Source organism: Seriola dumerili, unplaced genomic scaffold (genome assembly GCF_002260705.1).
Source record: "Seriola dumerili isolate Sdu_G_001 unplaced genomic scaffold, Sdu_1.0 BDQW01000088.1, whole genome shotgun sequence".
Classification (NCBI taxonomy): domain Eukaryota; kingdom Metazoa; phylum Chordata; class Actinopteri; order Carangiformes; family Carangidae; genus Seriola; species Seriola dumerili.
In genome coordinates, this window is record NW_019174343.1 from 6,903,532 (window position 1) to 6,963,387 (window position 59,856).

Here is a 59,856-nt window from a genome sequence, read left to right on the forward strand (position 1 = left end):
ATGTTCTGCAACACAACACATACATGTCTATGACATCAAAACTGTTATTTCTTCATCTTCTGTTGATAATTTTAGTTAATGTTTGGTTGTTTTTAACTAACATATTCATACGTGGGACCTTAGCACTGTAATCACATGATTAAAATGTCACTAAATCAAAATTAACATTGTATCCACACAAAGAAAAGACAGATAGGCTATGCACATAAAAACATTGGCAAGGTCGGGCAGCTATTACTCAAGGTCAGCCACAAGATGAGATGTAAAATCAATGAACATATCTGCTCCCTTATGGTGTCTATACTGTAAATACAGTCACAACCCAGTTTGTGATTAATATGGTGCAAAATGGGCTTCATTTATCTTGAATTGCCTTTCAGTAGTAGAAACACTATCACTTCATATGCAAATGAGAATGTCTTTGATATTAAAATTTAAAAAGCCCGGTGTACTCTTACATGTAGTATGCAGATTTATTAATTTATGCTATTGGGGTGGTGAATAGATAGTGGTATTCTTTCAAGGCAGATAACGCCACATCAGCATTTCACTAGTTGCTTGGAGGAAAGTATGTGAATGGTATAGAAGCAAAGAGAAGACTCCCTGGTTGGTAGGATTCAAGTCTCCAGGGAAATACATGGCTTCAGGTCATAGACTGATGAAACTACGCTTTAACAATGATAGTCTTGTTTTGTGTAAGTAAAGTATGTGTTCAGCTACTTTAGGATTAATACAAAAGGAAATGTAAGAACATTTTCAGCGAAGAGTTAAAAAAAAGAAAAAGAAAAGAAGAAATTGTAGAAAATGATGGCCTTTGTTGACACAGTTTCCAGATGAAACTTTTCTGTGCTGAAATAAGCAGAATAAAGACTTAAAGGAACATGTATCTGTCACTATCAGTGGTGTTCTTTCCATTCAAATAGAGTCATACTAAAAAAATGTGGCAGTTGAAGGACACCAAGTTGCATGAATAGTCTGTGTGGAGAAATGTGGATGTAGTGGGTGGATTCGCTCACAGAAGGGGTCATTCAACTTCCTTGAAAGAGAAAATATGAAGGACATCTGCTCAGGTCTGCGAGGCCAATTACAGAGCATTTTTGCTCTCATCATTGGTTTCCTTTGGTCACGCTCACATGCTATATCTCTCCAAGGCCATCTGTTTTGATGGATCCTATTTACATTTATCACGCCCATTGTGTGATTGTAGCGACACATAAGCTGGAGTTATTCGACACTTCTGGTTGCCCAATCAGTGTGAGAAGAGGAGGTAGAGGAGATGAGCTGAAGGGGCTTGTCAGTCAATAGTCTCGCTCTCGCTGTGAACGAAAATGAAGTGAATTGATACAAAACTTAAAGGAAGGAGGGAGTTAGTTACATTATCACAAACCAAATTAATTATCAACTGCTCCAATCCTCATTTCAGTTCACACTTTGCTCATCCACTCTTTAAAAACCACCAAACAGTAGTTCTACCTAGAGGGGAAAATTACTTTGGATCTGGAAAGTAGGGCAGTCAACAGATGAGCAGCAGCTACAGTGTGTCCTTCCCACAGGTGAGGAGGAGCTGACAGTGATAGTATTGATTATCATTGAGCTTACCTAGTTTCTCTCTGTGATGGAGTGATAGCCATCCTCAGCGCTAATGAAGTTCTCTTGTATGTGTCCTTGGACACTGCTGTCATTATATACTGTATATATGCTTAGTGAATGACTTTGTGACCCAGATAAGATGAGTGCAAACGATTTCTGCTCATAGAACTAATGTTAAAAATGAGCAGTGTAAGTGAATATAGTATTATGTGTATTGTTAGTGAATGCTGCCTCAGGCCTGACTCCTCCTCCAACCAACTCCCCGATCAGCGCCAGGTTGTATAAGGCACCTGTGTGAGGGAAAAACCTCTCTTCACTTATCTACCTTTTCAAAGAAAGAAGTCTTAGCCCAACAAGTGAAATCAGGTGAAAGTGCTCTTTAGTATCAGTTTTACGTACAGGGAAAGAGTTTACACACAAGTTCTCAAGTCAAATGTGTAAAGTGTTCTGACTAAAACAGGCAAGATCTCCTCTCTTATATCATTGGTCAATGCCTTTTGGCAAGGATACAAGTCATCAAACAGACAGTTACCCAATAAGCACTGGAGCACTCCAAATAACCCTAACATTTCCTGAAAACTGGGTTATACAACATCAATACTTTCTACAGTCATGGACAATGCCAAGTCTTCTTGCTTGCTTAAATGTTAGACTGATAACACTCTTAACTTGAACAAAAGGTCATGCAACGAACTTCACACAAGAGCAAAACAGATCTGTTCCATCAGCTATGTCATGGTCTCAGCTTGGAGGCTCCAGGGTTTTGTTTTTTTGGACTTTCTTGATTTAGTTTTCTGTGTTTTTGGTATTTCTAGTGTCTGGTTTAGACTTCCCTGTCTTGTGATCTGTTTCCCCAAGAACTTCCTGTTTTATTTTGTAATTTGTTTCCTTGTGTGTCTCAGTGTTTTGCTTCCTTTCTTGGTCCTGTTTTCTGTGTGGTGATTGTCTGCCCCGCCCTAATGTGTTTCACCTGTGTTCAATCACCCTTGCCTCCCTTGTCTATATAGTCTTTGTGCTCCCCTTTGTCTGTGTCGGTTCGTCTGTTTAGTGCTGGGTTTGTTCACGGCCTCGCTTCATGTTAATTATTTTGGTAAATAAACCTGTCTGCACCATCTCCCGTGTGTTGGCTGCAATTGGGTCCACCCCTACCTACCACCAAACCCTGAAAACCATGACAAGCTAGATTGCACAAACCTTTACAAAAAGTCCCGGTTACTCTGGATAACCAACAGAAAACATTTGCAAATACTCCTTGTTTCTCTTTTGCTTTACTGAGCAGGCTCCAACCTGAACTTTCTGTGGTCTCTGGGAGGTTTCTTCTGAGGGGGGAGGTTAATATGATCCATACTCCACATAAGTTAAAGTGATAGTTTTGGTTATTTGATGTGGGATTGTGCGAGGTAGTTATCTTTAGTCTGTGTATTAACTTCAGTAGATTTGGACCATCTGCAAAAATGTGTTTTAGCCACTTTTAAAAAATGACCATAAAAAAAGTAAATATCAGTATATCTGGAATATTTTCACTGCTTTGTCTTACAGTCAAACTTTGGAACTACAATTTGTGAATGATTGAATAGGGCAGTTCAACAGCTGAAAAATTTAGTTCCAAAGGAAAGAGCTGTTTGACTGCAAGATAAAGCGGTGAAAATATTTAAAATATAGTGTACACTTCAACTTGTTTTTTTTCTGTGAGTATTTTTCTGTGGGCAAATTAAAAAAAAACTGAAAAAACAAACCAATGGGAAACACTAGGGGCATGTTGGATAATGCTTGTTTTTACAGGACACCTTTTATTATGTATTTGGTCTAGAGAACAGAACATTTTATATGTTAAACTTTATCATTTTGATCAACTTTCCACATATGCATGCTGGGATACCACCACAATCTGCATAATTTTAAAAATGGATGAATGGAATAGCTGGGAGCCTTAAAAAAAACACTTTGGTCACTGAAAAGAGGAACTGCAGAGGAAAGATAGGAAGACATGTCACATGGTACACAATCTAAAATATTCTGCCAGGCTGGTAGAAATAATCCTAATGCTTATGTCACAACAGCTGTGTTACTATCTCAAAGTTACTGTAGTAATGGTTTAATTTGATCAGTGTTTTAATTCAATTTTTGACAGGCATCATGTTTAAAGGATTCAATTATACCAGTAAGTGCAAAACTATCAATATACCCCTTTTGATTCTCTTATTTACACAGTAATATTTTCATTATGCAGAGACACCAGAGACAGTGGTGAGAGATGAGCTACATGAGCCAGACTCCTATGGGGTGTGGTGACGACAAGAGCATGATGAGACTGAGGCACCCCTGACTGTGCTGACACAGACAAGCGCGCACACACACACACAGATACAGATATTCAGACCTCCTGCTGCATGCAGACACTGAAAATCCTATTTGTCACAGAATTGTGTCAGGGCTTTAATTAATAAGGCATGTGCTGGTAGAAAATTGAATTGCATGATTACAGTAAACAATGTGGCAGTAATTCCATGAATGAAATGGTATTTGGGCTCCCAGTATATTGTCGACTCCACTCATGGTGAAAAAATGCAGAGCAGTGTGTTGCCAGTTTTGATATAGCAACAGTCAACCTGTCCAGACTCAGTATTGGGAGTTGAGTGAACTAATATGTACATAAGTAGAAGCACTTTCTTAATGGATGATCTTTCTGCAAGATGGAGCCTATCAGGTGTTTAAAAGACAGTGCTATCATTTCTTTGCCCAAAATACACGCACGCACACACACACACACACACACACACAATGCTCAGTGTCATCTCCCAGCTTGAGTTTGCCGTGTCTTTGTTCTGCTTGCCACAGCAACGCGACTTTTCAAGGAGACACACTCCGGCTCTCTCTCCACTGAGAACTTCTACCCTACACTGACTGTGAGGCGAACTTCTTGTATTTGCTGTGCATCACAATGGCACCATGCCCTCCTTTTTCCAGCCAGTTTTCCTCCACACAAGGATGCGCCTACGTGCACAGTTTGAGCAGAAACACTCCCTCCTTCCACATGGGAATCCCTCGGTTACAGTGAGTAATGTGTTGTCGTGTCTACACAGGGAATACTGACAAATATGGTGCAGTCAAAAAAGTGATATACTGCAGCAGTTAAATAAAGTTAACTGTATGAATCAGAAGGGGAACTTATATACCATATGAGTCTCTGAGGTAAGCTATAGGTCTTCATTAATCACCACAGATCTCTGGAGAACTATATAAAGAATATTTACAATAACTCGCATGGACATGAGCCTTATTTCACTTCACTATTTCACTGAGAGACATTGCTCTGGATAGGTCTGAACTTGTCACAGGTTTAGTTAAGAGACTGCAGCTCTTTGTAAGTTGAAACTTGACCTAGTTATTGCGAACATACGGGTACGGGTACAGCGAAAATAACACAGCATACTTTAAATTACAAGCAAATTACATTTTACTAAGTGACGTTAATTGAAGTAAGTTTGGATGGTCCAACCCAATTTAGTAAATCACTAGTATCCTAGTTAGCTACTTTCTAGCTAGCTAGGAACTTAGAAAGTGCTGTGTGCACAAATTTAATCACCAATTTATGACTAGGCACGTGACCCAATCCTGGGCTGTGTTACTGCTGCGAGGTATCCTGTAGCGCTTGATTAATGCTAATGTTTTTGTCATCAACACATTATATCAGCTGGCATGTTTTGATAGATATCATTCATTCCTCTGCTGTGTCATTATGAAATGGCATGTCATTGTGCCTCCATGTTTTATATGCAAAGGTCATCTCCATCGGTATTCTGAGGCAGAAGGGCCTTTCAAAACTGGAAATTAAATTCCCATCGCCTTCAGAGAAATCTGTTTCCGCAGAAGGGACCAAAACACAGCTGAGACAGCTCCGTGAAAAGTTCATTTAAATTATGGATTGCAGTCATTTTTGTAGCATTTTTCACAGTGATTGTTTTTAGTGTCCCTGGAACAGTGTAAAGGTTAATTGTATAATTAAGTGGCTGTTACTGCCTTTGCTTTTGTCAGCATGTCAACCCAAATTATGGGAAAGTATTGCTCTGTTCAATTTCAAGTAAATTTAGATGACGTCTCAGTGACAGATGAACGCAAAAGACATTTTCAAATATATGAAGGTTTCTGTTGTTGCTGTAGGATAAACTTTGCCGGGTCTACAATTATTATCTCCTCCCAACACAGTAATGAGAACAGACATGAAAATTGTAGTTGTTGTTTTGTACCCACCATCGCTCGCTGAAAGCTGTGCTGCTTTCCAAGGCATCTGCCTCAGATACAGAAGTGTCTTTGTGACATTTTCTCATTTCTCCTCCCCCTCCATCCATCATTTACTAACATGAATTGCATGTGACCAGGCAGGTGTTTGAGAGCAGAGCGGCATTCCTCCACAGACTCAATCACAGCCTTGAATACTGGCGTCACAAGGCACAGCCATTTTTCCCAGCCATGGGGTAAAGCCTTAACACCACAGCTCTGACTGGTCCCATTCTTTTCTATTGAGGCCCAAGGTCACAGTCCCATAACAAGGGTCAAGGTGATAGGCTGGCAGCCGCCTGCCTCATGCATATGGATGACAGATGCTCCATCTGCTCCACTGCAGAATGCAAATACACAAGCCTCTTTCTCTGCTCTCTTTTTCTGCCTCAAAGGGCAACCCTGCCAGACCTTACATGGCATCAGTTCCACTTGTTGGTCGCAGAGTGACGATTTATGCAAAACCATAATAGAAATGCAAGTCATTGCCGCAGAAACTCCCCAACCCAACCCCCACTCCACAACCCTCATGCTTTCCTGCCTGAAAACATATAGTCATTACTGAAAATTAATGCAGGACTACATCATTTTTATGCCATCACATGCTATTGCTACGTCTATTCTGAATAAAGACTATCTCATATTGAAGTGCAGTCAGAGTATGCCTCATACACAGCAAAAAAACAAAGTAAAAAACAAAAAACAGTTTTTTCTATACCTTGACATAATCCAAAACTGAGTTAGATTAACAAAAGTGCTTTAAGCCAAATTCTTGCTTTTTGTATTTAAGCTGTGTAGAGTCAATGAGCACAAATGCTCTCTTCCAGGAACACTCTGCTCTACACACATTCACACTTGGAAGCTGCCAGGTACAAACACAGTCTGATCTGTTTACCACTGAGTAGATACACTGGAGTAGTTGGAGGTTAAGTACCATGCTCAGAGGCACCTCAGCTTTTTATTTAGCAATGAAAAGTAAGTCTACTGTCAAGTACCATCCCATGAATTTCAAGGAAGTCCTTACTGGAGAAGAGCTTCACAAAAGCACTTCTGTTGCTCTTCTAATTCTGAGTAAAACATTGTGACCTAATGAGGCGAATTTTAGTGAATCCCTGTTTGTTGTTGTTGTTTTTATTGTCTGGCAACATAAAAAAAAGTTTCATAGCTTTACCTTTGAGCACTCTATTGGGTGAGGTTTGTGTGTACAATGTTGGTCAGTTGGTCTACCACTTTACAGATTGTAAAATCTCTATTCAGTTATTCAATTCAACAACTATTGAACAAATTGCCATGAAATTTCATACATCACATGGTGATCCCCTGACTTTTCCTCTAGTGCCACCCTCAGTTTTACATTTGTGGTTCTCAGTGAAATGTCTCAACAAATGGATGGATGAATGACTATGAAATGTAGTTTAAACATAAACTATATAATAAACTACATAGACAGGACTGGTCTGAATTTTCTTCTGGTGTCATCATCAGATCAAAATTTGGATTTGTCCATTACTTTTGGTTTATGATCAAATACCTGAAAAACTAATGACATGCCATACAGCCCCTGCTGTAATGTTAGCATGCTAACATGCTAAATTAAGATCAGTGTGAAACAAAATATCAGCATGTTAGCATTTTCATTGCGCACATGTTAGTATGCTGAAGTTAGCATTTTGCATTTGGTTCTGTCTAATAAACCCTATATGCTATTTTATGCATGGATTAAAGAAAGAACAATAAAGGGATATGATGTCTTTTTGATTTTGATTTTGATTTGATTTTGTCATTAATCAAGAATTTGTTTAATAGCCATTTGGGTGAGAAAGCCAATCACTACAACCCTGGTGAGATCTCATGCTGTTAGCTAGGCTGCTACTTGGTCCTTGGATGTTAGATCCCCATGAGGTCGGCCTTTAAGCTCCTTCTGTCTGAAGTGCCAGTCATGGGAGGGTGGCTGCACATATACACAATCCTCTTTTGCAAATGTCACCCTGACGTTTAAAAGAGCTGCGCTGTGCTCTGCCCACCGGGGACCAGCAGGTGTAATCACCACTTTTGTGTAGCATTTACAGCCTGCCTAATGGCAGCAAGCATTTGCTATTCATCTAATACAATATACAATCTGAGACTTCTTTAAACAGCTCCCTTGTACCCAAAGTGTGCTGAACATGCTTAGCTGTTTTCATATCAGATCCAGTGAATAGAGTAGTCCAGTGTAGTTTGGACTAAATCATTCTGACTTGTCTCTTAGAAAAAAAAGTGTTCATCAAAACAGAGATTTTGTGATGACCATGTCTAACAGAGAAATAAAAGAAATATTCAGTGGAGGAGAAAACAACAATAAAGGTGACATGTTCACTCTAAATGAAAGTCACCTGCTGTCAGGTGATGATAATGGGCTCAGGACAGTGAGATCCAGGCCCAGAAAAGGACAAAACTCCCAGGGGTAAGGGTAAATAAAGGCAAATAACATGTCCTTTGCTTTTACTTTATCAGACTTTTACTGTAAGTTTAACTCTGAATGTCACTCCCTCACTTTGACCTGCTGAGAGCTATTTTCAAATTTAGTCTGTTATAGTTACTATTTACATGACTCAGGTTGTAAGCAGGACAATGCCATGAGGGTAACACTTTATACATCACCCTCTATTTAGCCTTGACAAGCAAGTGCATAGTTTATCAATCTGTTTGTACAATCAAAACTTCTCCTCCTATGAAGTATCTTAAACTGCTGTATAAACCGTTAAATGCACAGTTTGTAACTTCTGCCACTAGAGGTCTCTCAATCAAAACAGTAAAAAAAAAGATGGCATTTGGTAATGTTAAAGTATTGTGGGATCATGGGAGTTGTCTTTCCCAACATCGCCGTCAGCTTTTCTTGGTTAGAGTTCAATCAGCATCAATCGTTCAGGTTGTTTTGGCGCTATTGGAATTATCTACAGTGGTGTGTTATTCTCCAAAACAAACAGACCAGGTGATTAAAACTGGTTGCAACATTAGCATTTATTTGGAGATTTGTTTCTGGTCACCTGACAAATGTTAATCTGATATTCATCCCCCTTTTAGCCCTAGCCTGTCGAGCTAGTAGCTAAATTTGACCACTTGTCGTTCGGTCAAGGACACCATCCCTGCAGACCTGAACAGCCACCAGTTTGCTTACCGAAGGAACAGATCTACGGAGGACGCTGTCTCCATAGCACTTCACACAGCCCTGTCTCACCTGGAGCGTCCAAACATGTACTGTATGTCAGGATGCTCTTTGTGGACTTTAGCTCTACCTTCATTACCATAATCCCCCATAAACTGGTTCATGAACTCATCAACCTTGGACTTTCCGCCTCACTCTGTTCACGGATTATGGACTCTCACCAACAGACCACAGAATGTCAGGATAGGGAACCTGACATCATCAGCCAGGGCTGTGTGTTCAGCACGGCTGTCTTCAACATCTTCAACCAGGACTGTTTCCCCATCCACTCCTTCAACACCATAGTAAAGTTTGCAGATGACACTGGTGGGATTCATCTGTGACAACAACGAGACCTACTACAGACAGGAGATCCAACATCTGGCTGAGTGGTGTTTCGACAACAACCTGGTCCTAAACACCACCAAAACGAAGGAGGTCATTGTGGACTTCAGGAGGTCCAGGAGGGCCACACAGTCCCTACTTTCCATCAATGGGGAGGTGGTGGAAAGGGTGGGCTCCATCAAATTCCTGGGAATCCACATAACCGAGGACCTAACATGGTCACTGAACACCTCCAGCAGGGTGAAGAGAGCCCAGCAGAGGTTCTTCGTTCTGTGGAAACTAAAACAGGCTGGTCTACCATTACAACTTCTCGTAAACTTCTACAGAAGCACAACAGAGAGCATCCTTTGCCAGTGCTGCACAGTGTGTTATGCAAGCTGCACAGTGGAAAACAGGAGCGACCTGCTGGTTAAGACTGCTCAGAGGATTGTGGGAGCTGCACTCCCAAACCTAGACTCTGTATATGCAGATCGTCTGCAGAGGAAGGCAAGATCCATCAGCACAGACACAACTCACCCGGGAAATTCTGTTTGTCCCCCTACCATCAGGGAGAAGATACCGCACTCTAAAAACCCAGACTACCAGGCTGAGGAACAGCTTTTTCCCCAGAGCTGTAGCCTCCATCACTGCCCCCCCACCCCATTACAACTCCCCACACACACACAACTGGTGATTATTGATAAGGCAAAAAATGTGCAATACCAACTTTTGTGCAATATTTGTACTTCTTAAAAGCACTGTGAACTTTTTAATCCACTGTCCACTGTGTATACTGCTGCTGCCTTTTATTTATCACTGCACTTTAGTTGTCCTTGTTATTTATTGGTTTTACTGTTGTTTTAGCAATTATGCTGCTGTTTTATCCAGTTTTTGTCTTTTGTTGGTTTGTATTTTTAATCTTGTGTCCTGCTGCTTTTAGTAGAGTGCCAAACTGAATTCCATTGTAGGAACTACAATGAAAAGAAACTTCCTTATGTCCTTAAAAAACATCGATTCCTAAGCACATAATGTGGAAACACAAAATTAATTTGACTTTCACATTTTGTTTACCTTAGTGGACTCTCTATGACTCAAATTGCAGATAGCCTACAGATCATTATGCTTCACCTGATGTCGATCAGTCGTGAAATCAACATTCAAAATATATTTCATTTGCTGTTCTTGGTAAAAAAATTCTTCATTTTCTTTAAAAGAGACAAAATTTCCGACATGAGTACAACAACAAATGATTCTGATAAAGCCAAAAGTAACAGCACACAAAAATATCAAACAAAGAAATGTTTACAACTGAGCTCTCAGCCGACATAATATCACACTGATCAGATTATATGGATTAAGGACGTGTTTGCACGACATTTGGCTGCAAAAGAGGATTTCTGCTCAGTAAATTCAGATTTAAATACCCATAAAAGCCTTTTTTTTTTTAGTGTAAACATTTTTTAATAAATGCAATAATGCAAATATGTATGAACGTACATTTGATGCCTAATCCCTAATGAGCAACTCAAGATTGTGCTGCTGCTGGAGATTCAAAGAAAGATCCATGTCATATCCATCATAAAGAAAACATAATATCCAGGCAAAAATAAAAGACATTTTGAGTGCAAACACTTCTCAAGCTGGGAAAAGTTTCTTGTGGGAAATTCCCATCTTTAAACCAGCAGCTCTCTCCAAGGTGGTGAAAACACCTCCGCACTCAGAGGAAATGGACCATCCATTCACACATCAGCTTCCCTCCCAGCTCTACGCTCCAGGTGCTCAGTGTTCAAAGGAGGATATCCCCCACCGTACATATCAAGAGATGGGGGGCTAAAGCAGAGAAGGCAAGAGCAGATTATCAGTCTGCTTTTGATCTGTCTTCTGGACTCCATGTGAGAATATATGAATTTCATTGGTGGTGGTTTTTCCACATTTTCCCTCCATAAATCCATCCATTTGAGTGAACAGCTGACCTCTCTCTCTCAGGCTTGACATGTCTTCGCTGCTCTGTGGGATACAGCTGAGGAGCATCCCATGGAGAGCTCATGTTTGGTTACTAGGCAGATGTTATTAATATTTAAAGACAGTGTTCTTGTGCATGTTGTGGTGTAAATTCACTTCTTCAGTGGTGCAAAGGCAGTGTTCTCTCTTGGAATAAGATGGGGAGACTCCTCCGGATGCAAGATTGTTCCTCTGCCATTGTCACACTCAGTTGACAGAGTACAGAGAAACCCTTTTACTGTGTGTTTGCTTATTCATATTCTAAAGCCCTGAACCCTTAAGCAGATACATTGAGCTACTCTCCAGCTTTTAGGAATATGTGTGCAGTGTTTTTCCTATGTATCCTGGAAGTCTGAGTTAGTATTTACAGGTAGGGTTGCATGGGTGCATATGCATGCCTTATTGCTGAGATGCGTGACTGAAGATAGTGAGGGACGTGACTGAGAAATGAAACACCTCTCAAATCTGTAACATGGGAAGAAGGTTGCTATACAGTGAGGGAAGGAGGTGGGAGAAAAAACAGGACAAGCGAGAAAGTGATCAGGCTGTCAAACCACTTTGAAGCCGCAAAATCTGCCCAGCAACCACTGTTAGTTTCGCAACCATCAGCTAACTGTGAGCTTGGATCCTCCCTTTAACCTTCTCACCCTCAACCTATAATGTTACGGTCCATGTTGCTGGAAAAAGCTGAGTTGCTACATCAGGGGCTGGATGTGGACAGACTGTACTGTATATCATATGTAAGTTATATATATTTATGTAAGATGGGAGGAAAGAGGATAGTGTGGTAGCTCATTTCCACAACATGCCCATGCATGCACATCCTGGTTGTTGATTATTGACTGCAAAGAGATGCAACATAAGCGGATTAAAGAGATCACTAAATGACCTCCAGTGTGTCTGAGAAGCAAATACATACACATACGCTCACACACACACCTGATTTAACTGGTATTTATTCAGAAAATGTTAGTCATTCATCAAATATCGGTCATTTTGGAAATGATCAATTCCTTTAAAAGATTTCAATGTTTAGAGAAAACTTTGATGTCTGTTGCGTGATTGTTGATAAACGGGGGTGACTGACACTTAGCTCACCTGCAAATGTAGCAAGACCCTTAAAGGATGCTGTCAAGTTTAATGTTACCAATGGTGTTTTCTCCCAGAGGCCAATGGTATCCAGGCTTCCTGATTTACAGACTGTGGTTGTCATTTTAATAAAAACACTACCTGACTTGGTAAATGTTCTGTGCTGTAGCTGCCATCCCTCCTCTTCCCCATGCAACATTGGTAAGTGCTGTCATGGCGTTTAAGATTCAGTTAAACAATAAGAAAGTATGCAAAGTATTTGCATATGCCAAGCACATGAAACAGAGTTTTTAAGTCATGTGTTTGATACATGTAGCCTACTGTTACTTTCTGTCGTGAACGTAAAACTTTAAACGTCTCCTGGTTGAATGAATGCATCTCTTATTCATTGTCGAACCTGTACTGCACATTAAGCGGCTGGTTACGCATTTAGGTGGGGGTTTGCATAAGTGAATAAGATTTTTTAGGGCGATGCATGTGTGAGAGCGAGAGAGAGCGTGTGTAGGTAAACTGAAGTGTAGGTAAGTATATTACACGCGTGTGCTAGTCCTGCAACCCATCCCTTTACATAGAGTCTTGGCTTCCCCAATAACTTTCCCCACACCACGCCACTGAATGTTACCTGATTTTGACTCACAAAATCTTGCTAACACAGCTACAGCTAGCCTTCAGTCATGCAACACATTAGCATTAGCATTAGCATTGTGTTCAACCAGCTCGCTTGCTAACTAGATGGCTGATTCCAACACTGGTACGAGGTTTGTTTGTTTGTTTGTTGGCTTGTTTGTTGGCTTGTTTGTTTTGGTATTTTCATACATAAAGTAACAAGAGCATTCCTGTTATGAGACAAATTAATTTACTTACATTTAGCTTCTAGCTAAGTTACTTAAGAGTGTGGCTCAGTTTTTGCTGTGTCTGAGAGGTGTTGATTGAAGAGCAACTTCATACAGTAAGGTGTGTCTAATGTTATCGTCTAATGTCACACAGTCTTGACAAAAATAGAATATCTTAAGCTTTGTAGAGCAAAACTCAACAGTAGCAGATCGGAGATTTGCACCAGCACAGCCTCAGGTAACAGATTAAAGGACAAATTGGTTCCTGCATCCTTCAGTGGCTTCTCACCCACTCATCTGTCCTCTGAAAATTAAATCAAATCACTCAGTGAGGTGCATTTTAACCTCTGCATTGGTGCATTATGAAGGAGAAATCCATGCTAAGCAGAAACACAGACACTTGAATCAGCCCTGGGAGGATAGTTTGCCTTGCCGGAGGAAATAGCGACGTGAGCTCTGAGACTAACTGGAGATAAACAGAACAGAGAGAGGGGGAGAGGGAGGCAGAGCTGGGCAGCAGATGAAGAGATCGTGATCTTGAGACAGATGTTTTATAAAAGAATTGAGCCTCAGGAATGTAGTTGGCGAAAGCACTCACAGCCTACGGGGCAAAAATGCAAACACTTAGCTATGGGCTACAAATACAAAGTTTCACACCATTTTTAGTTTTTCAACTGGGTAGAAATTTGGCTGGTGTGTCCATTTTCTTCTTCCAGTCCTGCCTCACAATGAGTCACATTAAATGAGAGCTGGGAGTGTGGTACACCGAGGCTCAAGCCAGCCAGCCAGCCAGCCAGCCAGCTAGCATCTCCGTCTGCTCCTGCCTCCTCCCAGCAGCATCACTTGGCTCCTGCTCAGCTGACTGTCAGTTGTCCTGACAGCCTGACCTCCCGGAGGCTCGCCAGCCAAATGCCACGTCACATCGGGCTCGGCTTTGCCCGGGTCTGGCCCTCAATCATTTTCACACCCACATCCACCTCTGACACCACCCTCCCTCCCTGCGCTTGACACTACCTGAAAATGAGAACCATTTGTTTGTTTCTCTCTATTTATAGCTCCCTGTTTCTGTAGTGTAGGCTGGGAAGACTTGGTGCTGTGGTGTCAGCGAATGGAAATATTAAAGGTGGAGTAAGGGATTCTGGAGAAAGACTGTTGATATTTGAACTCCACATCTAAACAAATACACCCGTCTCTTCAGTGCTCCTTCAGGAGCTCCGCCCAGGCAACAGCACAATGGTGGAACCAGAGCATTACTACACTATTTCTCATAGCTGAAGCAAAATGAACCTAACACTATAAAAACAAACGACATGCACACAATCACAACGGAGTAAAAACTAGGGAAAGTTTGTTTTTTAGATTGATGTGACAATACTGAGTGGAGGAAAAAAAACAAAAACAAAAGAAGTAACCATACTTAACATTTCAAATTATGCAACAACTAAATAAATCCAATGTGCTAGCAAACCTGCGTTTATAGATCTTTGTACCAGGATAGAGAGAAAACAACAGGACAGCAAACCAGCTTCAGTTGCTGCTGCAAAGCTAACATAGAGAGAGGATGAAATGGTTTCCCATAGTCAGCACGCCAGCTGCAGGCAGCGATACTCTCCTGCGACTAAAGCTAACATGACACCATCAGCATATCTTGGCAAACTACGAAATAAGCCAAGCACCTGTGGGCAAGTCATTTAATATTACCAGACACCGGTACATGCTTGCTAACAAACCAGTTGGGATTAGATATCACAAACAAAACAAAACAATGCTGACTTATTGGCTCTGAAACAATGGCAAAGCTAATTTTACCCTCATGTCAAGCAGAAACAGAGTTTCTGTGGGGTGTGGTCTGCACTTTTCACCCTTCCCTGATCATAGTGCTTCTTTTTCCATTTTTATTCTTTCGGTATATAAAACCTTTTCCTCTTTGGCTGTTTCTTGGCCATCTCTCCTTCTTTACAATGCAATTATGTTGTGGAATGTACCCCGCCATTGCACCGGTGATGGTAGTCATTCCTTCCATGCACTCGCCCCACAGATCTCTTGTCTGCAGCCCCATTCACTCCCATTCAAAACTTCACACGGTCTGGTGGCAGCGGACAGTTTGACCGCTCCTTGTCCTTCTCCTGGTCATCGTAAGTTGGCACTACACATTAGCATGTGCCAGATTCCCCCCCCCCCCCCCCCCCCCCCCTTTTCCCATCTCCTCTCTTCTCTGTTTTTTTCCCTTGTCCTGCGCACGATCACTAACACCTCCTGTTGCTGATTGGCTGCAATATTGTTGTTTTACTCTGTCCAAGCCACTATGTTTATTTCCCATTTACAGACCCTGGCTCTGTAGGAACACTGGAATTATTTTTATCACACACACAAAATGGACAGCTAGCAGACCACGTGCAGATATTCACTGAATTTGACAAAGTGTATTGGTTTAGAATTACTTACTCCACCTTTAAACAATAATAATACAACAACAAAAATTTAATTGATATTTCTCCTTACTTGCCGTAAAACAAAACTTTTATTTCATTACATCTGACAGTTATGAGAGCAAAAACTTATAGTTGAATCCAGCTCATGAAAGATTAAAGTTTTTAGGAAATTGAGACACATGGAGCACAAAGTGTGTCTGTTGCTGGCACTCTTTTGAAACTGGTTATGTTATCTGAAGCTTAGCATACACAGTGTCTCATCCTGTGAGGAGATGACAATGTCTGATAAACCACAGTGTTTAATGCACAAGTTAACAGAGGCAATCAATAGCGGCACTCAATACCCTGAATACTGAATGGCTGAAGCACCACCTGCAATGATGGAAAGGAGGGTAAGGCGGAAAGCTCTTTATTTAAAAATGTGCCAAAATAAACTGACAAGAAAAAATACAGGGTTTTCAAAATAAAAAAATAATTCCATCATATCCTGTAATCCTGTCTGGTACTAGATCATCCAGGCCACCACCTAAATGTAGATGCGGAGCCGGAAAAAGACGAGGAAGACGAGGAGAGGATGGACATGAGGACACAGTTATTGTTTTATTATTGTCCACCCATGGCCTGTACACCATTAGGCCTGATAATCACATTGTGAATAAATCCAGTGAAAAATTTTACATGAGAAAAGACAGAACACAAGATATTTTGTTTTGTGCTGGGAGATGGTCCTTTGTTTACGTTAGCAGACTCCGTTTGTAAGCTTACATTAGCTAGTGTTGCACACTGCTGGCACTGCAGGGAAGTGGTAGAGAGTCCTTGAGGTAAGGTCCTCAGGAGTGAGCATAAATGTCACATCCTTTGGATTTTCTAGGAAAAATTTGTCCTGTGTCCTTTACATAGACATCAGTTCCCAGGCTGTTATAGGCAACCGAGAAAGTCGGAGAAGGTCTAATTTTTTAAGTTACATAACAATTCATTCACACACTGGCAATAAAACAAACACAATCAATACATGTTAATTGCTTCATATTCTTATATATCGTACCTTTAAAGGTCTCAATCATGTATAAAGGTAGATGTCCATATGTTGTTTGATTATAAAGCAGGTCTAGATTCTATATTAAAAGTGTCAAAGCGCTCAGTCCACAGAGAAATGCACACAGCCTGTATTCAGAAACTGAGCCTTAAAATGAGCCGTCAGGACTTCTGTAACATTGTAATGTCACAACAAAGCACTCTCCATTCTCAGCTATTCCCCAAACCCCACCCGCCTGGACCCATCATCCAACCCTGCAGGATTTTGTTTCTGTGAATGTTTACCTGAAATTCAATCACTCAGAAAACAGTCAGCCAATCAGGAGGCTCAGAGCCTCTTCTCTTCTGATTGGCTCACGGACCTATTGTTACTAGAGCTCCAGAGACAAGCCTGAAAGAGGAGATGTAAAACTACATTGTTATGATTTTTGGTTCTGGTACAAATTTATCTTCTTCTGGATCAATGCTTTAAATAAGCCACAGGAAATGGTAATATATGGGACCTTTAAGAACCTTTAAGAACTTCCAAATCCAAACATTTTGTTCTACCTATATATAAGACAATGCTTGATAGAGGCATTAAAAAAGGCAATGTGATTATTATTTGCCATGATCAAAAGGGAAAAGGAAATTATGATACATTTGCGCTTTCATTCATTTAATATCCAGTTTTGTATTGCGGTACTATCCTTAGTGAGCCACCGCATGTGAGCTGTCCATGGTGCTGAACTAGCTGGTGAAAATGGCATGGTCAGAAAAAAACACACAAAGAGGTCCTGGGGCCGGTCTCACAAAGATATTTTAGATTGGCTTGTAGAGTTAGGCCAATCTTAATTTTGTCCCAAAAGATAAAGACTTGGCCACCCTATCCCCAGGCAGACTCTGAACTATGAGCCATGTTTCCATGGTAACACCTGCTGACCCAGGGTATCAAATGGCAAAAAATAGGAAAACATGGGTCATAATTAGTGGTTTTTTAACAATGCTGCGGACAGTTTTTAGAGCCTACAGTAATCACCACGGTGCTGCACTGAGATTTTATACTAGAAGTACTATCTACCTTTACTGAATGAATTGGTGTGTGTAGGTCCAGCTGCACACAGTCTGTTTCTACACCCTGCTTGCTCTGACAGAGCGGGCCATCTGTCTTTATCTCTCTATGGGTGAGAACCAGAGAGGAGGTGTACAGATAAGAGCTTTTCTCCCCACCTGCCTCTTACCCACCCACATTTTCTTTCACATCACCAAGGGTGGCTTTGAAGGTAGATGCTCATCCTGCAAGACATACCTCCTGGTAGACAGCCTTGACTGTTTGAAAATCAACCCAACAAAGTGCTTGTGTAGCTCCCTTCACTACGCTGTTAGATGGTGTCTACACACTTGGCACAGTTATAAGCGTATTTGGCTAATGTGTCATGAAAGCAAGTAGAACAAGAATGACAAGCACATGGACACATGGATGAAAAATGTTTCTAGTTGTTTTCGAATGTCTCAGATCTACAATATGTGTGAAATTATTGCCTGTAAGAAGTGTTTGCAGTTGCCAAGATTCCCAAGATTTCAAGAATGCGCAGCTCTCTCGTGTGAAGTAGTGCATTAAGACGGTGATGCTTCAAAGTCAAGGACACTCATGGAGCAAATTGATTCTAGAGGACAGTGTATACAGCTTTCCAGCAGGGCTGCATTGAGAAAAAGTTGGCATTGACCACAAAAGATGGGTTTGACCATCTGGTTATAAGAAATTTCAACACAGTGAAGACAATGTTATAAAATGGTATTTTTCAGTGGGAGCTGGATTTGAAGGGAGGCTGTTTACCGAAGAGCAATTATACATTCAGGGCCTTTACTTCAGTCTCTTCACATCTCAGTTTTGCTCTGCTGCAGTTGCCATGCACTTTGGGGACGTGGCAACAGGCCTGAGGAGCAGTCGCAACACATTCAGCTGCTGCATGTGTGGCTACAGTGGGTTCATAATCTCCTCCTCTCACCGCAACTGTGAGCAAATGGATTCCTCAAATCGCAGTAATGCTTTACTGATGTCATCTGACATGGGCGCACAAATGCTAATGGAGCCAGGATGCTTTTCAGCCTGAGTGCCGGTTTAATGTGATCCTGCATTCAGCTGAATTTATATTTAAAGGTCACTGCATGATATTACTCACTCTAATGGTGGCCTTTGCATATTTTTCTTGTGTGTACTTGTTGCTGTTGACTCATTATGTTATGTGCAAAATGAATGACTGTTGAATATTAATTAATTAGGCATGTTACCTGTTGCTTTTAATGGGGAAAAAAGTTTCCAACTTGGTGATATTTGGGGATTTTATTTCCATTTATTTGGACTGCTAAATGGAAAAAACGTACACTACCTAATATATTTACATTATTCATGAGCATCTGCTTTGTTAGCCAAAAAAAAGGCATACAAAAGTGACTGAGTGTGCTATGTAAAAAAGTACTTCAACCATCTACCAGGAAGCAAATGACATATTCCACAGAAACCTATAGAGTAAAATCCTGTGCAGGTCCAGACTTTATTTTGTGAATACATTTTGTAACAACACATCAAGAGACCTATCACATTAAGTGAAAAAAAGAGCCCAACAGAAAGCTCAGACAGCCCCAAAATATTTCAAAATAAAGCAAGCCAGATAATGTGGGCCTAAATATACAACCTCTAGTTTTCTTTCCTGCAAAAAAGCCAAATTAATGTACTGAATCTTCATACATTTTCATTGGATTTTCAGTATATAAATCAGCAAACAAATCATATTGGAATTCATAAAATCCTTCATCAAACATACAGACTCACCTACAACTAATAATGTATATTAAAGTGTAAAGGAAACAGATAAAACAAAGAGTATTAGAGAGATTATGTTTATGCTGTAGACCCTGATGAAGATTTGTCCATATAGCACAATAACAGCTGCTAGATCTTATTGCCTCTTATTGCCCTTATATCCTATTACCTCCTCTAACCAAGATATGTTATTTAAGTCCTGCTGGGGCACCCCAAATATTGCTAGTTTAGACTCAATAACTGTGTCTCGATTACATTTGAGTGGGTGCTAAATACTTCTGTCTCAAAACCCCCCCCCACATGCTCAAAATATAACACTGATGTGCTTGGATCGTGGCTGCATCATCTGTCATCTATTCCTCTATTTTCACTTTGGTGGTTAGATGAAGCCTGTAGAGCACTTCCAGCTGTATGCCTGATGCATACTGAAATGCTGAATGAACGAACTCCACCAATCTCCATTGTGCACTTCATGTTTAATTGTGTAATCATATTTCATTACGGCTTATTGCTGACACCTTATACCTCTCAAGTCATGTGTGATCAGTTCTATCATTTACATGTACATCATATCTTCCAATTGTTTTATTATATCTCATTACAGCACATTTACTGCTGGGAATTGCCCTGGCCCTGTGGTCCCTCGATATATTGTACAATTTTCCCTGAGGAGTCGTGCCACTGATTTTTACTCATGAACATTATCAAAGTTATTTATTTCAGCATGTTCTTGACACAAAAAGAGGTAAGGAGGTTAAAAGATGTCGGAATTTACCAGGAATGGAGGGGGTGTAGAGACAGATGATAATAGGAAATTCAGGAACCAGCATTTTTGGAGTTGGGCGCATACCGAGGACTAAAAGTCAAAATGTCTTGGCCTTTAAAAAAAAAAAAAAAAAACTTTCTATCTGTCTCTTGTAAGTCCCCACCACCCCCGTCACCACTTTACAGCAGTGTAGTACTAAATTGCTGGAGTAGCCCTTTAAAATGAAGGTAGGTAAAGCTCTAGCCTACACAAGGCTTACACTTTTGATTACGAAGAGACACTAAGGGGAAATTGGAAACAAAGTCCCAAGTTGAGAATAGGTCATTCTTATAAATATGGGTTTATAACGAACATGACTGAATGATGTGAAGAGACTCAAATGAGAGGAAATGAGTGTTTGAAACAGGTCCTAGTCCTACAATCAAACTAAAAGTGTTGGATCAGCAGATTCCTATTGCTTTGGACAAAACCTAAAAATCTAGAAATGGAAGTTATCACTTTTTTCACTATCTTTCACCAATGTAAACTTACTACCACTGTACTGTAATACTGTAATAAGTGATCACATGTTGACTTTAAAATTTCCTTTTTGATGTTTCAGTCACACAAAGTAAATCACTGATAGGCTACAATGTCCTCAAGGTTTGTATGTAGAGGAGGAGGCTCACAGGGGAGATTTTTTTTTTCAGCGGTAATGCCATGTGCCACCCACCACCCCACCACCACCACCCCCACCCACACTTCCCCCCTTCGCCCCGTGCCCCGCCGCCCTCTCCTGCCTTTGTTCTCATCACAAGCCCGGAGCAGATGGTGCTCTGCTTTGCTTGGCCGACATTGACAGACAGGCGCTCTCAGCCAATAGCCTGCTGGGGAATCAGCTGACTGGTCTGGACAGCGCCAGGTGTTTTTATCATTTCTCTCCTCCATCCGTAGGAGCAGCAGCAGGCAGCGGCGGCGGTAACAGAGCGGAGGAATTTCGGGGCCACAAACCGGTCGGTGGTTGGGTTGCAGCAGGTTGGAGATCTCTCTGCAGACCGCACCATGGCTCTCTCCAAGGCGCCCTGGGACTGATCGGGTACACAAGCGACAAATCGCTGTAAACAGCCGCCAGCTGAAGCCACTAGGATCCGGGAATATGTGCCATTACGCTATCTGATGAGCCCGTTCACTTGGCACAGTAACATTTCTCTTACTCATTGCTGTGTATTGACGCGTGTATTTGGATAAAGGACCTGTGCGCTTGGGAACACCGGACTGGAATGCCAACAAGGTGAGAGCCCGCAAGGGAAGGGAAGGCAGGGTGTCCACAGCTGTAGCCTGTTAGTTTTCTTGTTGAGCTGCATGTTCTGTTGGGGAAATGTGTTTTTACTGATGTGTTGGCCGCCACATCGTCTAAACCTCATGGTAGTAGATTAGTGTTGTTTTTGTGTAAAATCATGCACAGGCCTACTTTTTCAATATGTTTCCATTCATGACATATTTCCCTGCGAGGGCGATGCAACGAGTTGAGATATATTTAGGATGCAGACACACTCAAGGGCATAATCAAATTTCCTATAAATGCAGTCTGGCTCGAGCTCACTTCAGACTTGCAGTTTGATTTGAAACAATAACAGAACAGTTAACCTTACAGCCTGCAAGAAATAAATCAACCCCATCCAATGCGTCAAATGATGGGCTATTCCACACAAAACAAACTTTGATCTCGTTGCGGTACTTGCTGTGCCAGCAGGAGCTGCCGTGCGGCGTGCGCAGGGTTGTGTAGGCTAAATGTGATTTGCATATTAATGTTAAAGTATGTCGGCAGATGTCTCGATTCCTCCGTTCGAAGCAAGAAAAAAAAAAAAAAGTCGCGGAGTCTTCCTCGGGGATAAAGACAAGGCCCTGTGTAAGAGATGTGCTGGTGAGAATGGGGTTGCATTGGCAGGGGGTCTATTGTGATTCACAAACGCTGCTTCTGTCGCTGCAGCTGTTGCGCTTTTGTGATGGAGACTGCTGACTTGCATCACTCAACTTTAGGGAAAGGGACATACTGTAGAAAGGTTAATATGATAAAAGAATTTCTTTATTCATTTTGTATAGGGTTTTTTTTTTTTGCTTTGCCACTGGACTCCATATATACTGCCCCTCTCTTAAAAACAAAGTGCTGAGAGTCTCTTTTCTCCTTTGACTCAAATAAAAGTGAGTGTTGGTTCAGCGACTTTACAGGATAATGACACCAACACAAGAAGCATAGCCAAGTCAGTTAAACACACAGCAGCTTACTTTCATTATGTGTAGGACTAATTGTTTCTTTAATATATGATATATAAAGAATTTCTGCTGAAAAGCTGTTTCATTCATGCAAACTCTGTCTTGTCTTGGTTGCTGCTGTGATGCTGTTTTACACCAAGGACAGATTTCTGAGCGAGCAGAAGGCTATTTCTTTTTTTCTGCTTCCCCCCAAGGAGGCATCCTGGCTAGCATAGACACAACAGGCACGCGCACACACACACACACACACACACACACACACACACACACACCACAATTCATAAAGAAGCACACAAACACACACAATACGTCTACTTTTTTAACATGATAAGAATCACAAGAATAGAGTGTGACTAAAGGGAGTGTGTGTTGCAGGTGTCTGTGTGTGTGTGTGTGTGTGTGTGTGCGTGCGTGCATGTGTGTGTGTGTGTGTGTGTGTGTGGGCGGGGTTGTTTGGAGACAGCAGGGCTTGTGGGAGGGGGTAAAGAGCTTCACCCACCCCCCACCTCCATCGACCAACAACATTTAGGTCCCGAGGGTATAAGGCAGGGGTGGTGGGGGGGCTCAAGCCTTTATTCCTATAAGAAGGACTGAGGCGTCATTAACCCTTTGTCCTCAGTGGGCTACAGGTGTCGCAGACAACAGACACAGTAACAGTTCAGCTCACCCTGCCCTGAGGTTTTTCATGGCGTGTGCATGTGTTGATGTGTCAGAGACAGACGTTTCTCCGAGGTGGACGTCCGTGTTTGGTGTACTGCCCTAGCTCAGGCTGGCACACCTGTGTTGCCATTTGGCTCTGGGGAACATGGGAGTGTGTGTGTGTGTGTGTGTGTGTGTGTGTGTGTGTGTGTGTGTGTGTGTGCGCGCAGGAGTCCCTGGTGAGCAGCCTTCCATGGTCTAATCACCCCTTCTCTGAAAGAGTGGTCAGGCCCAGCTGGGCGATCACTCCCCTAATGGACATTTGCCTCACATATACAAGATTAGTATAAAATAAAACCCTTAAAGCATCACATTTATTCAGCAGATCAGCAGACTGGCCGACCTTATGGATGGAAGCTATAGTAGAAAGCAGTTGGCTGTGGCTCAGGTGGAAGAGACTGTCCCTGGTCCTCAGCTCCTCTGACACTGAAACTGAAGTTCAGTGTCAAACCCAAGCTGGTTTGTTAAAGAGGCTCCACCATGTGAATATAATGTAGGTGCACAAATCACAATAATAATTGACATTTCACTCCTTGCAAAGTTACAAGAGACAGTTACAAAACAAGAATTGGCAGGGATGTCATATCCTGACCCAAAAACACTGGATCCTAAATTTCCCATAATGCAATTTGATAGTGAACACCTGTGCAGTTATTTTTTTCAAAGTTTGGAGAGCGCCCCACAGAGCTACAGGAGACATGATACAACATGAAATGAGCAGACTCCCTGTGAGTGCTCCTTTAATCTGTTTCATTTCAATCGTTTTTTTTTTTTAAAGCTAGAAACACATTTTGCTTTATTGATCTAATCATAAGTTTAGATTTAATCGTAGTTGAAGATGTAGGCCATCTCTTACTCATGTCTACAAAGACAAGTGATGTAAACAAACATTCAGCAGTACTGAAAATGTTAATTAGGGCTGCAACCGATGATTGTTTTCATTATCTAATAATCATTAATTAATTTTTTTTGACTAAAAAATGTCAGAAAATAGTATTTAAAAAAAAAGACCAGTATACTCTGTCTGTTGAACACCGTGGTGAATTTGTTTTGTTCACATCTTGTTTTGTCCATCACCCAAAATATTCAGTTTACAATAATTCAAAAACAGAGAAAATTAAAATGAGAGAAGCTGAAGAATGTTTGGTTTTTCTGACTGAAAAATGATTGAAATGATTAATTGATTATGAGCATAGTTTCCATTAATATTATCTCAATCGACTTATCGATTAATCAGTAAATAATGGAAGATGGATTATGTTACTTTGTAGTGTTAGTGAGTCTTTGTTTTGCTTTGACAGTGGTACGACCCTTTTGTTTACATTGAGATTACGGGTTGCTGTTCTTACCGTATGAGCAGCTGTTCCACCAAGAATTTGTTGTATAATTCAGCCACTCAATCTACCACAAATCTAATCAGCGGGCTTGTAGAGGAGCCGTGGATCTCCAAACAAGTGTCCATTGAGAGTTTGCCCATCCCGGTTGAAGGTGAACCAGTTTGAGAGCAATCAAGCTGCTGTGCAATCAATACTACAAGTGCTGCTGATCACAAAGTGGCCCAGTCGCCTCCAACAGGGGAAGACCTCACATGAGTCACCTATGTGAAACCAGAGAGCACGTACACGTGTCTGTTTGTAAACCGCTACACTTACACACGCTCATAAATGCCGTCAGAAATCCAACAGTGTGCAAGTACACCTCGTTCAAATGTGTCTTTTGTCATATTGAGCGCTATTTAGCATATTTACCAAATTTACCAAATTATCCATAGACTTCTATTACACAAATGTGGCATTGTCGGTTGTGCTCTGGATGAGCAGCCGCAGTTCTACAGGAACATTTAAATATGCTACATGCATTGTTTGAAAAAAATATGGTCTCATTTTTTAACTTCTGCTTATTTGAAACTCCCACAGGGAAGTGGAATGTGTTATATTAAATCCTTAGAGGGAGGGGGCGGTGAGCAGCCCGGAGGCATAAGTGAGCGCGAGCGAAGGGATCACGACAACACATACTGGGTACAGTGAAGAGAAGAAGTCCCGATTCCCTCGTCAGCGTAGGGGGGAAAAAAGTGGTTTACATGACTGTAATCTCTCAGGGAGGTGTAACTGTAAATGTGTGTGTGCTGGAGTCTGATTGGATATCGGTGTCTCCCAAGAGGCTGTAATATACATTTTTTTTTTCTGTGCATTCTGGTGTTCAGATGGACACAGAGCAGGAGAGAGTGTTGAGTTTTCACTCCATATGTATTTTTCATTTCATTTAACTCTCTTGTCACAGGAGCCGGGTTTTTTTCTGGATATAATACGTTTCCTTGTCACTCAAGTTCTGTCATCTAATTCAGGAGCGCTTTTGTCACCTCAGTTTTGCTCCATTTATGACACGATGCGTTTATAGGCTCCCTGTGGTTGTTTATCTCACCTGCTCCACCTGTGATTTGTTTTCCCTCATTTCTCCTTTCATCTTTTTTTATGAGTGCACATGAATAAACTAAAGCTCAAGGGCAAACCCGGGCCAGCGGGGGTCATACAGGCATCTCCCGAGAGAGCCTTAATGCAAGACTCATGTTATCCAGTTTAAATCACATTCTCATTTTCTCATATCACTCTCAATTCTTCCTGCAGTCAAGGGAGAAGTTCCTTGGGGATGAGACTGAGTGTCCTCACACGGACCCAGACACAAATTTGGGAGACCTTATCTAGTTTTTCCTCTCACCAGAACTCACCACAGACATGTTTTTACAGATCTTGTTCATAAGCAGTCTGTATGTATGTTCTTCAAGTAAAAGTTCAAGGGTAACCTGGGTGAGTGAGGTAAGCATCATTATCATACATGTATTGGCACAATATCCTCCTAATAGGGCTCGACAACTGCGGTGCCCTCAATTAATGAGAAAACTATTCCTACTGTACCATCTCTAGAGGTGTTCTGTCACATCTTTAAACTGTATGACGTGTGTAAACGCCGTACGTCAGGATGCCAATTAACAAGTTGCGTTTCAGTATCACTCTATAAGTGACAGTCTGTCAAATGAAAATGACAGCGGTCTACTTTCATGGCATGAGATGAAACTGGGCATTTTTATGGCTGTCAAACACAGTCAGAGCTGAGACAGCAGGTCATTGTTTAGGCTTGTGTAACCTGGAGACATCCATGCCATAGAAGCCCATTGAATTAGGATCCACTGTAGTTCCTGGTAATAATGACCAGTTAAAAAATAACACAAAACAGTGAAGGCCAAAAACAATGATGTTTAATGCAGGGGTGGGGGGAGCTACTGTCTAGAGACTGAATATCTGCAGTATTACTGAGTTTATTTCAGGAAAAGCAAGGTCTTACAGCATTATGTGTGTAGTACATATAGTGTACAGATTCAGTATACAGTTCGAGCTGTGAGCAGTTAAAGTCCAAAGCCTGACTTTTGGTTCATGGACAGTTTTATTTGAAGACATAATAAAAATCCCCAAAAAACTCCTGAAAAAAATCAACTTTTGTGTAACAGAAATCTGTTTGTTTTTTTTTTCTCCTTATCCATTTCATTATCTTGTCGCCATTCATATTTATCTTGGAGGGATAAGACTGTGTTAGATAATTGACAGAATAGAACAACACAAAAAGCAGTTTTCATTGCACCAAACAATGTTTGTTTTTCAGTCTTCTCTTTCATTTTGTTTTCTTGTGAATTACTGGATAATTTTACTTCTACATGTTGTTCAAATAATACCATGATTTTCAGTTGCTTTGCCCATCCACATGAAGTCAGTTTGTAAACAGAGACTTAATCAATACCCCTACCTATGTTATAAAAGTCCCTTTTACACAAACTATGATAGGTAATACACTGTATGTGGGCCTTTTGCAAGGTTGCGATTTGTCACATCAGCTTGTTTGTTTTCAACCCACAAACAAAGTGGTCCGATTAGTTGACCTAAAGATCATATTATCAACCTGTTTAATAACACAATAAGGTGGTAAGAGTCTCAGATAAGAGTCCATCCATTGAGTGCTGTAGCTGGCTTAGCATAAAGACAATGTAGCAGGTGCAGGAGTCCCTCACAAGGGTTAATTAATTAATCAATTTATGCCTAAATTTCATCTTAATAATGCGATATCGTTGTGGAAATATAATGGAAATCACCAGAGCATCGCATAAATAAATAGTCTAAGTAGTCTTCGGTACATAGGCCTCGAGGATGTGCAGCTGTTCTTCACAGTCGTCCGTTACGGCCCGCCCATGAAAATTAAAATGCTCATTCAGTTAATTTCCTTTGACACCATAAGAAAGTGCTGCTTCACCACGAGAGGAGCGTGAAGCTTCTCATCAAACCACAGGAAATGAATCAGTAAAGGGCACTGCCAAGATCTGAAATAAGTGACAACCAGCAGTAGCAAGTTCACCTGTCGTTTCTCCGAGGACCTCTAAGACCACCTTTGGTAATCAGTGTTTTGTTTTTGGTTTTTTTTGTTCCATTATTTTTGTATTGTTGATCAGCATCAATGTACTAGCCCAGTGCAGAAAAGGATTCAGTTTCTTAGAGAGCAACTTTGTGAAATTGATCTTATTGGAAAGAATATTTTCAGAATCATTTTGTAATATTTATATATTTCAAGTAACACAAGTATGAAATAATTATGTGTATGAATATGAATGTTAGGTAGATAATGTAGTTAGGGGTGTGGGAATGAGACCAGATAGAATGAAGAAATAAATGAGTAACCTCATCTGAAAGATGTTTTACATTTCAGATTAGTGATCCATGTTATTTTGGTGGTAAACACCTGTCCCACTTGTATGTCTTTGATTATGCTCCATATGACAAAGTAAAACATGGCGATCTAGGATCCTCCAGCAGGTGTTGATAAAAGGTGTCTGAGATGACACAGTTTATGTCTGAAGTTGTTGGTATTTGTTTGAAGTATCCCGTTCACCGGTTGAGAGGTGGCTGTGGTTAAAACCTCTGGGGGTGTCCACTTCCTGCCTTCCTGCCTTTGGTGTTGTTGAGTGTTCTCCCACCTGCTGTGTGTTTTTAAGCTTTCCTGCAGCTTTAGGATCACAATAGACCCGTGTCAGGATGTCCCAGACTGCCTTTAGTTGTTGTTGAAAAATCAACCAACAGGATGTTGACACTGATTTTGTCTTTTTAAGTGCTCTGTTACATCAGAACAACATTTTCAAAAAAACTTCAGCTAACCCACTTTTTTTTACTTTGACAACAGTGTCAGTTTTTGTACATCCAGTATTGAATAGGATCAGAAACTTCTTAATCTTACATTGCATAAAGGGACGCATGGACAAAGCTGTCAGCATTTACTGAATGGGGAGAATCTAAGATTAACCCCATTTGTGGTAAATACAGGAGGAGGAGAAAATATATATTACTAAATCTTCCTTGGAATCTTGCTGCAGGGTGTTTTAAAGCCATTTTGTGGTAATATGTAGTTGATATGCTCCAGTTACAGCAACTTCACAAACTGTTTTTATTTTTGAGAGAATTACCCCACAAACTATTTATGACTACTACATTTTTGTCAGTTCAGTAATTAAATTATTTTAAATATTGTAATGAGACAGAATATTTAGTCACTGACAAAATTACAAACAGGCACTTAAGCAATTATTTTTGTAATGAGATTACCAATGCATTAACACTCTTTTAGGTCTATGCTGTATATGTTGCTTTTAATTAAAGTGCTAAGTGACCTGTTTCTCTCCTCTGGGTTTGAATCTAGTACACTACCCCCAGCTAATCTCCACCTCAGTATCTCCATCCACTAATCCTGACTGGCACAGCAATCGTCACAATATGCGGTGCTGTAGCTTAAAGACAAGATACCATACTATCCCTGTTTCACCCATGCTCCGCCCTGTCCCATAGGGAATCTCCAGTATAGGAGGAGCAGAGATGTGTTCCTGTCTCCCTGGTGCTGTTGCCAGGCAGTTTGCATTCAGCTGAATTAGTCAGCTCTCTTGTTTGAAAGCCTCTTAAGTGCTATCTTCTTAAGCTGGTGTTGACCATAAAGCTGTGTGGTGGAGAATGCTGCGGTACCGTAGTGCTGCCGTATGGCGCTGCACTAGGTAGGATGCCTCCTTCAGTAAATAGACCTAATTGGGTAATGGGATCTCTTAAGTGTTGCTGTAAGATACTGCAAGTGCACGGGCTTGTTAAAGAAGTGCTGGCATCCTAATCCTGTTAATAAGAAAAGGTGAAGGATAAAACTGTAGTATTTGAATGTGAACAGACTTATTGAGTGGACCTCATGTCTGATAGAGTAGATGAAACAAAAGCAACAGGGCTATGTAAGACATGGTTCACACTGTGATTAAGATGACTAAGAGTCTACAGTCATGCACAGCAGTGACTGACAATGCACTAACACACTAATGACATTACTCATATGCTTACGTTAAGCAAGTGTAATGGTTACCATGTTCACCATCTTAGTTTAGCAGGTTAGCATGCTAATATTTGATAATTAGCACTAAACACAAAGTTCAGCTGAAGCTGCTTGAAATGTATTTAACATTGCAGATGTTTTGTCATAAGTCAGTTACAGGTCACTAAAATTATTACAGGTCATCCTGAGGGGAACATGAATATCTGTATCAAACTGTTGATTGTTTAGAGATTTAACTCAAAATCACAAATGCCAACCTTATGGTGGTGCAGGAGAAAAAGTCAGTGTGTTTTATCCACTGGGGACATTGAATGTGAAATATTGACACACACTGACTCCAAACCACACATTTATTTAAAATTGACAATGTTTCAGTCTCTGTCAGACCCTAGTTAGGTAAAAACATTTAAAAGCAGTCACCATGCCTGTATATGTACCAATAAGCTGATAGGCTCTATGATGAAACCTGTAGTTAAGGAGGGAATAGTTGTTTGAAATATGCATAATTGCTGTCTTGCTGAGTGTTAGATAAGAAATTTGATACCACTCACATATATGTATGCTGAATATGAAGCTACTGCCAGCAGTGGACATGGGGAAAAGCTATCCTACCACTCACAAAAGGTGACAAAATCTACCAGCACATCTAAAGGTCACAAATTAATACATTCCATTTTGTTTGTTTACTTTGTTCAAAACTGAAGTGTAAATTGACCATTTGCTGTTTTACAAGGAGTCTATTTCTTGGTCAGGACTTGTCTAAGCAGCCAACTCAGCTTTGGACACTTTGTTTTTTGTAGAATCAACAAAAAGGCATTAGAAACCATAATACATGTTAAGATCTTTCAGTCCAAATTGGTGGACCATAACTAACCCATATTGTTATCCCTAGATGACAATGATATATCTGCAATACCCATGTATTCATGCACAGTAAAGAATTTAAAATGTAGCACTGGCATTGAGTAAAAGAAGCCTATTGTTTGCAACGATAAATGACTTATCCTCCAAGTGATTGTAGTAAGTGTTACTACCTTATAGGCTAGCAGATGCTCTTTGTACCTCTCAGGAGCTCTGCATGGGCTAGATCAGTAGATCAGGGTCTCTCATCCTCTCACAACCCTCTCCTGAAATCTTTATTTGTAGTCTTCTAAAGTGTTAAAGAATGCTGCTCAAAGTTTTGACAGTCTTCCTTCTGTACCCATTCATCCTGGAAAAATACTAGGCCTGCTGAAAACTTTTTTTTTCATGTTTGCCCTAATTTCAGAATGCTGAAGACGTTGCATTAAAAATTAAGACGTGCATCTTTTTTTGCTTTCTTTGAGGCATGGCACATACTAATATCTCATAGTGTTTAATGATGTTCGGAGAAACTAATGATCAAGTCCTTATGGGCCTGTTGGATAGATGAAAGCCCTCAATGGAATTTGATCTGTTTCCAAGTTGTTCAGAGCAGTGTTTTGTGCATGCATTGTAATGAGCTGAACTTGCATTTTCTCAAAACTGTTGATGCTGCACATAACCCACAGTCTCACAAGGATAATGGAGAAGCACTTGTTATTCTTAGTCAATCTGTTGTCTTAAGTAATTCCTACATTTACAAGACACATTAAAGATTCTGTGATAATTTATTAATTGTTACATACAACAAGACTTAAGTGTCTACAGCCATGTTGGGCTCTGTGAGGCTGTAAACATTCATAGTGGTGCTTCGAGCTAAAATGCTAACATCAGCATGTTAATTATGCTCAGAATGACATTGGTAACATGCTGATGTAGTACATAAGCACAAGTACAATGTATACTCACAAAGAAGTAATGATCACCATCATAGCATTTGCTAATTACCACTAAAAATAAAATACAACTTAGGCTGATAGGAATGTAATTAATTTTGCAAGTATTTGTTCATAAATCAAAGTATGACCTGATTGACTGATGATGGTGCCAAATGTCATGGCAATCCATCCAATAATTGTTGAGATATTTCTCTGAAAACCACAACCTCATGTCAAAAGCTAGAGGATCACCAAAGCCAGTAGGATTAATCCTCCATGATCCATGAACGTCTGTACAAAATTTGATGAACCATCGTATTTTTACCTATAGTTGTAAAGTATTTCAGTCATGACCAAGTGGTGGACCAATTTTGCATGCTGCTAGCATTGCTAAAAAGATAATCATGAACTATATACCCTTTTCATTCTAAACATGGGGCTGTTTACTGTATAATGACATATATCCTTTGTCTTTCTTTTGCAGATTATCCTGCAGTTCCAAGATCTTGCTGTAAAATTCTACTGTTGGCTTCAAGTCCACCGGAATAAAAGACCTAATCAGCGCAAAGTCTAGTTGATGACTGTAACGCACCCTCTCCCAAAGTCATCTGACCCTCCTCCTGTCCCTCCCCAGCATGGCTAGACGGAGGTTAGACTGCTTTCTTCTAGGCCAGTGCCTTGCTGGCCTGATCCTGGTATCTGTAGGACTATCTTTCGTCCAAAGCAATGAGTGCCCCCAGCTATGTGTGTGCGAGATCCGGCCTTGGTTTACTCCCCAGTCCACCTACAGAGAAGCTATCACTGTGGACTGCAATGACCTTCGCTTAACACGCATCCCGGGAAACCTCTCCAGTGACACTCAGGTTCTCCTCCTACAGAGCAACTATATTGCCAGGACCAGTGAGGAGCTGGAGCAGCTCTTCAACCTGACTGAGCTGGACTTGTCCCAGAACAACTTTAGTAGCATTCGGGATGTTGGCCTTACCAATATGTCCCAGCTCACCACGCTTCATCTGGAGGAGAACCAGATCACAGAAATGCCCGATTTCTGTCTGCAGGACCTCAGCAACCTGCAGGAGCTCTACATCAACCACAATCAGATCAACACCATCTCTGCCAATGCCTTCTCTGGGCTCCACAACCTGCTCAGGCTTCACCTCAACTCCAACAAGCTTAAGACCATCAACAGCCAGTGGTTTGAATCTACGCCCAATCTAGAGATCCTCATGATTGGGGAGAACCCCGTTGTTGGAATAATGGACTTTAATTTCAAACCCCTGGGCAACTTGAGAAGCCTGGTTTTGGCTGGGATGGATTTGACCGACATCCCCGGAAATGCCTTTGTGGGACTTGACAATCTTGAGAGCCTCTCTTTCTATGACAATAAGCTGGTCCGAGTTCCTCAGAGAGCTCTTCAGAAGCTACCTAACCTTAAGTTCTTGGATTTGAACAAAAACCCAGTGCACAAAATTCAGGAGGGAGATTTCAAAAACATGCTGAGGCTGAAGGAGCTGGGTATAAACAACATGGGAGAGTTGGTTTCTATTGATCGTTACGCTTTGGACAACCTTCCTGAGCTCACAAAGCTGGAGGCTACAAACAACCCCAAGTTCTCCTACATCAACTGTCAGGCCTTTCGTGATGTCCCAGCCTTGGAAAGTCTAATGCTAAACAACAATGCCCTGAACGCCCTCTATCAGTCCACAGTAGACACCCTCCCAAACCTACGTGAGATCAGCATCCACAGCAACCCTCTTCGCTGTGACTGCGTCATCCAGTGGATGAGCTCCAACAAGACCACCGTCCGTTTTATGGAACCTGTGTCCATGATGTGTGCCATGCCAACAGAGTTCAGGGGTATGCGTGTGCGGGAGGTGCTGCAGAAGAATGCAGCAAATCAGTGCTTGCCCATGATTTCTCATGACACCTTCCCCAGCCACCTCAATTTGGACATTGGTATGACTGTGGACTTGGACTGCAGAGCCATGTCAAAGCCTGAGCCTGAAATCTACTGGGTGACGCCTATGGGGAACAAGGTGATGATGGACACCCTATCAGACAAGTACAGCCTCAGCAGTGAAGGGACATTGAGAATTTTTCATATCCAAGTAGAAGACTCAGGCAGATACACCTGTGTGGCTCAAAACTCAGAGGGAGCTGACACAAGAGTGATAGCTCTTCGGGTAAATGGCACTCTGTTAGACAGCACTCAGCTTATGAAGATCTATGTCAAACAGACAGAATCCCACTCAATCCTGGTCTCCTGGAAAATAAACTCAAACATAATGACCTCTAACCTAAAGTGGTCATCTGCTACCATGAAAATAGACAACCCACATATTACTTACACTGCCAGAGTACCTGTGGATGTCCATGAGTACAACCTTACGCATTTACAACCAGCAACTGAGTATGAAGTGTGCCTCACCGTCTCCAACATCCATCAACAAACACAGAAGTCGTGTGTGAATGTGACAACGAAGCAAGCGACCTTCGCTGTGGAAATATCCGACCAAGGGACCAACACTGCTCTTGCAGCAGTCATGGGAACAATGTTTGCAATCATCAGTCTGGCCTCTCTGGGTGTGTACATTGCTAAGAGGTGGAAAAGGAAAAACTATCACCATTCTCTGAAAAAGTACATGCAGAAAACCTCCTCAATACCGCTAAACGAGTTGTACCCTCCTCTTATCAACTTGTGGGAGGCAGACAGTGAGAAGGAAAAAGAGGGCTCATCCGAGACCAAACCTAGCCAAGTGGACACCACACGCAGCTATTACATGTGGTGAAAGCTACTAACTATCCAGTGGGAGGTATAGAGACATGTTTCTTTCAGGAGCACAAATATACATTGTTTGCTTCTTTGTGTAAAAGTGGACTGAGTCATTCTTTTCTTTCCTGTTTCGTTTTTATTTTCTTCGGTTCTCTCAGACTTGCTCTTTGAAGCGAACAACGAACCAACATTTTCAGATCTTTAGGTTAGCATTTTGCCTTTTTACCTCTCGCTAATTTTGACACACAATATGGCAGCTTTGTTTAGCTTCCTGGACTTAGTAGTCACTGTGCTTTATTTTTAGTACTTGTTTTGATGAACACAGCATGAGCATTGTCACTGATTCAGGATGCGTGAGCAAAGGAAAAGCTGAAATCCGACCCGTTTTTGACATGTTTTCTCTGGCAGAACTGTTAGAGACTGCAATCTTTCTTTCTCTTGTAAAACAGTTTCACTGTTGACTGTTGTGCACTGAAATATATATACTAATTTGTCTATCAACTGAAATATAAGCTGACAAAGTACGTTTAGACTTGATATACCGTCTATTGAATAATGTTAGCAATTCTTCTGTAATGTTGTATCAGCTATGATTTAATTTACTTTTTTGTACATTAAATAACAGTATGTTTGATTTAGACTTTAAGTTTGCAGAGCAACTACTGTAAACCAGCAATAGAAATATGAATGTTATAAACTAGGTAAATAGATGTAAGGCTTTTTAAATTTCTTAAATATTTCTTTTCTTATTTTGCTAGAATATGTCTACAATCACTCGTTTTGTTGTGGTTTCCACACACAAACATGTTGTTTATTGAGGAGCAACTTAAATAAAATCTTCTTTCCTCATATTTTTTAAACCATGATTTCAACACCAAGTGTCATTTTTTTCGAAAACTACATGTAGTTCATTATGTAATACTGTATATTTAATGAATGTGCTTGGGAGAAACAGACATTTACAGATTGACAGTAAAGGTTTGAAAGTTCAAATTGTTATTGCAGGGACAATCATCTCATTATTAATGTTTTATATTATGATTTTGTTAATTTCAGTGTGATGAGCGTAGCTGTAGGTGTTAGGTTACAACCTCAGTGTTGAGAGAGAGAGAGAGAGAACGAGAGAGAGAGCTGCAGACTGCAGTGTGTTTTGCCTCTGCAAAGCAATTATCAGAGAATAATTTAAATTCTAGTCCCGGTAGAATATAATTACTGAACAATATGCCTCGAAGTAAATACAGTAACTTCAAAAACAAAGAAATTAGTCACTCAAAACCAAGACGTTGGATATATTGCCTGCATTTTTGTTCAGTGTCTGTTTTATTATACTAAGCATACCTCGGCATCTCCAAAGCTTTAGAGAGGAGGCAACATGGGGATTGTTAATGCAACTGACACAAGATCGAAGGAGATGGTGATTATGGATAATGGACAGTTATAGCAAGTACAGACTGCAGCGTTATTTAGCACCAAGCAAATCTGCATAATCATCCAAATGTTTCATATTCTCAGCATTTTGTACTGTATGTGGTGTGGAATGGCGGCAAATTTCGTCATCGTGCCTTGTTGGGTTTTTATTTGATACATTATATGTAGCTTTTCTTCATCTCTGTCGGTAAAATGATATAAGGCAACCATCTGCTTTCTCTGCAAAAGCTAGTGAAACGCTAATATGTCGAGTTACCATTAATGTCTCTGCAAGGTCCATAACTCCACCACAATGCAGATCCCAATCTCAGTGGCTCACTGTCTACAAAAGTGGATCTCCAGTGGGAGCCCAGAAGCTCTGTTTGTTTCTGATGTTGACTGACAGCTTTGAGCTTTGTGGTGCAATCAAACGATCTCCGTTTAGTCTCCCCTGACAACATGCTCGTTCTCCTGCATGCTCTCTCCGCCCCTCTTCTCCTCCATCATTGCAGGAATGGAGACAAATATTCTTCAGTGAAAAAGGAAGCATCGGACAGTTCATCAAGCATGTGCAACTTTGTCTTTGTGTAGAAGCTGTTTAAATAACACCATTCAGTCTTATCAGTGAGCACTAATCAAATTGAGATATAAGCAGATATCGAATATTAACGTATTTGTCAACACCTATAAATACACTATATAGTTATAGCATCCATAATTGGTGTTTTTATATGAATATGAAATACATTTTATATTCATTGTTATAAATACAAGACACAAATATAATTTATTTGTTTAATATTTATTTATTATAAACACATCTCCACTTCACATGGCATTTGAACAAACTCTATCTGCTAATGAAGGTCATGAGCTGCAGCTGATAGCTCCAGACAAAATCTAAGAAGTGGACCTTGAGTGAAGAGTTTTTTGTTACATACTAAGATCAAGAATGAACCTTCAAGCCAAACAAGTTTTAAAAATGAAGCATGGTAATATATCAATCATTCATTAACTGTTTGTACACCAACTACACATGCTTCATAGGATTGTTGACAAATACACTACTAGACATTCAAATGTCTTAATTTCTGCTTAAAGCTACATTATAGTCTGTTTTAAACTATTTATATATGCTCATAAATTGCTTGTAAATAGTAGTGTCGCTGATGCACATTATATATGTCAGATAAAGTCCCCTGATTCTAATGTCATTCTACTGTCAGGAACTGATTTGGCTCTGTGTGCACTGTGCATCAAGAAATGCTGATGATGAAATGGATTAAACTCTCTCAGACTGCTGCTTTTCCTCATGGATAGAGATGTCAGGAGATGCTGCAAGGAAAATGTCACTGAATGTCATCGACCCTTTAGGGAGACCTGTGTCCTGTGCTGAGAATGATGGACAGAGGAGGGCAAACTAGCCGTAGTCTGGCATTTGTTAAACTTGCACACTGAAACTGCTACTTTGAAAAATCTTCTGCGTCCTTTTATCTGCACTGAACGAATGAGTCTTTATACCGACTCAGTGTGTAGCCTAGTAACAGACCGGAAATCAGCTCATTGGGACAGCTATCAATGAAAGCTTTTCAAAGCGTGTGCTGGAGCCTGCACTGTGTCCCATCCCAGTGGCCTGTTTCCATGACAACCCCTCCCTCCATCCACCTGCGGGTGCTGGCAGCCAAGTGAGAGAAGTCCCTGGAGCCTGAAATACCACTGACAAGGTCAACACCCTGCAGGTGGGAAACCACTAAAACATCTTGTACGCTTTCAAAGGTGTGGAGCGAGAAAAGCTCCTTCTCTGCAACGAAGGTGAAGCAGAATGGCACAGCGCGCTCCTCTGCTGGGCTTCATGCTCTTTTTTCTTCTAGGTGAATCATGTAAAACTGTGGCTTAGGACAGGAGGAGTACTGTATGACAAACAAAATGGCATTGGGCAAATTTGCACACGCTTTCATTTGCATTTCTATAGGACTAATTTTTTTTTTTAATTATTTGACTGACAGAAATTAGACAATTTTAAAAAAAATACTCCAGCAAGCAGAGGTCAGCTTTTAAACATGCAAACACTGACAAAACCCACTTCAAGTTTCAGTCAAGTAAGTTTCTAAGCTGGTGTTACGCTGATGGGTGTTTGGGTTGTGCCCTGCCTCTTTCTGGTCTCAACTCTCTTTACTTTGAAATGTGGTAGAGCACCCAGTGGCTCACAGCAAGGGCTTTCTTCTTGTCTGTGTTTTGAGTTCTTTTTCAACATACCTGCTGCAGTCGCTCAGAGAAATTAATCAAAATTTAATCTTAGTCCAGTGAGAAGGTAGAAGGCGAAACTAAGCCAGAACCTGAACCCAAAAGACTGAGCGTCCGCTTTAGGGGCTGTGATCAACCAAAAAGAAGGTGAAGAAGTAGTTGAGGGAACTGAAATGAAGTCCTACAGTACTAGCAACACAGCTCTTCAGCCCTTCTGATTCTGTTAGAGTGGAAAGTTAAAGATTCTGTAAGCAATCGTCACAGCCACTAGATGTCACACAAAACCACATGCATCTCAGACCAAAACAAATGCTTCATCAGCCATAACTCTGGCCTCCCTCTGGCGGGAGAAATTCAGCCTTGGACACAGACAGAGCCGGTTAAAAACTTTATGGATTTTGATGGTCCACCAGCTGACCAGGAATTTTGCCAGTGGTCATCGTGTCCAGACCTTTTTAGCCTAAAAACATGGCTTCTTCAGTGGAGGAAGGTCGATTTCACCTGAATGCTGCGTACTGCACTGTGCCATCTCGCATCAGTTAGTCCATGTTGTGCTCCTCAGCCTTCAGTTATTACAGTAGGAAGTAAGCTAGTTAGCCATACGTTCTTCACACTTTAGCTAAAAAAGAAAACCCTCCTTCTCCATTCTGTAAATGCCAAGAACTGCTCTCACTACAGAGCCGTGCACACCACTTCAACATGCTGAGAAATCCAAAGCTTAACAGGCCTGCTGTGCCTAGTTATGATTGCTAAGCTATGATTGGACAATCACTGTCAAGGGGAGAGGTATAGTCAAGTCAACACTCTTTGTGTTCTGGTTTGATTACTGTATTAAAGAAATACAGCAAGATTTTGGGACATGGGTTCATTTATTAAGTGGATGTCTGGGGGGTTGATTGGCTCTGGTTCTCTAAATATTGTGCTAAGTAATAGTTGGCAGTTTCAGAATAAAAGATTTAAGATTTTATCCAATGCCTCTATTATATGGCCTGGATATTCATTATCATCACAATGGATGATTTCAAAGTCTGTGTCTGATCTCTAAATAGATAAGTTGACAAATGGGGCAAAACTTTGTGATTTTCCTTAATCAGGTGTTTGCCATGTGATGTAAATGAGCATAAAAACACATGTATTTTCCAGTGCTGCAATTAGCTACAGGGAATATTGACAGCCAGTGAACTACAACACAATTTTATGTTAAAGGCTGCTGTTTACAACCAACTAGTGCGTTTCTTGAGTGAGAGTTTCCTGACAGCAACCAATCCATAAACAACACAGACATTTGTCCAATAGCAGTAAATATCACTGTTACAGCAAGCACATGATAACTAATACCTGCTGGACCTGTATTTAAAACTGCCCAGCAGATAAGAAAAAAGCCTGAACTAATCCAAAATTTAAGATCAATACAAACCCTTACATATGGACAACGCTGTTATTAGATTCATAGAAATAGGGATTTTTATTTTCTCGTAAAAAAACAGTTAAGTTATAAGTAAGCCTATCACCTTTCATATAATATCCTACATGTAGCGTCTCACAAAGCCTGAACACCTTCATATCATGGAGTCAGCAAGTGAGTGAACCCCTTGTACTGGAGTTAGTGCTTGCACCTAAATCCTGATATCTAAAATTATTAAACTAATAACAGCAACTGTAAGTGAAACAGAAATAGCCATTTGGCTTTACTCCTACTCAGTGGAGGAGCAAATGAAATATGTGTTAACACCCCCACCCCCCGATTACACCAACAATATGCATCATCAGCTTCACCCCACTCAAGATCGCATTCGACAGTAAAACCAGTAACATTTTCTTCTTCTGAGTTGACTATGCTGCCATAACAATCTTTCTTTTATATTTCATATAAGTTGATGACTGTGGACTGTGGACGCACTAGCAAGGATGTATTATAATACATGTAGGCCTATTATAATGCATCCATGTGAACTTGTTGTTCAATGCTTTTAACTTCAAAAGTCACAAAGCATTGGCTCATAAGCCAGATTCATCACTTTTAGTGTCCCCTGGAAACACTTCCTATATGTTGTGACTATTTGCAGCACGTTTGTGTATTTGGATGTGTTATGAGTTTTGTCAAATTGATGAAGATGTTTTCTGAATTTCTTTGGGTTTTACCTATTTGTATGAGTTTTCCTAAGTTGCAGTGCTTTCAGCTCTCAGGGCCACCATACATTTGCCCATTTGCTCTTTTTTATTCTGTTTCATTTAATAATGTTTTCTTGCTGAGGGTCACAGACTTTCACTGTGCATATATTCATCATTGTTGTATATGTATTTCTTCAGCACAATGCACCTGTGTTCTAAAAGTTCCCATTTCAACTGTGAAGTTGAAGTTGTACTTTTATTTTATTTTTTTTTTTAAATACAAGAGCCTCCTCCAAAGCTGAGTGCAGTCATAGGCAGCTAAGTACATGAAACTGAAATGAGAAAAGCAGAAATCATTTCACTGCCATTTGGGATCCACACAGCACTCAGCTTTTGATGGTCCAGAGTCCACGGCTCCTCAGTACCTGTATTTGGACAATGTGATGAGCTCCACTCTAAGAGAAGAGATGATCATCAACAGGGTTCAACAGAAGGTCGTCTCACATAGATTCTTTATCCAAGCAAATGAGAAGGCACGCATAACCAAAGTTATCATGGCTCCACTTTGGATGCCTGCGATCATGCTGTCCCAGCCTCAGTTATTTTCATTGTTCTGGAAGAGAGAGTGGGTGTGACTGCGCACCTCTTCCTGAGAGCAACTGCAGAGACAGCACCTGTGAGCCTGTTCCCTTAATATTCCCCCACTTTCACACATACAAAGATAAATTTAACTATGAGCTTAGAGCTTGTTACCCACAAAGCATTTGACAAATAATGCTGTACAGAGGATGGTGTTAAAGTTAAAGCTCTTAGGTTGGCATCTTTAGCTTAAAGCACCAGTGTGTCTTACAAAGCTGTAGACTCTTTATCTTCATTAATTATATTTACCTGTGCTTTCAGCGTTGGTATAGACCATTGAGCCAGCATCTCCTGATGTTTGCTGTTTTTCAGAGGTGTATTTTCCTTGTGCAATTTGGAGGCATTGAAACCCTTTCCTGTCAAGGTAAACTCCAAACATCATCCAAAGATGTGGGCATAGCGCACTTTCATCATTGGTTATTAGTTTTTTCTATCAAAATGCAAATGGCCTATTCCATGAACGTTCACTGAACAGTGGAAACGAGTATGAAAATGATGGTAAAACAAATGCAGCCTCTGCAGTATAGGGGCAATGAGGCAACGAGCGTCAACAAACATGAAATCTCTCATTGAAGAGTGGCATGACATCTCTCTCCAGTGTGTAGAATCTGTTTCAGGGTTGAAGCAGGTTGGATGGAACACATTAATAAATGTGACATTTTATTTTTAGCCTTTATTGACAGAGAAATTCAGTTTGAACCAGGTGGAATATCAGCAGCAGAGAAGAATGTTGGTTTCACATGTTGTTGTTTGTCTCTTTTACTTCTACTTGACTTTACTGTGATGAGATTATTGCTTCTGTATTATCTGAATAATGGAGGCGTACTGAGTAAAAAATCACAATAGACGTGTGGAGGCATAATGCATTTCAGTAATGTTAATCATCTGTTAAACGCATAATGAATTGTTGGACGGATTGTTCTGGTGTTTTCTCCCAGGGCCCAATTAAAGAGCTTTTTTGCCTGCAGCACAGTGTAAGTGTGAATGTGTGCTCAGTCTCTGCGCTGACACAGAGCTCATTTCCTCCTTCTTAGACGTAGCTCCTACTGTTACGGTTGGTTGTGTCTTTATTCAAACAGGAGTACAAAGTGCTCTGCAGTAATGAAAGTCAAAATCCATGAGAACAATAGTCTAAATTCAGTAACAGAATATACAAGTGTACAGAATAAACAAAAGACAATTTTAATAAGCATACACACTCCTGCTGCAGTGAGAAACCATTTTTTACAGACAACACTCAGCTCTGTCATGGAGGTGAAACAATAATGGGACAATACAATCAAAGGTGGTCTCACTCTATTACTCTATTGATCACCTGGTCATCAAAATAGCGCAATATGTTCTCCAACATTGATTGCTTGTGTGTGTGTGTGTGTGTGTGTGTGTGTGTGTGTGTGTGTGTGTGTGTGTGTGTGTGTGTGTGACATTATTGTGACATTAGAAGCAAGTCAGAAAAGGTCAACCATCTGTTGACTTACAAAATCCAAATGGGTCTTGCTTTTATGAACATGAGAGACAATGAGTGTGGAGCGGTTTCTCTGCTTTGTCATTTTATTAGGAAGATGTGTAACAGTTATGATGCTGACAATGATCTCCAAATTTCTCAAGAGTTGAGACAAAAGATCTGGTTTTATCTATCACGCATTTCTGAGCTTGGAGTTGTGACTATCACCTCAGGGTTGCAGGATATTTTTATTAGCCATCTTAGCATTCAAGCCATTACTGTCTGACATTCTGTCAGCTGGTCAGTCCATTGTGCATCACCAACTAAAATATGTAAAATATAAACATCTGATGAACGGATTTGCAGAAAAATTTGTAGAGACAGTCATGGTCCCCATAGGATGAATCCTAATCACTTTGGTAATCCCTGACTTTCCTCTAGTGCCATGACGTTGACATGTCATTGTGGCTTTGAGAGCTATTGAATGGATTGCCATGAAATTTTTGTATACACATTCAATGCCCACTCAGGATTACTGGAAATAACTTTGGTGATGCCTTGACTTGGCATGAGGCCATCTAGCACCATCATCAGCTCGAAAAATATGATTTGTCCAGTACTTTTTGGCTATATAGTCTGACTCACCAGCTGCAGGTTGTGGGTGTAAAGTCTGCCATTGGGCGCCTATATCAGGCAGCATTCTCCTCCTTATCAACTTCCCCTGCCTGTTACCATTTTTAAAATCCCATTCGCTACAAGAAACAATAGCTGAGCGAGCAACCTACACAGTGCAAATGGCAAGTTTTAATGAAGATTTGAATCATGCAATCACACAGTCGACATATATCTTTGCTGTTTTTTCTTTGCAGGGAATTAACTGTTGTAATGACAGTGCCCCCCCCCCCCCCCCCCCCTTTCCATGTGCAAATATTCCACCAAAACAAGTTCCCCTCCGACACTGTTTTGTAGTGTTACCATCGCTGCATCCTGGGCTCAGCGGCACCCAAGAGGATTGGGAATGGTTTAAAGAAATGCAATCAAGCCAGAGCATTTTTTTTCTCATATAGCAGAATGATAATGGGTGCAGCCAGACCATTCTATATGGAGATATAGTTCTGGCTTTGCAAGACTAATGGCCAAATGAGTTCAAAGCTAATGACATTTATGCTATCATGCCAACATGCTAAACTATGGTGAACATGGTAAATATTACTCGCTAAGGATGATCATTTTAGCTGTGTCTGCAGACATGTTAGCATGATGATGTTTACTTTAGCTCAAATCACCACCATGCTGACAACTTCAGCTTGTGTTTATTCCTAAAGCAAATGTTAGCATGTCAGTGTGCTTAAGTATTTCCTCATGTCACTAGCATGCCTCAGCCTTGATAGAACATATTTGTTCAAAGGATATATATTAACCAGGTTGCATTTTGTCTGAGGGACAAAAGGCAGTTACTTTTGAACAATCAGCTTTTTCCATTTTCCGTGATGATGACACAACATTAAAAAGTGTTCATTGCTGAACACTGTAATTGGCGCAAGCTGACTTCACATAGACAGTCCATTACATGCCTGTTTGCATGCCAAAGGTTTGATATCGAAACACCTCGGAGAAATATGGAGCCAGTGTGGATGCATGATCATTACTGATGAGGGGCTGAAAATTAACAGTAAACAGTGAGAACCCACACTGTTTCCTGTTACCACTACTGACAGTTATAGAAATTGCAAGACACTGCACTGAAGAAATGGGAAATATACATAAAAACATTATGTGAAATCTGTGCATTTGTACCTCTGTGATCCAGGGCTCAGCTAATGCTTCATCTGATTGCATCTTCTATCTTTCATAACCCATGACTGAAAGGTTGTTGTACTGCAACAACCTGAACTGACCAGCCAGATCTAAACGAAAATGCTGTTTAACACTGATTTAATGTAGGTACCAGTTTGAGTTTGACAAGGCACAGTGAACATGTCTTTCAAACAAAGCTAAATACAAATACATTGTCTGAGGTGAGACTCTTTTCTCTCTCCACAGCACAGGGGCCCTGCTGAGAAACTGTCCATTGGTTATTACACCCCATTTAAAACACAGACACTGACCCATAGTCGGCTAAGTGGAAACAGACAAAGGGTATCGATTGGATTGGAACAATGGAGCCTCTTGAGAGATTCAACATCTTTACAGGGAGCACGCCTGGCTGACTTGATTTGTGAAAGCTGTGCATTGACTTCTGGAGGTTATGCACTGCTGTTATTCCCTTTTACTCTGCAAAACACTGTAAGACTTGTCTTACTGCATGTTATTCTTGTGGGAGGGAATTGAAACTGCACAAAATGTGATGTAACACATGTGAATTCCTACACTGAACCAGAACATTTGGAATTGTGTTTGTGGATGATAAGCATAAGCTTCTGTGGATGCTGTGGATATTAACAATAGAAATAACTTTTATATAATTTAAGATTTCATTTATACATTTTTCACAGAAGATGATGGGGTATGGAAATTGCTATCTCAAGCAGCAACTTTACAGCAGAAATTAACATGTTTACAGCCTGGTACAAAAAAAACAGTTTGGGTCTCTATAACTAATTTCGCCCCTTCATGACAAGTGTACAGGGTTCAATTTTTATACTATATTACTCACCTGTTTAAATTTTATCAAGGCTTAAAGGAAATTGAGGCGTGGCCGCTTTAAGTGATAGATGGGTGTCATCACAGTCTGTTAGCTGTCTACTAGGAGTCACCTCAGCTAATTTGAGTCAATGAATATGTCCTCTTGGCATGTTTGTGCTTTTTGGAGGATTTTTCATGCAAATACCGAAGAAATAATATGGTTGGCTGTGCGGTTAATTGACTAACACAATATGAGGAAGTCTGAGCTCCTGTTTTTGAAGTGAGTGCAATACTAGTATTATTTTATTTATTTGTTAGCACTAATTAGCAGATTTCAGTATTTGCACTCTGCATACCTGGCTTGTTAGCTTAGCTCGTTAACTAGCTAATTAGATGGAACTGGCGGTGCCAGGAGAGGCGGAGTCAGGCACTGCCAAGATGGTGACGGCAAAGCAGCCCACTCGGAGCTTCAAAACCACTCTTCAGAAGCCATATGGGTGACATCCTGGAGGCTACGTCCATTTTTATTTATAGTCTTTGGGCAAAACACAGCGCTAACAATACTCTAGGCATCAAATCAGCAGTTGGAAAACACCTTTAAAGTATAGTTCTTTGCTGTTGGTAGAAATGTTTTGATACTGTACATGACACCATTTTGTCAGTAGCTGGAAAAGGAAGATGTTTTAATAAAGAAATACACATTTTGTTTAGCTGTGTACAGTCTTGACTAAATCATCTCTTTGTAAATTTCTATCAAACTTCATTCATTCTACAAACTTAGAGTGAAGAGCTAAAGATGTTGCTTGCCTCAGGAGGCCGATGAACCCCCTTGACTCCTCACTTAATTGCTTTGCAAAATCTTGTCATGTGAGTGAATCACACTGTCACTGCAGTTGCCTGGCAGCAGAGGAAGGCACCCAGGAGTCTCTTGGGATGACTGCTGCAGGGGTGCACAACGCGGGCTGAAGTCATCCTGCTGTGAGATGTATTTTTACCCAAAAGTTTGGATGCAGTTAAATTTTGTTTGTTTGTCAATGTGCTTCAATTTCTTTCTTGCTCTCTTTCATTCGCCCATTTTTCACCTTGGTTTTAAAATACAACCCTCCATTTTTCCAGTCCTCTCTGCTAAAAATCCATGCATGTCTGCTTCCCTGTTTCTTTCATTGCCTTTGATGGCCTTTGATGAACTCGGTGGAGCAGTTAGAAAAAAGCCCCTTTGAAATCTCAGGGGTCAACTCATCATAATCATGCCTACTCAAGCTGACAAAGGCAGATGAGGGAAAGCTTTGAAATTTCCTTTGTTCTCCACTGTCAGGCCAGACAAGAGTGAATCCAGTAGGCCACGGCGCAGCTTTCCTCACAAGCTGGGAGAAACATCGGAGCCAATTTGAGGCCAAGTCAATCAGCACAGTAACAGAGGGAGTGCTGGACTGTTGTTGATAATCTCCCCAGAGAATGTGCTCTATCATGCCTTTGGTTCATTAATTCTCCAACCAATTGTAGTCCAGCCTCAAAGTTCAGCTCATTTATGTTGGTGTGTGTGAGTTATCATTAAAGCCAAAAGATCCCTGACAACAGTGCCCATTAAAGACCCCCAACAACCTGCCTCATCTACAGCAAGGGAAGCTGTTTCACTCCATTGTCAGCCAGCACAATGAGAATCACAATGTCAGGTCATATTATGTACTCCACGAAAGGGCCTTTTAAGGGCTACAAGAAAACGAATGAACATATGTTGAATTATTCAGTTAAGGAACAGACACAACATTAACCTGAAATCTTCAAAATGTTGTTAAAAATTACATTGAATGCTTAAATGGGCAATGCTCAAAATCCTTTAATATAAAATCTTTTCATAAAATCCTTAAAATGTACTCATCAGAATGAGTTTTCCCACAGTAATTAAGCCTCAAAAACTTTAATGAATACAAGGATATGTGGGAGGAATGACTTCATGTAACTAGCCCCTTTGGGATTATATCTCATAATGATGGAAAATGAGAAATTGCAATTTTATTTTAATTTCAAATTTCAAAAAAGTTATTTACAGATTAATTTTTTTAAATTAGCTTTTACAAAAACTGTGTTGAATACTCATACTGATCGTAGATGTATTTCTCAATATTTACCAACAGTTCTCACTTTGTTTGTGGATGTATGGCCTAGAGTCTGATACCTTTTTATTTTTATCTTCACAGGCATTTCACTTGAATTTGGAATTATTTTCAGACATGTTAGCAGGGCAGCTCAAGTTATGGCAATATTGGTCTACAAGGTGGTCGGCCCACTTCTTTGGTCTCAGCAACTGATAGATGTAAATTTTGCACAGACATGTTTGGTCATGTTGTGGTTTTCACTGAAATCTTCTGACAGTTATTGAATGGATTGCAATGAATTTGTTTCATGTCCCCCTCAGGATAAACTGTAAATACTTTGGTGATTCATTCACTTTTCATATATCAGATCAAAAGGTTTGCCTGTGTCTACAAATCGTCTTTGTATCAATTTGTATGTTGAAAATTTGGATCCATTTGGGGCATCACATAGGACACAGTTCCCAACTGATCAAATAAACTGAATTTGGCAGTTTGTACAAACAAACAAATGCTTTCATAAAAGTGAAATGTATCAATAGAAAATTCTTGATAACAAATTGTGCTTTGAGACCTGTCATGTATTTTGAAAGCTATTTCATTTCAGAGGCACTGATTGTGGAGCCCAACAAAGCCGTTGAGTCATGAAGCCCGCATTCTTTCAAGAATTAACCTCTGTTGTTGTCGTATCAGTCAATCTGTCAATCAGTTCATTGTCAAATTCTTCAATTATACCAATACCAATTCATTTCCAACATTTCATCTTGTGATTGAGTATGCAATCAGAAATATAGACGTAGGACTACCAACTGACAGGACTAATTTTGCCCAAGGACAAAGATGAAGGTTGATTCTCAAAGGAAAATCCATGGTCACTTGTGTGCAGTGTGGAAATGCCAGATGACAATGTGACCTCCCCCCATCTGCCTCAGATAGCCACAAGAAAATACATCACTGCATATCAATTACACATGGGAACAATGTAGCACCACAGAAAGTTAGGCATGGAGACCACACAACTTACTGTGTGAACCAAAAACAAAAAGACCAACATTCAAACAACAACACATTTCAACAATTTATTCTCCATTTAAGACGCCATTAAGTCATATGTTAACCATTTAATGTACACTGGGCTGGAATCACACAGAAGCTGTGGATGGCAGTATCATTTCAATGAACACAGATCAATTATGTAACTGAACTTCAGTGAGATAAGGCCTTGAATCATCACTCCTCTCTAAGGCCTTAACCACTGCTGGGCCTGTTTGTCTGGGCTGCTATAAGTTCACAGGAACCCACAGGCATACCCACATGGCCTTGTTTTCACTGTTGTTCAGTCATGTGGGTATTGTGGGTCTCATCACCCTTTTCCAGTCCAGCCCAAATTTCCTTGAGGTTATTGCAGTTATCATCAAGTCTCTGTTTTTGACATTTGTCTTGCTCACTTTGCAGGAGATCTGTTGTGGATGCAAAAGAGGAATACTACTACTTCTACTATCCTGGTTTGCCATCTGCAGGCAATATCACATTACTGCAGATGTATGAATCAACACTACTGGATTCTATACTATTACATGGATGATAATGATGAATAAAGACAGATGTGAGGACAAGTATTGGATAAAGAAAGGAGAAAAGCAAAGAAAAAAAACATTGTTTAAAATGGGAAAGGATCTAAATAAACAGAATAAAAGCAGTGACACTGTGAGTCTACTTTCATGGTTTCTAACAAGTAATGCTCTTCAGTTTCACACTCACAGTAGTTTAGATGAAACAATTATCCCATGCTGTGCTGTATTGTCTTAATGAGCTGCTGCTCACTTTGTCCTGAGTATGGCCAGATGGCCAAACCACCACCAAGGTTTAATCACAGCAATGTAATGACCCGTACATACCAGTGGAGGGCGCGCGCCTCCGGTTACACTACCGGAAGTTGCAGATTCCAGTTTGACTTGTGTTTACATCCCAGCTGATCTGCCTCTGCTCCCCAAAACTTCAGATATGAACGTGGTCGACGGTAGTAAGCATGCTGTGGATTTGAGCCATGGTCTGGAAAACGTTCCCGTTTTAATTGAAAGGAGTTCATCAGTGCCGATATTTCCTGAATTTCAGGTAACATTAATGTAGCATCTCTTTCTACAGCTGAACCCGTTTACAGTCTTATGGTAGCTTAAATGTTAGTTAACATTTCGGTCTCGTTGTAGCGAAACCCTTAGTTTTAGAGCAGTGGTGCTTGAAGTTATTTAAGTGCTATAAAGTAACGTTATATTAGCTACATTGTTTTAAAAAGTTGAGGTAGCTGATAGAGTTGATCCATATTGTTATGTGTTCGAGGTGAAATGACAAACTGCAACAAAAACAGAAAAAAATAGTTGTTTATCCAATAGGCCTTTTTCACGGCAGACACAGAAAAACACAGGTGTTACTAATTATTTATTAAAAATGGCTCTGTTCTATTCAAGTGTCTCAGTAAGACATAACAAGTGAGACAGGGAGCCAACATGAACAATGGCAGGACCCTGAAGAACAGCGAATTGCCATTCGACCATCAATAATTTTACACCTGACATGTCAGACTGTCTCTATAGAAAGGCCTATTTATTTCATTGTGTTATTGTATTAGACTGCATTAGTTTCATATCATTAATGGACAATTTAAAAATTGTGATACTGATACTTTGATTCCTGGGAAACTTTAAAAAAAACATTAAGCATAAGCAGACCGCTTGTTGTTTTTTAAAGCACTGTGACAACAATAGGTAGAGTGTGTGAAACTTTGTCAAAATTAATTATTAAAATAACAACTTGTGATTGGTGGACAGCAAGAAATGGGAACTCAGTATTGTTTCTGCCTCAAACATATTTTTGGCAATTATGTGCTACAATTTCCTTATCTATCAACATAATATAATAACAACATATAACAAATAATATTAGCTGATATATTGACCAGGCAGATTTATTAGTTTAACTCTAATAAATACACCCTCAAGGTTGTGAAAAACAATAATAGTAAAGATATGCTAACAGCTATAGGGATGCCACTGCATTAGAAGAGTTCATTGATCATGTGATAGAAAAGTTTGGAAATAAAAAGTCAAAGAAATGAACATAATTATTAATTACATCATTAACAAATAATAAGAATTTTGTACGGTGCATTTTTGAAAGTGTACTCTCAAAGTCCTACTTAAGTTTTGTCCTGAAAACATTTTGTCTGTGCCTTAAACTCATCAAAACCCAGTGGGGATTATTGCTTCTATCAAATGGAATATGTTATTTTACCAGCAGATGGCAGCAAATCATTACAGGCTACAGCCACATTACCTGACTGCACTATAGGGAATCAAAAAATAACTGCCTCTGTAGAACCAAAGGAGTTGTCCTACTTTACACTCCCTGCCCATGATACTCTAGAGGACCTTCTTGACTGCATTATACAAATTTTTATAAATTCCTCGCAAAGGACATTTAAGTCATAAAGCATTAACTGCTGAATGTGGTGAAACCATATGGCTGTTAAAGTAGGTTGATTTAAAGTAGGCAGCTGTAAATCCTGTGCTCTACAACACATTTCTTCTTTAAAATACACTTGTCTGCATATTTATTAGAGTTGATTAATCTGCTTACTATTTTTTCGATTAATAGTTTGGTCTGTAAAATATCTGAAAAGTGAAAAAATGTCACAATTTCCTGAAGCTCTACGTGATATCTTCTGACATCTTGTTTCGTTCACCCAAAAGTCCAAAACCCAAAGATTATCACTTTATTATCACAGAAAGACAAGCAGCAAAATCTCACAACTGAGAAGCTGGATACACTGAATCTTTGGCATTTTTGCTCGAAAGGATTTATCAGTTTACATAATAGTTGCAGGATCATTTTCTGGCAGTCAACTAATCAGTTGTTTAAGCCCAGATTTGAGCATTTGTAATGGATTATGGGCATATTGTCCTAATTTTCTTTTTAAAACATTTTCAACGTTTTTTTTTTTTTTTTTTAAACTTCAACTACCCTGCATTTTTCAGTATTCCCCAGAGAACATTGAGGGACCAGGATGCACTGTTGACCCCAGTGAAGTCACCCTTCCTGGATGCTCCTGTCTTTACCACTCCTGCTGCACTGAGAGCTGCTCCTGCCTGCAGACTCATGGGCAGGCGTATGACAGCACCGGCACACTCCTGGACCGTACCCAAACAGACTCTGGTTACTGCTCACCTGTGTTTGAATGTAATGCCCTTTGCAGCTGCAGTGACACCTGCTCTAACCGTGTTGTCCAGAGAGGGCTGAGACTCAGGCTGGAGATTTATAGCACCAGGAACAGGGGTTGGGGATTACGGACACTAGAGGCAATCCCACATGGAACATTTGTATGCGAGTATGCAGGAGAGGTTATCAGTTTTGAGGAGGCCAGACGCAGACAGCTTACGCAGAGATCTGAAGAAAATAATTACATTATCGCTGTAAGGGAGCATGCAGGTACAGGCTCCATTATTGAGACATTCGTGGACCCGGCTGTGGTAGGAAATGTAGGCCGCTTTCTCAACCATTCCTGCCTGCCTAACCTGTTCATGCTGCCTGTCCGCGTGCACTCTGTGGTTCCTAGACTGGCACTGTTTGCTGGCCGGAACATTGATGCACACGAGGAGCTGACGTTTGACTACTCAGGAGGATACAGTAACCAACCACCCGTAGAGCTGCTGTCCACACAAAGTGACGCTGCCATAAAGGCCAGTAGGACAGATGGACTTCAGAGGAAACCATGTCATTGTGGTGCCAACAAGTGCGCACAGTTCCTTCCACTGGATTTATCTATTCTGAGCGGAAATAATCCTAAATAAATTTCAGATCACATTGTTTTTTTTTTTTTATCTGACCACCAAGAGATGGAATAATTTCTGAATGTTAGAGAAAAGATTTTGCCTTTTTCCTCCTGATTTTCTTTTGAAATTATGTCTATTTACTTATGTGTTGCTCTATTTTCAGTGTCCCCGAACTCTTAGCTCATTAGAACAAGACAATGCAACACGTTGGTGGCTCCATAAAAACAATCGGCTGGATGAGTCATGTCTGTGCTCGTCATTGTTTCCTGTTTAGTCCCCCCGGTGTCTCCTGATCTGCCACTGTCTTAATGATGTCTCCCACTCAGTGTAAAATGATGCAATGAAAACTAAATCTCAAGGCAAAGAAAAAAAAGTTTTATTTTTCTGTGAGACTAAACTTGTTGATACTACTGTCTGTTCTTTCACGTATAATCCATTTCAAGTATCAGGGGAGGCTTGTTCTGTGTCGGACGTGTCCCACTGGATTCACAGTCTTGCAGCTGTCATCTTGTCCTGGCACATATAACTCCCATTTCTCATGCAACACATAAATCTTGAAGGAGCAGGAGAATCTTTTGAACCAACAGACATGGAAGGAATGATGTTTAATAGGTTTCTTTTAATAGCAACATAGGTTACAGAATTGATCTGTACACCCTTACAGATGCCAAAGCTTTGTGCAAGAGAATATTTTGTCATTCTAAAAAGCAAAATTCAAAGTAATAACTGTCAACCATCTCCATCAACTTGACATTTCTTTTCTGTGTTCATGCGAAGCAGCCTCCCTATGTAGATATTCTCAGCATCTCATCGCACTCAAACCTCAAGAGGGTTGGGACCAATTAAAAAGGGCCAAGGGGTATTTTTATATAGAAACAGGCTTTATTCCCCTGTCAAAGGAGGGGCGAAGGTGTCCCACTTTAGTGTGACCATTCTTAAATCAGGACCTTCTCCTCTCAATCTGCCCCGTTTCTAGTCTAGACCTGCTTTCATCTTATTAATATCCACATCTGGGTTAATTAGGATGGAGACCGTGTTTCATCCAGAATTGGGATCAATGCTCCAGCCACACTGGGGCTGAGAGAGAGACTAAATGGTGGTGGTGGGGAGATGGAAGCCCTCTGCTGATCGGGGACTGCTGTCAAGTTGATTGGTTTTTGTGTCGCCCAATGGAGAGGCCAATGGCACAGGATGTTGTTGTACTGACCTATATTTTCTCCTCTGTGAGCGTTACCTGGGATTCTTTCTGTTCAAAATGGGCTGTTCTTTGCACCTGATGTGATCTAAACTAAAAAACGTAATAAAAAACAAACTTAAAGGAACAGTTTGGCATTTTTGGAAATATGTTCATTCATTTTCTTGCCATGAGTTTGATGAGAAGATCAATACCGCTCTCACGTCTGTATACTAAACATGAAGCTACACCCTGGAGCGTGTTAGCACAGAGACTTAAGAGCTGCCTACCATCGCTGATGAAGCTCACTAATTAACACTTTTTATCTCATTTTTTAAATCCACACAAAAGCATAAATGTAACCCTAACAACATACCGTTTTTTGAGAGGTTATGGTCTACTTCCTGGCCAGGCACAGTCACTTCCTCCACTGGTTGCCTGGCAATGTCACAGTGATAACAAGACTTCAGCAACAAATGACATATAACATGTTAATTATGGAGCTGTAGAGGTGCTGTCTTTTAACCTTTGAACAGAGCCTGGCTAGCTGTTTCCCTCTCTTTACATTTTTTATGCTAAGCTAAGCTAGTAACTTCTTATCAAAGGCTTAGACATTAGAGTGATTTTGATCTTCTCATCTAACTTTCAACAAGAAAGTGAATAAGAATATTTCCGAAACCTACTCATCAGATCCCAACTGAACATGATAGGACACATATGGCAGTAGAATAAGACACCAAAAACTAAAACTAAATTTAAAGACATTGCAAGGTGTATAATATACCTTCAGTTTGAGAGAAAGAATGGCCATAATAGCAGTAGAAAATATGGAGTTCTTATAATAGTTGCTAAGATACAGTATATTATCTGAACAATACTGTACAGTTATGTGGAGGAATGTGGCTGGATATTAGCTGTGTCCATGGCCTCGGAGGAAAGTAGGACACAATTATGTAGAGAAAAAATACCCAGGCGTTTCTCAAGCCAAAGGATAGAAATGTATAGAAAGTTTTGGATCAGGGTTTCTCACTGCCATCAGCTAAATCATGTATGCAACAGTCTCTGCTAACAGTAGATTCTATATTTAATTTGAAGATGAGAAGCCCTTAATCATTTCGATCTGTGGCCCTCTTTGTTGTCTTTGTGATAAATCAGATTCCACTGTCGTCTTAACAAATCTACTACAAGTATAAGAAAAAAACAGTCCCTCTTCAAATACATTACTCATGTCAATTTTGAGTCAGATGTCCCTGGAATCCCTATGGCAACTGTCTATGTGTACAGGGGGTGATTTGGACAGCAGTGGTTGGTTTGGAGGTGCATGAAGGCTGTTCTCACATCCTGACTGTTGAAGAGCCGGGCTGCGAATGAATGGCTCCTTTCCAGGATGGTCACCTAGCAACCACCAGTTAATCACATGAGGTGAACTTCCCCACTGAAACCCCCCGCCCTCCACAGAAAAACAAACATGTCTGACGATGCAGGGTACTGTTATGTCATGTTGTGACTGTATTTGGAGAGTAGCAACTGACTGTGTCTACCATCACAAAAAATATTTCACAGAAGAAAAATAAATAAATAAATACAATGGTTTTATAAGACTTCTGTCCTCAATATTTGATGGTATTGGGGTTATACTGTGTGCAAAGTGGCCTTAACTAGTACACAGAGCAAATCGTTTGAAAAGTTGCAATACCTTAATAAATATAGTAACGTGATGTTTCATACCAAAGTGACCAGAGCTTAGTGAGTTTTGATCATTTTAAGAGAGACCTGACCTAAATGTGTATTTCAAATGTATGTTAGCAACAGCTGTTTACTCACCAGTCTAGAATATTTGTTGCGAGTTGAGTATCAAAGTTCATTCCTTTACTCACAAAGCTTTTTCCGGTCGTGGACAGCAACCCTTTTGTTTTACATTTATGTCACCACTGCTTTTCTTCTACTGAAGTTGCATGCTAACCAGTTATCCCCAACCAGCCCAGTTGACCGGTCTCATCACTTTCTGATACCGGGTCACTGTAGCATCGAGTCTTCCATGAAAAAGTAGCACTGCTCAAAGATTGTATTTTAACCTCTTGTTGCAGTTCTCTTGTTGTAAACACAATGATGGTGGAAGTTCTCAGCAAGAGTGCTAAGTAAACTTAATGTCAACACTGGCTATGTAGCAATAGCAAGACTTACAGATAGATCCTTTAAGTTGAGTCGCTTCTAGTTGATATAAACATCACTTAGAGCAAGACTGAAAGAAGAAACAATACAAGGTAGTTCAACTCTTACAAAGTTGAACTAGCTAGCTAGTTGAAGTAGCTCATGGTAGCTAACCTTAGCTAATGTCAGCATGCTCTAGATTGTTATTGCTGTTTAACTGAAATTATTTAATCAGCTCTTAGACCTTATGACTGGCTAGCTGTTTCCCAATTTTTCATTCTTTATGCTAAGCTAAGCTAACTGGCTGCTTGCTCCAGCTGCATATTTACAGTACAGATGTGAGAGTGGTACCATCTTCACATCTAACCCTAGTGAGAAGTTTCCCAAAATATCGAACCAAAAACAATGAAGGGAAAAACAGCAAATGTTATAGTCTCACTTTAATAACAGATTTTTATTCTCATAAATAGGCTGTGTTCTCATCATGGTATATTGCGGCCCCACTTTGATTTAGGCAGATGAGGCTTTTATTCAAATGTCTTGCCATAGCTTGAAAGGACAAAAGATACAAAGATACAACTTATACTTATGAGAGCCATGCATCACATTGATGAAGGAGTGAGACACTATTTCAGGGTGATTGACCAGTGGAGAAATTACAACTGGCAGTCCATTTGTTCAAAATTGGAGCAACTCTCTGATGAGGGAGCAGATGTCCTTGCCTTGAATCCTGCAGCCAAATCAAAAAAAAAGAAAAAAAAGAAAAGAAAAGCACCTATCTGCCAGGTCTCAGCTGGCAAAGGCATTTCAAAGTCCAATTTCAAACATTTCATGTGACTCTTTGCTGTGGTGTTGGCTAATATTGGTACAAGTGACGGCCTATTTAGACAAATTGAAGTAACAACAGTCAGTGTTTGTACACTATGAAAAAACTAGAACTTTATTGTCTTGTAGCAGAATCTCTTCAACTTAATCAATGTATAAATCAGTTGTTTCTTTGAACATGATGGTACATTTTCAGTTGTTTGTTCCTGCTTGTGATGTATTGACTACATATCAAGAGATTAAACAGCTTTGAAGCCAGGTTATTAAATTGCTCAGTCACCAGAAAATAGTCAAACTGCTACACCACCAAAGTAAAGTCTGTCAAAATAAGTGATCTACAGAAGAGAACAGAACTCAAAGCTTTCTTAGAAATGTATGTGACTCATCATTCACCAACATGTTAGATGTGATTTCTTTCTCTTTTTTCTTTTTTTTCTTTTTTTTTACTATATTCAGCTCTGTTCCCACAGTGTGTATAATGGAGTAGATTGTATTGTGTAGCTTCACTTCAACATTAAAGGGAATGTCAATGGGGTTTTTCACATTGACTCCTCCCATCACAGATGTTAAGTTAAATTTGGCCCAGGACACCTGCAGTGGGCTCAGCAGGAAGTTATAAGCCCAGGAATTACCCGCCTCCATCGACGCTCTCACCACAGATCAGACCTGCACATACATACACCTACGCTACGTTTACAGCGCACAGATTCTTAACTAAGCAGTTTTGGAGTTTACACCTGCAGTCTTCAGTGTGCTTGAGAGAGGTTGAGTGGAATTTAGAAGCAATATTTTTAAGATGTAAATAAAAGGGAAACCCTGAACCCAACCCCTAAAAATGAATACAAGGTATTATTTTCTTAAGAGCCTGGTAATTATGGGTGTAATCATAACCCAAGATATTTCCACAATTGATTTAATCACTGTCATTATTTCCCACTGCTATCACAATCTTGCATAATGACCCATTCTGGTCCCTTTGAGTCTAAGTGCTTGGTGCAGCTTGTTATGTACTTGACATCATGGTTACAATTGTGGAAGACACTTACTGCTCATGCCAGACTAAGACTAATCATATGTCTCAGTCTGACATGTGAGCTATTACACGTCAGGATTTTTAAACCTTGTGCACCAGCTCACTGACAAATAGTCGATCCCAAGTGTTTCTGTGCAAGATAAGCTGTGACAATCCCATTACCAATCCTGTCTCACCTTTGCAACATCCAGCAGGCTTTGTGTACATTGTGGAGATATTCACTGTAAGTTAATGAAAACAAAGCAGCTACAATTTATTCTGCGCAAAAGTTAAATTTTGTTATTGCCATGTATTTTATCATTGCCATTAATTGTTCCTCTTCATGTTATTTTATTTGTGCCTTTACTAGGCTTCTGATGTTATTTTACTCACTGTTGTTGTGCCTTTAACTACACTTTGTACATCTCTTGGGTCACCTAAACATGCTCTATAAATAAACTGGATTTATTTGATTTAATGAACACTTCATTACATATGTACACAGGTTGATTTAGGTGACCAGGTAGGTCATAACATGTAGTGAAAGTGAGGCTAGGAGTCCTCCCATCCTACTGATCCTAATGGATTACCTGCAGTTAAAGCAGCTTACAGGGCATGTTCTGCAGGTTAAATAGGTGACGAAAGACCACTGCCTTCTTGGATATTGTTCTCCTTCAGCAGAGCAACTGTGTGTGCAAAAATCTACTCAACTTATATCTGTCTCTGCAAATCAAACACCTGCCAGATAATTTCCCCTAGCATATGTGTATGGTCTGGCATATTGATTATGCTGTAACCAAGGGGATGTGGTGAAGCGATCCACGGCCCTGTGAACAGCGTTTATGAAGAGGGGGCTAGCTGAATGTAGCTGGGTATTTGTTCACTTTTGTTTTCTATAGAGAGCCTGTTATAAGAGCTTTACAGAAAATTAAATTTGAAAAACAGGAACTCAAATGTTATTGTTATCACTCTCATCACCCACAGAGAGACTGCCATACAACGTCGGACAGAATCAAAGATGCAGCTCTGAATATGAAGCTTATTTTTCATGCACCCGTAACAAGTTATAGCACAAAATCACAAGGCCTAATTAGAATATCTCTGCAGCTGGTCTAATCAGACTATTTCCACTGGGGATATGCAGGTCATTATACCAGCATAATTGTCTTTTATTTTTAGTTAGGTAGATCTCCTTATACTAGGGTGCCATACCAATACCTATTGTGTTGCAACAAGATAAGGGGGGGGGGGGACAACAGCTTGAATATAAACTCAAAGGCTACAGCTTTATAAAAAAATAAAATAAAATAAACGGAGTAACATAAAACTTTTCTCTCATGCATGCTTGTTCGGCTTTGTGTTCTCCATCCTTGTGAGAAACCTGTTTTTCTTGGGACGGGCAGATGTGGCAATCTACTTGTCCTTGTCTGGGTCGCGCGTGTGTGTGTGTGTGTGTGTGTGTATATGTGTATATGTGTATATGTGTGTGTGATCTGAATAAATTGAAGAATGGTAAACCTCTTAAGCCTTGACTGTGCAACTGACTCAACTCTGCAGGGGCCTTGATGTCATTCACAGCCTGCATACGTCACAGAGTGAAAGAGGCTGGCAGACAGTGAGAGGATAATAGATTCTTCTTTTCACACTATGCCAGAAGGTCCTATGCGCAGTAAATAATGTCAAAGTGTGTTTTTACACCATATTTGTTGACACCACATACAGTGGTTCTAATCTCCGGTTGTGTGTGTCATACTGAGAAATCCTGACTCATTGTTCAAGTTGTCAAAGCTCCAATCGTAGAGTTTAAATTGTCAACTGCTATAGGTTTAGAATAAGAGACTGTGGATGTGAGATGGCTGAAGTTCTATCAGTATTCTACATTTAGCTTGAAATCGCTAATAAGTCATTATCTATGGTTCTTGCTCCCAGAGGTATCATGTCTTCAGCGGTTCACTGTCCCAGATCCAGAACACCAGTTAGAGGCCACCACATTGTTTATAGTTAAAGAGCCCTCCATCTCTCTCTTCAACAAGACTGGACTTGATCTGAACTTAATTTCTGATATGATATCAAGATTGAATATTCATTGCAAGAGGAACAATGAGAAACACAAGAGACTCTTTATTGCTAGTATATTTAGCTCTACTCTGATATTTCTGATGAATGTGGGGATTGGTTTGCAGGCATGGCCCACACAGAGGACTATCAGGGCCTCAGACAAGAAAACTACCAACCATTGTGCCCACTCAACACTGCTAAGGGAAGGCCTTAATCTGCACATGAGAATACTCACTCGAACACATGCACAATGATGAATCTCTCACAATCTGTGCACCCACACAGATAGTCTCTGCATTTTGTCATCCCTCTGTCTCTGGTGCATTCCAAGCATGCAGATGCTGTATTCATTAATTTGTTAGTCATTTGTTCATTTTGTTAGAAAAAGTGGCTTCATGTCTCTAAGTCAGCAACAAGTCAGACTATCAATCGAGATGAATCACCTCTCCCTCCCACCAGACTGGCTCTGTTGTTCATGACCCTTACAGTACATGAGAAAGCAATCTGTCTCCACACCCATCCCATCTCATGTCTATGTATATCAATGGTTCTGTTGCAGTCATGCCCTATGTGGGGGAAAAAGCCTTCTGGCAGCTGACAAGCTCCTCAGGTTCATGCAGGGTACTATAATAAAACACTGGCCAAAAAAACTACTCAGAGAATAAAGAAAGTGTTATGTGTACCAAACCATTTCTGACATCAGAATCGCTGCAGTTCACAAACACAGCAGCAGCAGTTGTGTCCAGTTATATACATATATATATATATATATATATATAAAACATTTTTGCTCTGTGGTAGAATCATAGTCATCTGTACACTGTATCCATGACAACTGAGTACTCAGTGATCTGTATTCAACTTCACTTAATGTCAAATTTAACCAAAGCCTGGATATACTTTTTAGTAGAGAAAGGGTAAGTGTCAGATATTGTGATGTCATGAATTTGACATCATTGCATTTAAATGCACATACTTATATCAGAGTGATTTTGAATGTACTTTTGATATC

General features: G+C 40.3%; 2 protein-coding genes across 2 annotated transcripts; both read left to right on the top strand.

Annotated features, from left to right (window-relative positions):
* Positions 1-21,283: 21,283 nt before the first annotated feature.
* lrrn1 (leucine rich repeat neuronal 1) lies at positions 21,284-35,050 on the top strand. The gene is made up of 2 exons (XM_022745210.1): positions 21,284-21,605; positions 31,946-35,050. Exon 2 carries the CDS (start codon positions 32,097-32,099, stop codon positions 34,248-34,250), a length of 2,154 nt encoding a protein of 717 aa, XP_022600931.1. The 5' UTR covers positions 21,284-21,605; positions 31,946-32,096; the 3' UTR covers positions 34,251-35,050.
* A 13,730-nt stretch (positions 35,051-48,780) lies between these two features.
* LOC111221954 (histone-lysine N-methyltransferase SETMAR) lies at positions 48,781-52,952 on the top strand. The gene is made up of 2 exons (XM_022745556.1): positions 48,781-48,913; positions 50,830-52,952. The coding sequence occupies exons 1-2, from the start codon at positions 48,803-48,805 to the stop codon at positions 51,640-51,642; spliced, it is 924 nt and encodes a 307-aa protein (XP_022601277.1). The 5' UTR covers positions 48,781-48,802; the 3' UTR covers positions 51,643-52,952.
* Positions 52,953-59,856: the final 6,904 nt, after the last annotated feature.

Bases quoted from the DNA above. Each gene is read 5' to 3' on its own strand.
- lrrn1 (XM_022745210.1), top strand. From the start codon at position 32,097: ATGGCTAGACGGAGGTTAGACTGCTTTCTTCTAGGCCAGTGCCTTGCT.
- LOC111221954 (XM_022745556.1), top strand. From the start codon at position 48,803: ATGAACGTGGTCGACGGTAGTAAGCATGCTGTGGATTTGAGCCATGGT. The intron at 48,914-50,829 runs GTAACATTAATG...TGCATTTTTCAG, and splicing joins CGATATTTCCTGAATTTCAG to TATTCCCCAGAGAACATTGA.